The sequence below is a fragment of the Muntiacus reevesi genome, chromosome 20, assembly GCF_963930625.1.
Source record: "Muntiacus reevesi chromosome 20, mMunRee1.1, whole genome shotgun sequence".
Taxonomy (NCBI): Eukaryota; Metazoa; Chordata; class Mammalia; order Artiodactyla; family Cervidae; genus Muntiacus; species Muntiacus reevesi.
The window spans coordinates 24,565,867-24,637,955 of record NC_089268.1 but is presented as its reverse complement, the minus strand read 5'-3'; the positions used below and the strand labels follow the sequence as shown (position 1 = coordinate 24,637,955).

The 72,089-nt window shown below is 43.4% G+C and overlaps 1 protein-coding gene across 7 annotated transcripts; it reads right to left on the bottom strand.

Moving 5' to 3' along the window:
- Positions 1-39,696: 39,696 nt before the first annotated feature.
- Positions 39,697-70,324, bottom strand: TFAP2B (transcription factor AP-2 beta). 7 transcript variants are annotated; one of them, XM_065912582.1, is made up of 9 exons: positions 69,221-69,313; positions 67,102-67,128; positions 65,449-65,907; positions 60,609-60,669; positions 52,891-53,110; positions 51,219-51,337; positions 48,941-49,082; positions 45,827-46,086; positions 39,698-40,525 (listed from the first exon to the last, which is right to left on the bottom strand). In XM_065912582.1, exons 2-9 carry the CDS (start codon positions 67,126-67,128, stop codon positions 40,428-40,430), a joined length of 1,386 nt encoding a protein of 461 aa, XP_065768654.1. In that variant the 5' UTR covers positions 69,221-69,313; the 3' UTR covers positions 39,698-40,427. The 7 variants fall into 7 exon arrangements, 6 of the variants coding, with proteins under 6 accessions (XP_065768653.1, XP_065768654.1, XP_065768655.1 ...); XM_065912583.1 differs by lacking the exon at positions 69,221-69,313 and adding an exon at positions 67,326-68,262; XM_065912581.1 differs by lacking the exons at positions 67,102-67,128; positions 69,221-69,313 and adding an exon at positions 70,211-70,324 and having other exon boundaries at positions 39,697-40,525.
- Between the last annotated feature and the right edge of the window lie 1,765 nt (positions 70,325-72,089).

Below are 72,089 nucleotides of genomic sequence, written 5' to 3'. Positions count from 1 at the left end.
ACACTACTTTGCCAACAAAGGTCTGTCTGATCAAGGTTATGGTTTTTCCAGGGGTCATGTATGGATGTGAGAGTTGGACTGTGAAGAAAGCTGAGCACCAAAAAATTGATGCTTTTGAACTGTGGTATTGGAGAAGACTCTTGAGAGTCCCTTGGACTGCAAGGAGATCCAACCAGTCCATCCTAAAGGAGATCAGTCCTGGGTGTTCATTGGAAGGACTGATGCTGAAGCTGAAATTCCAATACTTTGGCTACATCATGAGAAGAGTTGACTCATTGGAAAAGACCCTGATGCTGGGAGGGACCGGGGGCAGGAGGAGAAGGGGACGGCAGAGGATGAGATGGCTCGATGGCATCACTGACTCGATGGGCATGAGTTTGAGTAAACTCCAGGAGCTGGTGATGGACAGGGAGGCCTGGCGTGCTGCGATTCATGGGGTCGCAAAGAGTCGGACACGACTGAGCGACTGAACTGAACTGAACTGAACTGATGGCTCAGTCAGGAGCCCTGGATTCCAGTTGCGCTGCTGCTACAGATCCAAGGCAAGTCTGAGTCCCCTCTGAAACACGATTCTCTCATTTTTAGAAGAAGGAGGCATGGATGAGGAGATGCCCTAACATAAATGTCAATGCCAATACTCTATAAATGAATTTTTAAGGAAACTAAATGAAGTTTTTGTTCTTTTAATTTCAAACCCATCTATCCAAAGTCCTTAAATAACATTTTTAAATAGAACCCAAAAATATCATTCTAACATATACAATGCATGAGAAATAGCATACACTCCACATTTCTGAAATAAAATTTCTGAAACCCATGCCAAGGGGAAAGACAGGGGGAAGGGATAGTTAGGGAGTTTGGGATGGATGGGTACACACTACTATATTTAAAACGGATAACCAAACAAGGAGCTACTGTATAACACAGGGAACTCTGCTCATTGTTAAGTGGAAGCCTGGATGGGAAAGGAGTTTTGGGGAAAATGGATACATGTATATGTGTGACTGAATCCCTTCCCAAGCACCTGAAACTACCGCAACATTGTTAATCAGTTATACCCCAAAACAAAATAAAAAGTTTGAAGAAAAATCTGAAACTCAAAGAGATTAAGTGGTTTTACTAAGAATATTTAGTAATAGCAGAGGAACAGAGAATCAAATCCCCATTCTCTCGAATTTTAAATACAAAACCAAAATATTCCATAGGAAAAAGAAACATTATTTTAATAATTTTTTTTCTGATTCATCTGATTAATAATCTGATCCTCAGTATGACTAAGTAAAATACTAACTATATTTGGCTCTCTGACAGATAAAGTCATTTTAATGGCCAAAATGCATAGTTAAAGGAATTAGATGTTCATTAGAGAGCCAAATGGACTACACGAAAGGCACAGATTGAAGCTCCAATGTCTGTGTTTGATGGTGACGGTCACCTCTGGCAGGCAGGGAAGCTGGGCAGAGGTACTCTGTATTTGTTCCTCTCTCTTTCCCCCTGAATACTGACAATGTAGACATCATCTGTATGTCTGCACACTTGGAAATTTCCCTGAACTGGTTGCCAAAGAAACAACATATCTTCCTAAAGATGAATGAATAGGTATATACTTAACTTGGAGGGGCTCTAGCCCTTAATGAAACACTGGTAAAGGTCAGAATTATTTTAAATGTCATGACTTGATGACAGAATCCAAAACTCCAGGACTTTAGATTCCAAAAAGGTAACACAGGTAATCTGACAGTTCCCACATTCCTTGCCTCCATTGTGCTTTCTGTACGTTTTCAAAGTGCTTACAATCAGTTAAAATCTGCACAAGGACCAGACCTCTGATAAAAGCTGTAAAAGCTTGTATATAGGAAATGAGGGTTAGATACAATATATTTCTTGATATTCTGCTCAGATATCAACTCAGTCCTTTCATAGTTACTTTTTCCCTGAGTTAGAATTCTGTCATCCAGAAAAGGTGACAGCCCAGCATTTAGAAGTTCAGATTTTTAAAACATATTTTCAGTGGTAATTATCATGTCACTTATGTCAAATGTAACCACCCCGTAACCAGTTCAATACTCAGAGACTATTTTATCTTTTGTGATGCTGTCCTGTGCTTTTGATCTTGCCAAATCCCCACCTTCTAATCTGTACTAAGATTAAAGCTTGGGACTGGTCACTGTGATATTTCCCTGCAAGCAGAGACAGTCAAACAATAAATTCAAAGAATAAACTCTCTCCATTCCAAATTTTCTCAGGCAAAGAAATAAGACAGAAAAGTAACCAAATACACTAATTCTTTTATGTTGATAATATACGGGGTCTTCATTTGAAGCATAAGTCTATTGTCATTTCCAGAAGAGAAAACAAATGGAATTTTGAAGTTTACTTCTATTGAAGGATTTCTTTTTTAACAAGGTCTCACTTTTATGAACAGAAAAATGTAATTACTTAACAAATATTTTATAGCAGCTTATTATGTGCTGCATACTATTCTATATGCTTTGTAAAATTTAACATAATTCACCCTCATAATAACACCATGTTGTTCTATGATTATCCCCATCTTATAGGAAGGAGATGAAGAAACAGAGGTTAAGTAACTTTCTGAAGTTCAACTAGCCAATACATGGAGGAGCTGAGATTCAAACTCAAGCAGCTTGGCTCTGGAATGCATGTTCTCAACTCTCAACAAGATGATTTAAATATTGTTGTTGTTCAGTTGCTCGGTCGTGTCTGACTCTTTGTGAATCCATGGACTGTGCATCACACCAGGCTCCCCTGTCCTTCAACATCTCCCAGAGCTTGCTCAAACTTATTTCATTGAGCCGGTGATGCCATCCAACCATCTCATATCCTGTCGTCCCCTTCTCCTCCTGCCTTCAATCTTTCCCAGCATCAGGATTTTTTCTAATGAGTCCACTGTTTGCATCAGGTGACCAAAGTATTGGAGCTTCAGCTTCAGTATCAGTCCTCCCAAAGAATATTCAGGGTTGATTTCCTTTAGGATTGACCAGTCTGATCTCCTTGCTGTCCAAGGGACTCTCGAGTCTTCTTCAACACCACAGTTCAAAAGCATCAAATATCATTAAGAATGTAAAAACTGAAAGCATTCCATTTCTAATGAAAATTGAAAGCATCAGGATTTATTGAACCTGAAGTCATCAGCCCTGGAGCCAGGCTTTCTCCTGATACTTTTCAAATATTTGAGAGAATATTAGGAGAAAAACCCTATTGTTTCTCCAAAATCATTTCAGTCTTTCTCCCAACCTTTACTAAGTACTCGTGCAACTTTTGCCAGCTGATTTTTGAAACCAGAGAATAATGGGAGAAGATGATTTTCTAGTAAGAGGAAATGGGGGAGATATTCTTATTATTTGACGTCTCAATTCACATGACTACCATGAGGAAAAGCAAGAGACCAACATGAATTGAAAGAGTTCTGTTCAGCACAAACCAAATCCTAATTTCACCATTCTGGGATTCTGCACTATTTGATCATGCTGAGCTTTAAGTTTTCTTTTATAAAATATGGTTAAAATACCTACCTCACAGCATTGTAGCATAGACTAAATGGAATACTATGTAAAGTGCTTGCCAAAGTTCCTGGCACTAATAAGCCCTGTATCAAAACCCAAACTCTCTCCTCGAATTGTAGAAATTATGGGTTTCTGTGTAAACATGTGAGGGAGAATTATTAAGCTTTGAAAGATGCAGTTGAAGAAAACAAGCATTCACTTATTCAGTAAGTATTTTCAAACACCTACTATGTTCCAGGCACAATTATTATTTCAAATAAATTACATTGGAACTCCAGATAGTTGAAAAGTCCCATGGGTATTTGTTTCAAAGTTTCTAATTTCAGTAGAAACAAATGTGTAAACGGATGATCCCTCGAACTCCAATTGCTAGTTCTTTGAAAGGACACACTATTTAGTTTAATAAGAACAGAGTATTTTGTGATTATTTGTTTATCCCTACACTTTGTACCAAACTCGTTTTTGAGTAGCCACACAGCTGAAAAGAGGTATAACGCTTGGTCTCAAGTAGCAGCTACAAAGCATGAGGAAGTAATGGGCCAATGAGGACCTGATGCCTTCAAATCCCTGGTCACACCAGGTAAACTGTCCCTAGAGATTAACATCAACCACCACTAAATCCCCTTGTAACACACACTGTCCAATCTGATCTTTGGCATTAAGACAGTGACTTTTAGGATGGGTCTATTTTGCTAAAAACTCAAGAATATTTATTTCCTTTTTAAAATGATTCAGGTTCATTACTTGAGTTTCTAATACAATTATTAATGAATTTTCCACTCCATAAAGGAGAATAAAGCAAATAAACCCAGACATGAGAGCTATTTCTTCTAGTTCTCTGATCTTCCCCTCAAGTAGGAGGCAGCTGTTGCCCACATCAGCTACCTGTGTGTACTTCGATTCTTCTCAGGCTGTGAATTCTTATATTCCCAGCCAGTGACTGTTCACAGAGCCTAACACTATTAAGAGCTCAGTCCTTCACCTCATTGGCTTTCCACTTCCCTCTTATTTCTGACTGCAAGTCAAAAGATAGAGCTCTCGTGTGGATTCTCAACAGGCACTCACATCATCACTCCTCAAGCAGCTACTAGGCACCTCATATGTAGGAAAATGCTACAACAATGCCACAGATAAAAGGCTAAATTCCACTTTGCAGATAAGACTCAGGTAAAGCTTCTAATAACAACACAAGAAGTACTTAATTAAGGACCACTGCACACCTATGCTGTCTAGCCCCTGCTTCGACACTGGCCCCGTCGAAAGTCCCTCTCACTAAGAGATCTCAAAGAGGGTTCCCCAGTGGTGCACCCACCGCTAAAGAGTTCTCATTACATCATCACTAACAGTTGCTCCTCACAAGTGATGATGTTTTGCAACCCTTTATATCATGTCCAAAGTTCTTTAATAATATAATCTCTCTCAGAGTTGGTCCAGGGTTTCCGATGTCATCATCTGAACTACAAAATGAAACTTTCAGAATTTGTTCCTTCTGCTAAACATGTCAGTAATTTACAGATTCCTTGTAGTGGAGTATCTAAGGCACTCTCCATGGAGCATCTTTTTAAAAGAGATGGAGAGCACCAGAATGGGAAGTCCATATAAACTCCATAGGCCTTTAAGTTTTTTAAAAGGGATTTTTTTAGAGCAATGGAATTATTCTTTATGATATTGTAATGGTGGATCCATGTCATTATATATCTGTCAAAATCCACAGAATGTACACACAATGAGTGAAACTTAAAGTTAATATTATGTGGGAGAAGGCGAGGGTGGGATGTTTTGAGAGAACAGCATCGAAACATGTATATTATCTATAATGAAACAGATCACCAGCCCAGGTTGGATGCATGGGACAAGTGCTCGGGCCTGGTGCACTGGGAGGACCCAGAGGGATGGGGTGGAGAGGGAGGTGGGAGGGGGGATCGGGATGGGGAATACATGTAAATCCATGGCTGATTCATGTCAATGTATGACAAAACCCACTACAATACTGTAAAGTAATTAGCCTCCAACTAATAAAAATAAATGAAAAAAAAAGTTAATATTACCTCACTGATTGTAACAAATGTACCAAACTAATTCAAATTGTTAACAGTGGATTCTATGGCTGGGGGGGCGGTCAGTGCAGGGGTGTATATAGGAACTCTGTGCTTTCTGCTCAGTTTTTCTCTAGATTTAAAACTTCTCCAAAAAGTAGTCTATTAACAATCTAAGTTTTCACCATCAAAACTCACTAATCAAAATTTCAGACTTCTTTCATCCCCATCTGAAATGTCTGAAAAAGTAGACATCCCCTGAGATTTTCCTAATTAGTCTTCTAGTCCTTTAAATAAAGTGGTTCCAATAGGAGCCCTTCTTACAGTTTGTACTGAAATGTCTGTCTGCTATCATACTGCTTGTATTAAAGAGGCAAAGTGTCACTAACTGAGCAGTAAGTGATACTGTGAATGGGGCAGTGAGCTCATAAATGTTATTGACATGCAGAGTCTAGCTGGAACTCTTCCATTCCAGAAAATGCCTTCAGTTCAACAGCATTTGTATCTGTTCTCTGCTGTTAAAATGAAATTCTCATTTTATTTTTCTGTGTTTATAAAAGTAATTCACGTTCATGGTAGAATATTTGGAAAATATAAAAAAGTTTATTTTAATAGTCCAAATTCTGATGCATTTCATTCTAGAATTTCTTCCTATGCATTTTAATATACTAGCAATATTTTAAATATTTTAATATATTTTGAAAATGATTGGCAGAGTTGTGATTTTTTTTAACTACAGTAATACAAATAAATTTCTTAAAACCCCATTTTTCCTAATTTTGTCTCCAGTTTCTCTGAAACTGCCTCCAACTTTCACCTATGAGTAAAACAATACCAGACAAATTATAGGATAGTCTGTAATTTAAAAGCCTTTTGCAAATATAACAGCTCTCCAGGACTGCTAATGTCAACTTCTCAGCAATATACAGTATACAGCTAAAACCACACTTGTACTATAATAAATTGGCTTCCTGTATCAGTGGGAAGATTTGTTTAATGACTAGAACATTTCTTCCTTTAGTATACAAAAGCAGCTTGGACCAGAGTACACTTGTGGACCACATCATTATTTCCTTATTAGTTGTTACCATATATCTTAATCCTTTAACAAAAGACCAGAGCAGTATATAAAATATGGTACAGTGAAAAAGTTTTTAACAGCCAAAGGTATTATGCTGCAGGAGCTGAAATGAAAATGCAGCAGAATCGCCACATGCCAACGTGTATCCATCAGACTCCAGAACAACTCCTATACAACTGCCTGGACTACAGGCCACTGGTGAAGATCCAGCCAGGAGCAAGGATTCCCCCAGCCAGGCCAATTTTCACTATGGTGGAGGCCTGAAAACCAAAGTTCATGAATGTACAAAGAAACAAAAGAATCAAACGATCAAAAATGTTAAAGAATATAAAAATTCGGAGAAGACATTAAAAGCTGTGGATTATGTCCACAAGCCAAAACATTGCCCTCTGGATGTCCTCTGTCTGCAGAACATTCCCTGAGAAGGCTATTACTTGAGAACATGCTCCTTACTCAAGGAGCCTCTGGTAAAGGGGTGAACGGAATCCGACCCTGGGTTTGCCTTTCTCTCACTAGTGTTGGTAAAAGGAGACTGGACGGGCCTGGGCTCAGACGTGTGGCGTGGTGTGAGCTCAGTGAAGTGGTAACCAGGCAGAGAGGGACCCAGTTCTAGCCCTACTACCACATGACCACAGAAAGTGATGTAAACTCTTTGAGCCTCCATTTCTTTATTTTCAAAGTATGTGTCCTGCCCCATTTTTCTCCATCCCTCTCCTTCAACTGCCTTCACTTTTCTTCAAGCCAGAAATGACTTTGCTTCTACTGTTCCCACTGCCAGAAATGCTCTCCATACCCTTTCTGCTCCTCCTCATCCATTTAGCTAATTTCTATTTATGATCCGTGTCTCAGATTAGACATCATTTGCCCAGGAAGGCATCTCTGGCTGATACCTCCGAGGTATACCCACTGCAATATTCCCTGTACTAAAACTCCATCTTGTCCCTCTGCTGAAAATGCCTATGAACTTGGCACTGACTAAGGACTGGAAAAAAAAGAAAAGAAAAAGGCAGTGGAAAGAAAAAGAAAGGGGAAGAAAAGGGAAGGGAGTGGGGAGAAAGGTGCAAGGAGTAAGGAAGGCAAGGACAATCAAGGGAAAGAAAAACTGCCCTGTTCTCTTCACAGGATTGTCATAAGGACCACATGAGACAATGTCTGTGAAAACACTGTAAATACTTTATGTATCTGGATATTTATTAAATGAGACATTTTCTGTTCTCTAGGAATTTGGACATTTCTCCTGAGACTCAAAGCTGAAGACAACAGATGACCTAACTGACCATGAATCATTCATTCAAATATATATTTGCACTAAATTTGTATCTACTCTCCTTCCTGTGAAGCACTGTTCAACACTCGGGATCCATATGTGAACAAACGAAAGACCACGGCCCTTGTAGAGCTTCCAATTGTAGGAAGAAGACAGACAAGGAAAATAAACATGACAAATTGGAAAATTGCCTAACATATTAAACAGGATAAGAGTACTGGGGAAAAGAAAAGAAGAAAATGAGAGCAGCATTAAGACTAAATAGGAGTAACTGTAGGTTTGTAATTTTAAAGCTATGATCAGGGTGGTCTTCATTGGGAAAATGGCCTTTGAGGAAAAAAAATAAGAGAATTAACCTATCGATAACTGGAGGGAAGATCAACCCAGGTGGAGAAAACAGCTCATGCAAAGGTCCTAAGGAGGCTACCTACCTGTCATTATTAAAGAAAGCCACGGAGGGTCTGGGGCTGGATCAGGGGGCTAAAGGCTTATAGGAATAGGAGATGAAGTCCAAGGGGCAAGGGGAGGGGGCCAGTCATGTAATAATTTGCAAGCCACTATAAGAATGTTGCCTTTTACAGTAAACCCCCTACATACAAATGAGTTTGTTCTGAAAGCATGTTCCTAAGTCCAATTTGTTCATAAGTCCATCAGATTAAGCCTAGGTACTCAACTAACACAATCAGCTATATAGTACTGTACTGTAATAGGTTTATGATACTTTTTACACAAACAATACACTAAAAAACAAACACAAAAATACAAAACATTTTTCAGACATAGAGAACAGACTTATGGACAAGGGTGGGGGAGAAGAGGGAGATGGAAAGAGAAGTAGAGAGGACAGCATGGATGCATGTACACTAACACAGGTAAATAGATGTGCTTGCTGTGCTTGCTCACTCAGTCATGTCCGACTCTTCGCCACCCCATGGACTGTAGCTGGCCATGCTCCTCAGTCCATGAGCATTCTCCAGGCAAGAATACTGGAGGGGGTTGCCATACCCTCCTCCAGGGATGCAAACAGATAGCCAATGAGAATTTGCTGTATGGCTCAGGGAACTCAAACTGGGGCTCTGTAATAATCTAGAGAGGTGAGATTGGGCAGGAGGTGGGAGGGAGATTCAAGAGACAGAGGACATATGTACACCTATGGTTAATTCATGTTGATGTATGACAGAAAGCAAACCAATATTGTAAACCAATCACCAATCAATTAGAAATAATAAATATTCTTTTTTTTTTTTTTTTTTTTTTTTTTTTTTTAATATTATTTTATTAGTTGGAGGCCAATCACTTTACAACATTTCAGTGGGTTTTGTCATACATTGACATGAATCAGCCATATAGTTACATGTATTCCCCATCCCGATCCCCCCTCCCACCTCCCTCCCCACCCGACTCCTCAGGGTCCTCCCAGTGCACCAGGCCCGAGCACCTGACTCATGTATCCCACCTGGGCTATATTCTTTAAAAATAAAACATTTTTAATCTTACATACAGCACCTTAAAAAGTAGAGTAGTACAGTACAGCAGTACAGTACAGCAGCTGGCCTATAGGGGCCAGCATCAAACAAACAGGCAAGAAGAGTTAGACTGGAGAAAGGAGAGGAGGGGGGAGATGGTAGAGGTGAAGGATCACTGGCAAGAGGAGACAAGCCAAGCTGCCATTTCACCCAGGCTTGACGTTGGTAAAACCATGTTCACATCTTTGAAAGTTCACAGCTTGAAGGTTCGTGGGTAGGACCCTGGCTGTGAAGCAGAGAACCACTGCAGGACTTAGAACAAAGAAGGATCACTCTCTGACTTATATTTCAAAAGGGCCACTCTGACTGCGGTACTGAAAATGGATCCAAAGAGGTAAGAGTAGATACCGGCAGCCAGAGGAGGCCACTGCAGGAATTCAGGTAAAAGACGGCAGTGCCTTGGACCAAAGTCACAGCATTAGTGTGGGTAAGAGGGGTTAGATTCTAAATATATTTGGAGGTTGGAGCTAACAAGATTTCCTGTTCTTCTCAGAAGGCTTTGATGCTGCTAAAAGTCAAAGACCCAAAACATCTTGAAAGGATTCTGCCCAGGAAGGCTACCTGGCGGACTACAGAAGCACCTAGCTAGAGGACAAGTCAGTCTTAAAATGGCACCTACACAGTGTTCCCATAGGGGACTCTTGAAGTGACAGAGGGTGTCCAGCAGTTAAGAGAATCTATAGCCACAGGACTCGTGAATTAAAAGGCATCTACCCCTCACCTATCATCCCTTCCGACAGCTCCACAGAAGTCAGAAACAGTGTAAGAAATGGGGAAAGACAAATGGATAAACAAGGTGGAACAACATTCAGTTCAGTTCAGTCGCTCAGTCATGTCTGACTCTTTGCGACCCCATGAATCGCAGCATGCCAGGCCTCCCTGTCCATCACCAACTCCCAGAGTTTATTCAAACTCATGCCCATTGAGTCGGTGATGCCATCCAGCCATCTCATCCTCTGTCATCCCCTTCTCCTCCTGCCCCCAATCCCTCCCAGCATCAGGGTCTTTTCCAATAAGTCAACTCTTCTCATGACGTGGCCAAAGTACTGGAGTTTCAGCTTCAGCATCAGCCCTTCCAATGAACACCCAGGAATGATTTCCTTTAGGATGGACTGGTTGGATCTCCTTGCAGTCCAAGGGACTCTCAAGAGTCTTCTCCAATACCACAGTTCAAAAGCATCAATTTTTTGGCACTCAGCTTTCTTCACAGTCCAACTCTCACATCCATACATGACCATTGGAAAAAACATAGCCTTGACTATAAGGACCTTTGTTGGCAAAGTAATGTCTCTGCTTTTTAATATGCTATCTAGGTTGGTCATAACTTCCTTCCAAGGAGTAAGCGTCTTTTAATTTCATGGCTGCAGTCACCATCCACAGTGATTTGGAGCCCCCCAAAATAAAGTCTGACACTGTTTCCACTGTCTCCCCATCTATTTCCCATGAGGTGATGGGACCAGCTGCCATGATAGTTTTCTGAATGTTAAGCTTTAAGTCAACTTTTTCACTCTCCTCTTTCACTTTCATCAAGAGGCTTTTTAGTTCCTCTTCACTCTCTGCCATAAGGGTGGTGTCATCTGCATATCTGAGGTTATTGATATTTCTCCCGTAAATCTTGATTCCAGCTTGTGCTTCTTCCAGCCCAGCGTTTCTCATGATGTACTCTGCATATAAGTTAAATAAGCAGGGTGACAATATACAGCCTTGATGTACTCGTTTTCCTATTTGGAACCAGTCTGTTGTTCCATGTCCAATTCTAACTGTTGCTTTCTGACCTGCATATAGGTTTCTCAAGAGGCAGGTCAGGTGGTCTGGTATCTCTTTCAGAATTTTCCACAGTTTATTGTGATCCAACAGTCAAAGGCTTTGGCATAGTCAATAAAGCAGAAATAGATGTTTTTCTGGAACTCTCTTGCTTTTTCGATGATCCCATGGATGTTGGCAATTTGATCTCTGGTTCCTCCGCCTTTTCTAAAACCAGCTTGAACATCTGGAAGTTCTCGTTTCACGTATTGCTGAAGCCTGGCTTGGAGAATTTTGAGCATTACTTTACTAGCGTGTGAGATGAGTGCAACTCTGCGGTAGTTTGAGCATTCTTTGGCATTGCCTTTCTTAGGGATTGAAATGAAAACGGACCTTTTCCAGTCCTGTGGCCACAGCTGAGTTTTCCAAATTTGCTGGCATGTTGAGTGTAGCACTTTAACAGCATCATCTTTAAGGATTTGAAATAGCTCAACTGGAATTACATCACATCCACTAGCTTTGTTCATAGTGATGCTTTCTAAGGCCCACTTTGACTTCACATTCCAGGATGTCTGGCTCTAAGTCAGTATTCATACCATTGTGATTATCTGGGTCGTGAAGATCTTTTTTGTATAGCTCTTCTGTGTATTCTTGCCACCTCTTCTTAATATCTTCTGCCTCTGTTAGGTCCATATCATTTCAGTCCTTTATTGAACCCATCTTTGCCTGAAATGTTTCCTTGATATCTCTAATTTTCTTGAAGAGATCTCTAGTCTTTCCCATTCTGTTGTTTTCCTCTATTTCTTTGCATTGATCACTGAGGAAGGCTTTCTTATCTCTCCTAGCTATTCTTTGGAACTCTGCATTCAAATGAGAATATCTTTCCTTTTCTCCTTTGCTTTTCGCTTCTCTTCTTTTCACAGCTATTTGTAAGGCCTCATCAGACAACCATTTTGCCTTTTTGCATTTCTTTTCCTTGGGGATGGTCTTGATCCCTGTCTCCTGTACAATGTCACAAACCTCCGTCCAATAGTTCATCAGGCTCTCTGTGTATCAGATCTAGTCCCTTAAATCTATTTCCCACTTCCACTGTATAGTCATAATGGATTTGATGTAGGTCATACCTGAATGGTCTAGTGGTTTTCCCTACTTTCTTCAGTTTAAGTCTAAATTTGGCAATAAGGAGTTCATGATCTGAGCCACAGTCAGTTCCTGGTCTTGTTTTTGCTGACAGTATAGAGGTTCTCCATCTTTGGCTGCACAGAATATAATCAATCTGATTTTGGTGTTGACCATCTGGTGATGTCCATGTGTAGAGTCTTCTCTTGTGACAAACCACTTCAGTATTCTTGCCTTGAGAACCCCATGAACAGTATGAGAAGGCAAAATGATAGGATACTGAAAGAGGAACTCCTCAGTTTGGTAGGTGCCCAATATGCTACTGGAGATCAGAGGAGAAATAACTCCAGAAAGAATGAAGGGATGGAGCCAAAAGAAAAACAACACCCAGTTGTGGATGGGACTGGTGATAGAAGCAAGGTCCGATGTTGTAAAGAGCAATATTGCATAGGAACCTGGAATGTTAGGTTCATGAATCAAGGCAAATTGGAAGTGGTCAAACAGGAGATGGCAAGAGTGAATGTCGACATTCTAAGAATCAGCGAACTAAAATGGACTGGAATGGGTGAATTTAACTCAGATGACCATTATATCTACTACTGTGGGCAGGAATCCCTTAGAAGAAATGGAGTAGCCATTATGGTCAATAAGAGAGTCTGAAATGCAGTACTTGGATGCAATATCAAAAATGACAGAATGATCTCTGTTCGTTTCAAAGGCAAACCATTCAATATCACAGTAATCCAAGCCTATGCCCCAACCAGTAACGCTGAAGAAGCTGAAGTTGAACGGGTCTATGAAGACCTACAAGACCTTTCAGAACTAACACCCAAAAAAGATGTCCTTTTCATTATAGGAGACTGGAATGCAAAAGTAAGAAGTCAAGAAACACCTGGAGTAACAGGCAAATTTGGCCTTGGAGTACGGAACAACAGTAGAAGAAAACAATTTCTGGATCGGTCCTGAATTGGAAGGCAGTCTTGTAGGTCTGAGCTCTTAACCTGTGGCATCTGATGCTATCTCTGGGTCATGTCAGAAGTGAATTGAATCGATTGAAATTCTCCAACACCTTGCTGGTGTCTGAAATTTGGGGGGGGGGGGGGCGGTGAGGGGAGAGAAGGGAACCCTTCTCCCTGCAGAAACTGGTCTTAGAACTCACTTAATGGTATTCTGTTGTAGCAGCCTGGGCTGATTAAGGCAGACATCAACCAAAGGCATCTATTAAATAGAGAGTGTGACTTTCTAGATGTGTGACCATGGGTAAATTATTTACTTTCTCTGTTCTGAAGTTTTCTCATTTGTAAAGTAGGAACAGTAATAGTACCCACTGGACAGGTTAAAATAATTAGCACATGAAAGTGCTTAATACTAATTATTATGGCTCACGGTAATTATTGAGTATGTGTTAGTTGTTATTGATCTTAATATATTATGTATATATAACAACTTGTTTAGTAAATCTGGTTAAATTGATAAGGGTATAAATAGAAAATGCTTTCACCCCTTTCACCATTGTTTTCAAACATGCTTTGATAAAGGCCATCAGCCTTTCCACCCATTAGTACTGATCCTGGTTATGAGATTACTGTCACTGCCTCACAATGCTTGTGTTCAAGGAACTTATTTTACTCAATAATGATCCCAAAGTGCAAAAGTAGTGATGCCAGCAATTTAGATATGCCAAAGAGAAGCCCTAAACTGCTTCCCTTAAGTGAAAAGGTGAAAGTTCTCTACTTAATAAGGAAAGAAAAAAAATGTATGCTGCTCTATGGTGGAAACTAATTTTCTATCCATGAAATTGTAAAGAGGGAAAAAGAAATTCATGCTAGTTTTGCTGTCACACTTCAAGCCTTCACACCTCAAAGTTACAGCCAGAGTGCCTGGTAAGTACTTAGTTAAGATGAAAAAGGCATGAAATTTATAAAAAGAGAGCAGCCACATTCACATAATTTGTATTACAATAAATTGTTATAATTGTTCTACTTTATTATTAGTTATTGTTGTGCCTAATTTAAATTAAACTTCATCAGAGGTACATATGTACAGGGGAAAATATAGTGTATGTTTCAGGTATCTACTAGCAGTCTTGGAACATATCTCATATGGATAAGGGGGAACCACTACATATAGCTATATGTATCTGGTCATCTAATATTTAGATGCCCAAATGATCAAACATATATTTCTTACAAATCACAATACTGGCACTATAGATAGGGTGGTTTATGAACAACAGAAATTTATTTCTCATGGTCCTTAAGGCTGGAAATCCAAGATCATGACAGACTCAGTGCATGGTGAGAACCCAGTTTCTGGTTTGCAAGTGGCCTTCTTCTGGAGACAAAGGAGTTCTCTAGGGTCTCTTTTAATAAAGGCACTAATCCCATTCACGAGGGTTCAACCCTCATGACCTAATCACCTCCCAAAGTTGCCACCTCCAAACACAGGTAGAGGGAGGGGATATTTTCATTCTATAGCAACGCCTCCAGTATACTTGTTTGACTCAAACAATGCTTTTTGCCTGTTTTCATTTGAATGACTTTAAACTAGGTATGACTTTTCAGGTCAGCACGGTTCCATCACTCCTGACTGCCTCACGTGCCTGCCCACTTCATTAATTTACATTACCTACCAAGTTCATGGACTTCCCTGGTGGCTCAGAAGGCAAAGACTTTGCCCGCAATGTGCGAGACCGAGGTTCGATCCCTGGGTTGGGAAGATCCTCTGGAGAAGGAAATGGCAATCCACTCGATTCCTGGGTTGGAAAGATCCACTGGAGAAAGGTGAGGCTATGCACTCCAGTATCCTGGCCTGGAAAATTCCATGGACTATATAGTCCATGGGGTCACAAAGAGTCAGACATGACTGAGTGGCTTTCACTTTCACCAGTATTCTTGCCTGGAGAATCCCATGCGCAGAGGAGCCTAGCAGGCCACAGTCCATGGGGTCAGAGAGTCGGACATGACTGAGTGACTAACAGTTTCACTCTGACCAAGTTCATAGAGACTGTTGGGTCTGCAAGTCCTGCCAGTCAATCTAATCTCATTCCTGTCCCTGACCCTTATCCATCTTCCTTAACCTGGTACATTCTCCACAGGCTCTTTTCTAGGTCAACTGCCATACTCAAATCCAGCTCAAGACCCAGCCTGAAGCCTTCTGGGTTAACTTCAGGAAACAATAGTTTTTCACATTCTTTGCATTCCAATGGCACTTGCTACTTGTGGATTATCCGCTTGCTTAGATGCTTCATTAAAGTATATCTTGCCTCTCCTTCCTAAGTAAAGTGTAAATGTAGTAGGATTGCTTGTTTGATACACCAGCTTTGCTAGTCTACAGTCCCCAGTTATTCAATCAAATGCTGATTATAGCAAAGGGATTTTGCAGATGTATTTGGCATCTCTAATCAACTGAGTTTAAGTAAAGAAAGTATGCTGGAAAATCTGTTAAGAAATGGGTCTGAGTTACCCATTTGGGAGGCCTGAAAATAAGAGTTAAATATTCAGAGGCAGAGAGTAACTGAGTCTGCCTGTGGACACAGCTCTGGCCTATGTTCACTGAGTACCACCCTGACCATAATCTTCCCTTCATGACTGCCTCCCCTGCAGATCTGAAATTGCTTAAGTCAACCTTCACAATCATGCAGGCCAATTCTTTATATTACACACACACACACACACACACACACACATTTATCCTACCATTTCTATTTCTCTGCGTGAATCCTGATATGCACAGAAAGTGGAAAGAACCATCTCTTCTTTTTTAAACTCCCTCCATATGTAACATACAAACACATATACACTTAAACTCCTATTTGGGAACGCAGTTGATACCACTGAATAAACCTAACACATTAAAATTGTGGCAAAGTATCACATGCACAGAGAAATATGCCAGATAAACTGGATAAACAAATATGAGTAGTAGAAAAAATTATAAGAGTAAGCCATTAAATCACAGACCACTTGGGAAAAAAAAATTTTTTTTTAAATAAAGTCACTGAGTAAGACTTGAAAATAGGCTGGTAGTGATAGAGGGCTTCCTGGTGGCTCAGATGGTAAAGAATCTGCCCGCAATGTAGGAGCCCCAGGTTCAATCCCTGGATCAGAAAGATCCTCTGGATAAGGGAATGACTACCACTCCAGTATTTGTGCCTGGAGAACTCTATGGACAGAGGAGCTTGGTAGGCTACAGTCCATGGAGTCACAAAGAATCAGACACGACTGAATGACTAACACTTTCACTTTCACTCTAGTAGTGCTACCAGTCTGAAGAGGCCTTACAAACAGCTGAGAAGAGAAATGAAAGGCAGAGGAGAAAAAGAAAGATACACCCATTTGACTGCAGAGTTCCAAAGAATAACAAGAAGAGATAGGAAAGCCTTCCTAAGTGAACAATTCAAAGAAATCCTGAATATTCACTGGAAGGACTGATGCTGAAGCTGAAGCTCCAATAATTTGGCCACCTGATGGGAAAAGTCAACTCAATGGAAAAGACCCTGATGCTGGGAAAGATTGAAGGCAGGAGGAAAAGGGGACAAAAGAGGACAGATGGTTGGATGGCATCACAGACTCAATGGAGATGAATTTAAGCAAACTCCAGGAGATGGTGAAGGACAGGGAAACCTAGCGTGCTGTAGGCCATGAGGTTGCAAAGAGTCAGACAGGACTGAGTGACTGAACAACAACAACAAAATCGGTAGCGAACGAAATGAGAAAAATGCATACATCCATGTTATTTATTTGAAAATTGTTAAATAATTAAAATGCAACAAAACACATATTTTATCTGTCTAGGTTCCCGACTTTTTAGTTCATTCCACCAAGCTGTCATTGTGATGGCAATAATTGATGTTTACCATTTTAATATTAAAGTTTTTTCACTAAGAGTATTAGATATAAATGACTTTGATTTGTGATTTTTCCCCCCAACACCGTTCTTTTAGAAAGCATGACATGATTATTTATGAAATGGGAATTGAAAACTCCCTTAATATCCATAAGCATGTATTTATGCAGTCCTTAAAATTTAGAGTTATGTAGGTTGCCTAAGCACTAAATTCAAATATAAGCGATTACATATGCATAGTAATGGTCCCATAAATGAAGGAATTGCAAGGAGCAGGGAAGGAACAGTGAGTATAGAAGTTCAAGGTTACAACTTTCTGGATATCCCACCATCTACAGAGTATAGGCATTTTTTAAATATTCTAAAGCTTCTAGTTAGCCAGGAAATGACTCAGAATCAGCATACATCATCACTAAAACCAGAGGATATGCTTTTGGTTTGAAAATTCATTTCTTGTGTCAGTTAAAATTCAGAAACACATTTGCTACTCCACACCAACCTCATTTTACAGCACCACTATAATTTAAAATTATTTTTTAAATAAATAAATAAATAAATAAATAAATAATAAATAAATAAAATTATTTTAGTCAAATTAAACTATGTGCATCAAGCTTAAATTTTTACCAAGTTCAGTTCAGTCACTCAGTCGTGTCTGACTCTTTGCGATCCCATGGACTGCAGCACGCCAGGCTTCCCTGTCCTTCACCAACTCCCAGAGTTTACTCAAACTCATGCCCATAGAGTCGGTGATGCCATTCAACCATCTCATCCCTTTCTCCTCTCGCCTTCAATCTTTCTCAGCATCAGGGTCTTTTCCAATAAGTCAGTTCTTCACATCAGGTGGCCAAAGTACTGGAGTTTCAGCTTCAGCATCAGTCCTTCCAATGAATATTCAGGACTGATTTCCTTTAGGATGGACTGGTTGGATCTCCTTGCAGTCTAAGGGACTCTCAAGAGTCTTCTCCAACACCACAGTTCAAAAGCATCAATTCTTTTTTTCTTTTTTTGTAAATTAATTAATTTATTTTATTTGGAGGTTAATTACTTTACAATATCGTAGTGGTTTTTGCCATACATTCACATGAATCAGCTATAGGTGTGCATGTGTCCCCCATCCTGAACCCCCCTCCCACCAAAAGCATCAATTCTTCAGTGCTCAGCTTTCTTTATAGTCCAGCTCTCACATCCATACATGACTACTGGAAAAACCATAGCTTTGACTAGACAGACCTTTGTTGGCAAAGTAATGTCTCTGCTTTTTAATATGCTGTCTAAGTTGGTCATAGCTTTTCTTCCAAGGAGCAAGCATCTTTAAATTTCATGGCTGCAGTCACCATCTAACGTGATTTTGGAGCCCAAGAAAAAAAGTCTGTCACTGTTTCCATTGTTTCCCCATCTATTTGTCATGAAGTGACAGGACTGGATGTCATGATCTTAGTTTTCTGAAAGTTGAGTTTTAAGCCAACTTTTTCCACTCTCCTCTTTCACTTTCATCAAGAGGCTCTGTAGTTCTTCACTTTCTGCCATAATGGTGGAGTCATCTGCATATCCGAGGTTGTTGATATTTCTCCCGACAATCTTGATTCCAGCTTGTGCTTCATCCAGCTCAGCATTTCTCATGATGCACTCTGCATATAAGTTAAATAAGCAAGGTGACAATATACAGTCTTGATGTTTGCTGGCATATTGAGTGAAGCACTTCACCAAGTTATAAACCCTGAATGCAAGATGTTGTAGAATGGAAACATTGATACTGCACCAGGGAAAGAAGAGGCAGTGTTACATTATTTAAGGAGCTAGAGAAAGAACTCCCGCTCTAAAATATTAAATTTAAGTTCAAATTTGATTTAGCAAACATATAATAAGTGTCTATTATTTACCGAATTCTGACTTGAAAAATATGAATAAACACCGTTGTTGCCCTCAAGATGATCACTGTGTAACGGAAACAGCCACAAAACATGTGATAAGTATAGTAATAGAGATCTATACAGAGGATTATAGGACTAGAAAAAAGGGTCTCCTGACCTTCTAGAAAGGACAGGAGTACCTAGGATGACTTCCTAATGAGGTTACCCCCAAGCTGAGTCTCAGAAGATGAGCTGAGATAACCAAGTAAAGAGCAGAGATGACAACCTTACAAAGGGGGCCTCCGGAGTACAGCAAAGAGCAAAGCCAGCATGCTGGTTTTAGGTTACCATCCATAACTCAGGGTTGTTGGAGCCTAAGGAGCAAGAATTGGAGGGGCAAAGCGTAATAATACCAATACACTGATTTAAGTCCATAGCGGACTATACATTTGATGAATAACAAAGACTTTCTAGACTGAGTAGCTGTACTTGGCATCTGAGCATGTGGAGAAAGGGAAAACCCATACCAAAAAGAAGCTTAAGACATTAAAGACAAACATTGCTCCTTTGTAATTTTGGTTAGGCAGATCCTAAGCAGTTGTAGAGACAGATAAACAACTTCCCCACTAACATCAAAAAACCCCATCCACAGATGGTTAAGCTTCCCTACAACATAAACAATGAAGTCACAAACACACTCAGACAATCTCAAAAATATTGGCAATGTTATGATTAATCAAAACATTATTTTGACAGCTGTATTCATTCTCATTACAGAAAAAATGTTCAAGGCGTATAACATCTCAAATACTCTTAAGTCTTTATAATGACACATATCTCCCTAGAAATTAGATTTGCTAATTGTTTCCCATGTAAACAAACAAAAACAATGACAATGCACGTAACGAGTAATGCTTTCCTCCAAGAGACCTTAACAGCTACATTATGTCTAATAGCCTGGGAATTAGCCCAGACAGGACATAATGACATGACAGTCTTTGCAAAAGATGCCATTGAAGATCAAAACTATGCCTGATAACTAAAAGTGTGTGATAGTTTTACTCTTACCTATCTGCTAACTATCCTCTAGAGAGGTGGGTTTTGCATAAACATTTGATTATCATAAGGAAAATATGCAATATAAGCGAGCACTACAGCCTTACATTTAAGAGGTAAAGGCCTTGGGAATCAGCCAGACCTGGATTAAAATCTGTTTTCAGTCTCTAATAGCCCTGTGACCTAAAGAGATGGACCGAACTTCCTTCCGTAAACCTGGAAGATAATGAAAGAGAGACATTTCACAAGGTCTTGTGAATTCAAGTGCATTCTTGGGGCTTCCCTGGTGGCTCAGCTGGTAAAGAATCCGCCTGCAATGTGGGAGATTTGGGTTCGACCCGGGTTGGGCAGATCCCCTGGAGAAGGGAACAGCTACCCACTCCAGTATTCTGGTCTGGAGAATTTTGTGGACTGTATAGTCCTTGGGGTCGCAAAGAGTCGGACGCGACTGAGCCACTTTCACTTTCAATGCATTCTTGAGTTCACTCTCCCAGTTCCCTACATTTGCCTTCCCCAGTGGCTTAGCGAGCGATAAATAATCCTACTGCAATGCGGGAGCCGCAGGAGACGTGGTTCCATCCCTGGGTTGGGAAGATGCCCTGGAGAAGGGCATGGCAAACCACTCCAGTATTCTCACCTGAAGAATCCCATGGATAGATGAGCCTGGTGGGCTAGTCATGAGGTCGCAAAGAGTCAGACACAACTGAAGTGCCTTAGCACGTAAAGTACACACGATCCCTATTTAAATCCTTCTCCTGAACTCTGGATCCCTACGATGAAAATGTCCAAATAAAAGACTGCCACCCAAATGCCACCCAAACATCTGTCACAGGCTCTGCTCTCGGGGGAACCCAGGACAGTACCCTAAGGTGACTAAAGCTTAGCTTAGGGACCTTAACTGTAAGAGTGAAGTCAGAAGTTTCTAGTTTCTCACCAAATCAGTTTCCCGAGGAAACATGGTCATTCTTCCACTGAGTGGAAAGGAGAGCGCAATTCTGGGTTAGAAACTTCTTACTCCTTTCAGGATATTTGTTTTCCGCCAGACATTCCGTAGGGGCCAGGAAGAGCCTCTTCCAGCAGCACCTCCAGGCACTCTCATCCCCCGCCGCTCCCCACGAGGGGTCTTCAGGAAACACGCAGCCTCCCACGCATGCACACCCGTCAAAGTGCCGGCAGTTACCGCTCCACAGGCAACTCCAGATCCGTGGGGCAGGGGGCTAGAGGGCACACACTACTCTCTCACCTCCCGGCTGCACACGGCTGTGATCATGATCGGTTCCATAACGCACCCTTTGGCTTTTCTGTCTTCCTGATTTCTCACCTCCCAGTCCCCCGCTCCTTTTCCTTGGGTTCACTTCCCCAGATAACGACTCCAATCAAGTCCTTTCTCAGTCTCTTTAAGGGAGATCTAGGCTGAGGAAATGTCTGTCAGTGGATTGGAGGACAAGAAACACACCCTGGGAGCAAGTCCTGGCCTCAGGCTGTCCTGGGGAAGATGGGGGGGAGTTGGCCTGTTGGTTGGTTGGAGTCCTAAATGGACAGGCCCACGAAGTGTCATTATTTATTTAAAATACATAGCAAAAAGCCACATATAGCAAAAATCACAAATTCATTTCAAGCACAGCATGGGAACCATATTGAAACAGTTTATCATCGAATTATGTCGGCCAGATTTATACTGAAGCCCTCCAGTCTTCAGCTATGTTAGGAGCGATCTGTTGACCAAAGTGAAAAAGTCCCATCATAGGTAGCTTTAATTTGGAAAACACCTGTCTGCCTCAGTGAGATGTCATCCCTCCCGCCAATCACCACATCAAACCCCCACCCAGAGGCCTGTGTTTAAAAGGAGGAAACAAGAAACATAAAATTTAAAAAGAAATGGTGCCAATATAATTCTATAGATATTATAGTTTGTATATAGTTTTATGTATTTACAGTTATTAATATAAAAATTAAAGACTAATAAAATCTTTAAACAAGTTAGACAACAGAGTGAAGTTTAAATACAGAAAAAGTACAAAAAAGGTTATAGTTTAACAGGTAGTGGGTTCTATGTTAACCCTCCAAATCATTCATTGAAGGCCACTTGGAAAGAGTAGCCTTGCTGTATAACCAACAAGAGTTGAGTGAGTTTACACTCAGAACAGAGATCTGTGGCCTGAGTAGGAAAAGTAGAAGAGGCAGGGGCTAATAAGAAACAAAACAGGTGGGAGACATTAAGGACCCTGCCCATTAAGCTGGGATATCACACTTCAGAGCCAAATACAGCTGCGTTGCTTACACCCTACTAGAGTCAACTACTGTAGAAGGAACACAATTCTGTTAATGTGAGTACAGTTCTTACTCAGGGAGAAGGAGGGATTGGAGTAGGGGGAACTTGCTAAACTACCAATGATTTGAATTCTGTAATTTGCCAGGCATTGTGCCAAGTGATTTATGCTGCCTACTCACTAAACTGTTCAGAATATTTCTATTAAGTAAATATTATAAACCCATTTTGCAGATGAGAAAGCTGAAGCCTGTGTTTTATGCACTTTTCTCCAAGATCTAACAATTAGTATGCGATAGAGCCAGACACGCCTCTCTGACTCCAGGCTCACTATTCTTTCACACGACCCAGTGCTGCTCATCTTTCTTTTTGTGTGAGTCAGAACAAATTATTGCCAAGCTCTTAATCTATAGTTTTCATTTCCAGAGAAGGACAGTTTTTTCTCTACAAGATAGATGCCTTAAGTGTTATATGTAACATCTAGCTAGCTTAGAAACAGAAGAACAATTCTTGTCGGTTCCAATACTGACACCTACGTTAAGAAATGTAGGCTGTCTTTCAGAATTGAATTACACAGAAATTGTCTAGAATAGGCCTGACTTATTGACTTTTGAATATAACAAATTTGAAATTAAGGAATTACAATTTTTAATTTTATAAATTAAAGAAACTCTTTGAAGAGGAATTAACAGTCCTGGCTGAAATCTTTCCTTGAAAAGAGTAAAAGCAAACACAGAAAAGAGAAGGGCCGCTTCCAGAGAGAAGCTAAGCAGGGAAGGACGTTTAAGCGTCAAGGCTTCAACGTTTCTGACTCTAAGACCACCCTCCAGAGGGTAACATCGAGAACTCTGGCCACATCTCTTTTGAGACCACTCTGCATCTTACCGCTCAGCTTCTTCCCTTTCTAAAAATGTCTCAGCTTGTCTTTGAAATACGCGATGCCAAGATGCTATTCTGTCTTTTCTCTTGCCTTTTCTCTGAACAGCAGTCCATAATTACTCCCTGTACCACCACCCATAAACCCCTAGAATGTCTGCATGTATAATATATCATACATGGGTTCAACAGAATATGGTTTTTTCTGCAGAGAAAAAGTCTTGGAAATCTGACAAAGTCTTCAAGTTTCTATAACAGAATTTTAAGTACAGAATCTTTTTTTCTACATTTAACATCGACCCCAGGCATCCTTCTGTGGCTTTAAAGTCTACAAAATTATTATTCATTTTACATTCTTAGGGTTACATGAACGCAGTTCCTTGCAGGCATTGTGGTTGGCTTGTCCTGAGATACTCGAGTTGCTTTATCCCCATTTCTCTTGCAAACTTAATCAAGATTTTTAAAGTCATTTTGATTAGAATTGGGGATGTCATGTTTCATGGAGTGCCTCGTCCATGGTCTGGAGTTTTAAAGAATGTGCACCATCACCTGCATCACTGACAGAAGCTGCTCTGCTTAGGGTGTTGACCACTTGGGAAAGCTCTAGGTAGAGAAGAATTTATCACAATAGTAATACAGTTTGAAAAGTGAAAAGTGAAGGTGTTAGTCTCTCAGTCGTGTCTGACTCTGTGACCCCATGGATTGTGACCCACCAGGCTCCTCTGTCCATGGAATTCTCTAGGCAAGAATAATGGAGTGGGTAGCCATTCCCTTCTCCAGGGAATCTTCCTGACCCAAGGATCAAACCTGGGTCTCTTGCATTGCAGATTCTTTACCACCTGAGCCATCAGGGAATATAGCATAAAGTTATTTGCAAAAATATATATATATATCACCAGATAAATACCCACCGTGGCTTTCAGGGTGGATTAGCACTATATGCCATTTAAAGAAAGAAAACCACTTTGTAATAGGAAAATTATTTTTATATCTCTAATCTCACCTGCTGCATTTTCCTTCCATTCTGCTGATAATTTCATACACTTTTATGAAGAGCAATTCCAGACTCCATTATTGTTTCAAGCTCTGACAGTCTTGTAGAAAATGAAAAACTGCCATAACCTTCCCGCCTGCTCATAAAGACCTCGAAGAGGTGGATCAGACCAGAGACTCTTCTGACTTAGGGTAAATTTTTTATTCTTTTACATAAATCCCCCAGGCAGGAATAAGGAAGAAGTATTTCAAACCCAATTCCAAATATTTCACTTGGAATCACTCCCTGAGAAGAATGAAGCAGCTGCCAATTAGCATATCTGTAGATCTTCTGAACAAACTCAGTAATATTTTCATTAATAAGTTGACAGAACAGAGCCCCCAGCTGTCACCTGGGTACATACCCCAACAGGAGAACTAAAAAGTTAAATAAAATAAAGAAGGTCAGATGATTATTATTTCTTAAAATGCCTTTGTAAGGCATAGAGAGGCAGGGTGCACAGTCCAACTGGTTGAACCCAGCTCTCTCATTTTACAGGTGAAGAAACCAAGGCCCAAGGAAGTTAGTAGAGCTTTACCAGGTCAAGTAGGTAGGTAGTGACAGAGCCAGCACTGATGCCCAAGTATCTTGACCACTAATCTAGCATCCTCACATGGACAAAAAGAATCTCTAATGTGCTGTTTACCTATTTTCATAGCTTAGAGAGATAACACAGCAATTTGTTCTGGTTTTTTCAAAAGCTTAATTATACCTAGTAATCACGTATCATGGTTCTTTCCGATGTTCATTGAAACAATGTTATGTTGTCCTCAGTGTGTGTACTCATTGTGTCTGGCTCTTTGCAACCCTGTGGACTCTAGCCCACCACGTTCCTCTGTTCATGGAATTTTCCAGGCAAGAATACTGGAGTGGGTTGCCATTTCCTACTCCAGGGGATCTTTCCAACCCAGAGAGCGAACCTAGGTCTCCCGTGTCTCCTTCATTGGCAGGCAGATTCTATACCACTGTGCCACCTGGTAAGCCCCCATAAAATAAACACGCTTTGGTCCCATTTCCTTTTTCATCTTTATCCAAAGTATGTTATTAGGATGGCTTTCTACTCATGTGATTCAGGGCACTTCTAGAGTCTTTTACCCTAGCTAGTCATAAAATGGTCCTCTCTGTAGTTGCCCAGGTCACAGTGAGTGGCCATGGCTCCCTACTTCCAGAATGCCCATGACAACAGGGAGAAACCAACAAACCAGAGGACTCACCTGGCTCTTTCAGGTACCCTCAAAAACAGTACCAGCTTTAAACTCTGGTGTTCCTAGGGCATCTGAAACTTAGGTTGAGATCAAAATAAGCCAGTAACCAGGGGTGGTCTTTCTGAGCCCCTTACATGAGCTAGGGAGTTAGGCACAAGCTGGTGAGATACAATGTCTGAGGTACAATTTACCCATATTAGAAGGAAACATTGATTTGGGCCCCAGGTTAAAAAATAAAGGGATTTCTCAGAGAGTGTCTTAGTTTAGTCAGCTACAGCCAAAAATATCATGGACTGTATGGCTTTATAAACAACAGAAATATAGTTCTGGAGGCTAGAAATCCAAATTGGATGCCAGCATGGTCAGGTTCTGGTGAGAATCTTTTTTGTGTTTCAGACTCCTGGCTTCTCCTTATATTCTGAGAGCAGAGAGGGGAAGCAAGTTCTCTCTCATCACATGTATAAAGGCACTAATTCCATTCATAAGGTCTCTACCCTCACAATCCCATGTAATCCCAATACCTGTCAAAGACTTCACTTCCTAATAATATCATTGGGGGTGTGGATAGAGTTCCAATATATGAATTTGGGAAGCAGAGATACACAGATATTCAGTCCATAGAGGGAATGTTCACTCAGTTATGCATAATACAATATGAAAGTTAAAATGCTCCTGATGAACTTTACCTTATTAGTCACAAGTTCTTAAATCTCAGGAATTTAATTATCAGTTTCAGGAAAAGAATGTAGTATTTCTTTGGGTTTCTGTAGATTTGTTTGCCCTCTGACTTCAGTTTTAAAACATGGCCAGATACATCATTATTAGCAACTTCAATTGTATGAAATTGCTCATCATCTGCTCCAATTTTAAATGCTCTTACATGTCAGCATAGACAGAACTTTTTATCAATAGAAGTTTTTCTTTCTTTTTTTAAATGCATTTGTACCTCTAGGACAGAATCTCTAACATATTCTATGAATCCCATAGAAAAGTAATAAAATTAAAATATGATATGGCCATTACCAAAATCTAGAGAAAGGAATTAACATTGCACAAAATTTCAACCATTTGACCATGATGTGTATTTTCAGATTAAAAAATATATATATCTGTGAATTCTAATAGTTTCTAAATTACCCTTTGATGACAGACTTCAGAGACTGAATCAATTGGGTTTTAGTAGGAGTAGGTACTGAGATGCTGTGTTAACAGGAACAGTAAAGTGGTCCCTTCTTTTAACAACATCCTCTCCTTTTAACTTAGTGCCAAATAAACACAACTCCTGGAATGAAGATTTAATAGGGGAAAAAAAGGGAAAATTTCTCAACAAATAATAGCAGCAGCACTTAAAGCACATGAGGAATTAAGGTACATCTCTGCCACCAGATTAGTAATGAATAAATAGGGCCCACTAATTTTTACTGTGCTTGCAGTAAAAGAGACCACACAGGCCCTCTCTTCTGGAATCTCTAAGTAGCGCTTTAAAATCCTTACATGACTTCAGCACCTGTAATGACTTAGGATGTTCAGGGATGTCTAATGGAAAAGGCACTCAGCATTTCCTTACACACACATACGGCTAAAAAAAATAATTTCCTGACTGTTAGCTACTGTGACTCTGAGGACAACTTCAGGCCCAAACATCAGGGGCATTATTTTCTACTCACCTATTATCTATATTGGCCCCCCTTTTTTTTTTTTTGTGACTCATCAATTACCCAAATATAAACTCATCCTCCAGCCCTAATGATTGATATAAACGGTCCCCATCCGTAATAACATAATTTACAGTACTGGCTCCTTTCATCTATGATTCTACATAGGTTTTTGACTGGTACTAAGATCCCACATCACTTTAATTTTTCATATTGAATTCATTTCAAGAGCCACACCCCGGGAGCCCCTCACATGACATCTCATTTTCAGGACAATCTATAAACACTTTGACAATCTGTAAGCCAACATGATAGCAGGCTATGTTTATAGAGACCCCAAGGACCTGCTGCTGCTGAAGGGAGAATCGTTCTCACTGTGTTGCTGCCCCCACATTTGTGACAGCTCCTGCTAATGGCTGTTTTCTGACTGATGCTGGCACAGAGCTAACTCAGACATAGCAGAAATCGCTCAGGTGGAAGCTTCAATAGTTGTACCTCCATTACTTGTCTGAGAGCAAGGCAGGGCTCAGAATGTTTATAGAGAGGCAGAAACATTCCACATTCCTCCTTCCTAATCCCCAAATTCCCACTGTCATTGTACTACCCAGATGCGCCCTGTGTCATGGCAGAAATTTGACAGTAAAAAAATTTCAGGAAAGCCCCAGAGGTTCTGTGCATTTGCCACCTTTTATTTCCTATAGCTCAATTCTAAACCTGCTAGTTTTAAAAACAGGCCTGTCTTTGAAGATTGTGACTTGGATCTAGAACCTATGCCATGGGAAAACTGAGAGCACTTGGAAGCATGGGTATATGACAGTTTCACGTGGGCCTGAAACAGTTAAACAGTAAAAGCCTGTCAAGGGAGCCAGTGAACAGCTTTTAACCAAAGGCTGCTGGTGTCATGGGGGGTCGCTGATAGCAAAACACAGGAAGTAACAATAAAGTAAATGACTTCTGGGTAGTGGGGGAGACTTTTTTTAAATAGTGCTCAGCCTGACGTTTGTTCTATTTCCCACTCTTACATCCAAGAGCATTTTCAAAACCTTTCCATTACTATTGCAAAGAAAACACATTTATTTCCAGTCAGCTATAGAATAACTAAATAAATAAATGCCAAATGAGAGGCTAATCATATGTCCAGGATTAACATGAATCCATACAGTAGGAGATGGGCTTCCCTTGTGGTTCAGCTGGTAAAGAATCCGCCTGCAATGCAGAAGACCTGGGTTCACTCCCTGGTATTCCGGCCTGGAGAATGGGTTGCAAAGAGTCAGACATGACTGAGCGACTTTCACTTTCACTATACAGTAGGAGATAGGAAGCAAACAGCGAAATCCATGAAAATCAGTAGATGAGGAATTTGCACTTCAAATGCCAAACTTTGTTGTAGAGGAGCTAAGAATTCTCCATAATTCATGTATCAGTTCTGACACAAATAAGTGACCAAGCCTATATGGGCCACTGTAATATGGAATGCATTAACATGAGGCATGGATCAATGTGACACCAGGTGATAACAGGAAAAAAAAAACAAGTGACCAGACTTGAACCAGGGCAGTTTGGTGTTTTTCAGGAGTACAGAGCACTTCTCATGCATATTATCCTTAGATTGGGGTTTATCTGATGTTTCCTTGTGATCAAAATCAGATTATGCATTCTTTGCAAGATATCAAAGTCCACAGTGACAATACGACATTTTCTTCTTCTCAGGGTATCACAACAGGAGACTCATGCCCCCTGGTTAAGACAGTTAAAGCAAGGTTTCTCCAATGATGTATTAAGAGGTTCCCTGACTTCCTACACTCATTTTCAGTTCAATAGCAACTCCATCCCATTGTCAAAGGCACAAAGGATACTTATAGATACTGGGTTAGCCAAAAAGTTTGTTCAGGTTTTTCCATAAGACATTATGGAAGATCCCAGAGAACTTTTTGGCCAGCCCAATGCTCCTCTTATATCCAAACAGGAAATAAGTTGAAATCATCCTTTATACTTTGATTGAAAATCATCCATACTATATACTCTTTTACCTGTACATCGTCATTTAAATTTTTTAATTTGTAGTAGAGAATTGAAAAACTTGTCTGATGGCAAGGAAATTTCTGGCATCAAAAACCAAGTAAAAGAGACCTTAAAAGGGAAGGAAGTCTTTTCTTTTCTCAAAGTCTTTTTAAATGTCTGGCCAACTCTAATTTAAACATAATATTTTAGTAATCTAAATATCAGGCTTCCCATGAGAAAGAACAGTGGTATTATTACCATCTCACTGGCCCATTCCCAAATCCAGTCTTTCCTTTTTCTCTTATTTCTGTCCTGACATCTTGCTTTTCTTTTTATCCTTATATTCCCTTAATTTCTTCTTTCTGCGGATAATCATTTAATCTACCGTTTGTCCTCCTGTGCACAAAGCCCTGATGATTAAAGGCCAGAAAACAGACATTTCTCAAAAACCAGAGCCCTCTCTTTTTCTTCGTACCACTGCCCTTGACCTGGACATCTCTCTCCTTAGGTACTTGATGATTGGAAACACATACATACACACCAAAAACTCATCTAATTTATTCTTTCATTATTCACGTATATTATTGTAGTTGAATTGGTAAGTGTGATTTTCTGTTGTAATTTAAAGGACTCTGGTGTGGCAGTCTCGAAGAAGGCCACCAGAGAATCGGCTGAATATCTTTTCATTTCTTGTCACTGGACAAAGCCTATTCACTCTAACCGACTTCCCTTTACTCAGCCAACTCTGTGCAGTTTGTAATATTCCAGATGACTTGCTGTGGGAGAGTTAAATGAAACACAACATACACTGTAAAAACGTAAATAAATATAAACTACTACTTTCATTATATTTTTCCACAAAAAGCTTTCCTTTGAATTTGCTTAAGTCACCAGTCTAACACATGTGTTATGCAATGATTTTGAGGATACTAGTTAGAAGAAAAAGACATAGTCTCTCAACTGGAATGATAAAACTTCAAGATAGAAAAGGACATGAGATTTCGCCTATCTATATCCTGAGAGTCCTATATCTGAAAATGAAGAGTTGGTTGTAAAGACTCAGTGATCTAGTCAAAGGAGAAGAGAAAGAAGGAAAAGAAGATCATTTGGCACTTCTATATTTATGTCTATCTGTCTATCTGAGATAGAAAGAGCAAGAGAAAGAGGAAAGAAAGAGCAAGAGAGGAAAAGAGAAAGAGGGAGATTGAAAGAGAGAAACAGTGCAGATCTAGGCTTCACTTATCAAATCTCTCTTAAAAAAAAAAAAAAGAAAGAAGAGGAGAAGAGAAGAAGGAAGAGGAAGAACACCATGAAACAGAATATCCCTATATCTGGCAGGTCTGACTAAACACTCTGCGGATTTCTCACTGGTGGACCTGATTCGAATGCTACTTCTACAGAATACCTGATGACCAGGGTCTACTGATGAAGGTTAATTGTTAAATTGCTTTTTCTTCCCTAAACAAAGAGGCAAATGCATTGCCTGTGCTGTGGTTTCCTTAATACCACTCTTGTGCGGGTATTCTCTCAGCAAGCAAAGGAAATGGCGTGTGGATATTGAATACAGACAGTAGGTTCCAAACACAGCCTCCAAAAGACAAGACCGTCCCTGCACCCTGCATGGGATGGAATGAAACTGTGTTTTGTCCAAAATTAAAAAGCCTGACCTGCGGGTCCTCAAAAGAGAAAAAGATTTCCTATGAAGGTGACATCTGGACTCCCTCTTTGCTTCTGCTACTACTGCTGTTTTTACCACCATTTTCTATATTCCCATTTCTTTGCTGCAACTGTCAAAACTTAAGTTTGAAAATGCTTTATGCAGCCCTCTTATACTAAATTCAGGTGAGGGGGGAAGTTTATGATTTCTCCAGTGGATGTATTTTAAAAGGGTTTAAAGGCTCCACCATTTCTTCCAGAAATTTTAATAAGCATATAGAAATAGCCAGCTGGCTAATCCTGGGAATATCCCTTCTCCCTGTTCATTTTATAGAAAGATCCTGTGGTCAGGAAATATAAAGCTTTCAACACATTGACCACAGCTAGGATTATAGCCTCATATGGTAGAGCTTTTTCCCACTGTCTTTTTCTGGGTGTTGGCAATATCCAGCCATTCTTTCATGGGTGTCGAAGCCACCTTCACCCTTCACTCACCAGGGAGAACTTCAAGATTGACTGCACTAATGAGGGAGTCTGGAATTGAGACATTACATGTAAATCCATCAGTGTGATTAAACTTAGCATGCACACTGTGTATGCTCGGGATTTTCAAAGAGCCGGGCTATTAAATGGCTTCATATTTTTATACCTTTTGGCACCCTCATAAAAGGACTTAAGGAAACAGAATTTTTCCTCCACTGCTACAGATGGACTAAGGCAAATCTATGCTAAGAAGCTATAAAATAATTTGAAATGTCTCAGGTTCATTGGTAAATCAAGTTGGTAGCTCTGCAGCATATTTTTACATGTATAAAAATACATATATTAATAAAGTTATAAGTGTATATAAAAGCAGATATATGGTGCAAAACTTGTTAAGTTGCAAGTAAACTAAAACCTCATTAATTCAGATTCACTTAAATCAGAATTTCTGGCCTGACAAAGGTCTGGCTGAGCAGAAGTTTTCTTTACCATATCAATAGAGAAAAGACGTGCTGAACAAATGGCCAGTGTAAACTACAGATTACAAGGAGAGAACATAAAATATGTAAGAGAATACACAGTCTTTAGTGCTCTTGAGCACTTGAGGATACCCATTTGCATACAAATAATTGATAGTATAGTTATAAATCTATCTTATGCATTAATCAGTACTCTAAGAATTTCTAAAATGATTCTTTAATTATTGCAGGTCCACTTCTTCTGTATTCTTGGAAGAGGTAAAGCTACATCCTTTAAAAATATTCTATAGTTCAAACCTCTCACAAATACATGCACCTTTTTGTTCCGTCGATATAAATTAGTATGTGTTGAAATATATATCTTGCTGTTATACATTAATATGCTAGCCTTGTTGATTTTGCATTTCAAGAACTGTAACAAAACAGTATTTGCATATTTCTGTGGTTCCTGAAGATACATCATCACATTAAGTACAGCAGTATGGAATAATGGAAAGAGCATGGATCTTATCTGTTCTATGATTACCTGTAAAGAGAGCTTCAGTCTCAATCTGAGCCTAGGTTTCTCACCTGGTAGAATCAAGAGACGTGCCTTTGCACCCATTTTACATCTCAAATTTGTTGCAAGAATCAAATTAAATGATGCTACTTAAGTCAATGAAAATACTTCAGAAGGTAAAATGCAAATGTTATAATTATTTTAGCTACATAAAGGATACTTTGATTTAGAAGGAAATGCTGATGAGGCATACCATATTAAGATATCCAGATATAAACTTCAAATTCATTATTACCTGAAAAATATACTATGTCCTAGCTTAAGGTGAAGCCAGAGTAAAGGAAATTGGAACAATCTATAAACACACGGGCTTTGCTGGTGGTTCAGCTGGTAGAGTCTGCCGGCTAAAGCAGAAGATGCAAGAGACTCTGGTTTGATCCCTGGGTCAGGAAGAGCCCCTAGAGGAGGAAATGGCAACCCACTCCAGTATTCTTGCCTGGAAAATTTCATGCACAGAGGAGTCTGGTGGACTATAGTCCATGGGGTCATAGAGCTGGACAGAATCGAGCATGTGCATGCGGGCGTAAACACATACTTCGTCTATTTACCACCTTGCTCGCTGGCTCACCATCTAGAATGCATCAACAGGGATTGAAACCACAAGATATTTTAGCAAGGCATCATTTTTCTCTGTCATGAGCTTCAATCACATTCATACTGAGTTATGTTAACTTACTGACTCACGGGTAAAGAATCCTCCAGACAGTCAGGAGATGTAGGTTCAGTCCCTGGGTAAGGAAGATCTCCTGGAGAAGGAAATGGCTACCCATTCCAGTATTCTTGCCTGAAGAATCCCATGGGTAGAGGAGCCTGGCAGGCTACAGTCCATGGGGTCACAAAAGAGTCGGACACAGCTTAGCAACTAGATAACAACAGAAACACTCACTCTTATTTAAAATAAATGAGCAACCTGGTCTACCATGTTAGGAGGGGAAAACTAGGGAGTTCTTTATCTGATGATCCTGACCCTCCAATCCCAGCTACTAAGTTGGAGGAACAATTTTCACCCTCTTTTTGAAACTAATATGAAAAATTGTGATGCCAGAAGAGTATCTGTTGTAAGAGATCTACTTTTAAAATACTGTGCTTCAGTCCTATGGGATCAGGATTTGTTAAGCCCTTTTCTTCGAAACCACTGAAAGATATGTAGAAAAACAATTTGACGCTATTATCTAAACTAAAAACCAAAGTCCTAAGAACTTCTGTAGAGGAAAGGGGACTTTGGAACTAAAGTTCTAATGGCAGTTCTGCCAGGAGCTATATGCATGAAACTGAACAAGCCATTCTCTAAGCATCTGTAAAATGAAGTGGTCAGGCTGATGATGTTAAAAGGAACATTAACATGTTAACATTCTGTCCTTCTTTAAATTCAACATATTAACAATAGTTTCCAAATGCATCCAAGTCAGGCAAGAGAATATCCTGAGGTAAGGAAAAGCCAAGTCTCCCCTAGTGCTTTCAACCTTTGTTTACAGATTTTGACATTAAAAATCATTTGAGGTTTGATCTTACCACCCCCACATTTGGACAGGTTCTTTTATGTGGACAGGTTTATACTTAAGTGGACAGGTTTTTCACTTAAGTATCTTAATACCAAGGCAGTTCTACCCTGACCAAGTTCTGAAGAATCCTGGAGATGATATCTATATTACTTTGATGAGAATAAGCAGCCCATATGGACTTCATTGGTCCTTAGAAACTGCTTCCTACACAGCTATTGTTCATCTAAATGAAAGATTCACAGCTCATGTGCTTTATTTCCCTGTGGAAAATAGGCTATTCGGGCAGGAGAAGGCAACATACAAGAAGTACTGTTATCATGACTGTTTTCTGCTTCATCATACTTACTTAGGGACTATAATGCAAAGAATAAAAGAGACACGTGGGTAGAGTGTCAGGACGGGTCAGTTCTGAAGATAGTCATACGCTTCAATAAAAATTAAAAATAAATTTAAAAAATAAAGACAGTCACACTTTCAGACCCACCACCAGTGAATCCAACAAGTATATTCAATACAACTATGCATTTACAAATCTCACACTAGACAGAATTCATGACCTTCCTTACCTGTGTAAACTCAAAAAAGGTGTTTCTGGGGAACATAAACTTTCCCTTCATACCCATATATTTCATAGACCTTTCTCTCATAATAACGAGGTTTTAGATATTACCTACAGGATCTCTAAAACCCTTACTACATGTATTTTTGTGACCAGGGGCTTAGAGAGTCAAAATCTTGTCAAGGAACCAATTGGACAGAAAGGAAACTCAACATGCATTTGATCAGCATCATGAATTATCTTATTAAACCAACCCAGGGTATGAATGATGGCAGGTCCAAAGAAGAATTAAAATCACCCACCTCTTCCCTATAGCTGAGAAGGGCCACAAAGGACCTAACTGATTATGAGGTTAGAAATTATGTTTTCAAGTTCCCATCTGGAGGCATGTTTGTTTCTTGCTGTGTGAGTTTGCTCCTGAGTTCTTCAATGGTCTGTTTTGAAAGGGTGAGACTGACTGAAACAAATGCCTCTGTCTTCAGGACTTAAAAAAAAAAAAAAATCATTGAAAACAATGTAGGGATATAAATGTCTGTGCCCACAGCCAAGATAAAAAATGCAAAGTCTGGGCCACCTTGCCTTTAATTTTCTAACTGCTGTTTTGTAAGGCTGTGTCATGCTTCTCAGTTCAAACACGCTTTGGCTCTTTATTATTCATGGACCTTTTTCCCAGTCAGTGGTGTTGAATAATAAAACAGCCCAGGATCAAATGGGCCAATTCTCCACGCCTGACACCAACTGCTACTGTTCGCTGGGCTCTGCCAAGCGTTGCCTCTGATAATGAGTGGGATTTGGTTAAACAGTAAATTAATGAATAATGAAATATCCAGGTTGATCAGTTAGAGAGCACGCTTGCTTTGCCCTGGGCTAAACGCTTGGGGCAGAAATTACTCTCAAACGGCACTTGCCTGGCTGCTGGTCTGGATAACTATTTTACAGCCTATTGCTTGACAGAATGCTGGGGAGGGGGAACCAGTGGGGGAGAGGAAAGGAAGAAGGACAGAGTTATTAAGAGCAAAAAAAAAAAAAGAGAGAGAGAGAGAGAAAGGAAGAATAATCTAGTTATCACCTTGTAGGTTTCTAAACTGCATGTGAGAGAACAAAGTCACAAATATGATTTGGAGAAGTCTGAGTTCCAAAATTCCCAACACATGTTTAACATCAAGGAGAAATGATGAATGAAAACAGTCTTCTGTGTGTGCTGTGCACACATGAGATTAAACACAGAATGATTCCGCTAAAGATGCATGTTCCTGTGTGCATGTCAGAGTGAGGACATGCAGAGAAGGCGCTCAGGGTCTACTTGACAAAAAAAACTCTACCCTTATTTTAAAGTTCCATGCTCTGATTCTTAGACGTACCCCCTTGTACGAATTTTAGAATACTAAAAATAGGACTTTTCCAAAGAACTCCCTCAGGAAAAAAGTTTCACTTCAACTGAGCTTTCATATCTCTGTGTGTGTAGTTTATCACTTTTCAACTTTAACTTCACCCAGGAGTCTTCAATTATTATGTAGTTTTATGCATGCATTAGTAATAGGTTTTTCTCATTCAAGATCAGCTACTTGTCCTTTATAAGAAACAAACTTTGGATCATGAAAAACCCACAGCAGAGTGCCACGAGGACACCATGGACTGAGAAAATGTGTGATTTCACTAGACATTTGTTCTGGAGATAACTTTCTCTAATTGTCATCTCTGGAATATCTTATTCTTTCAGAACTTGAGCCCCTTTCAAATGGCCTCAAGATGGGTGGACTTTCAAGTTTTACGCAGTAGAAGCTGAAATATTTTTCAGTAAACTGATTAACATGTGGTGGGTGTTGGTGCTTAGTCAAGTCGTTTGGGTTGGGCTTGGATTTAGTTTGTTCTTAGGCACAAGAGAGAGAAGGGTCTTCACAAGAGTAGGGGGGAAGTGAGGACGTATTCAGGAAGCTCATTAACTCATTAACCATCGTCAGTGCTGGAAGCAAACTCAGAGCAAGGCCAGGGAGAGAGAGGTGGACATTGTCTTCTTCTGGTGCATAGGTGACAAATGATGGGAATGTAAGAAAAGACTGCCTCCAGCCTCAGCAAGCAAGGAGCAATATGTACTACCTATAGCTTCAGTGTACATCATTACTACACTCAACTTCTCAGGACCTACAAAGCAGCAAGGCCAAGTGACCGCTGCTTCCCTAGTTTCATCCCTAGTGCAGCATCATGAGCAGAGTTTTTACCTCTCTACACCAACACCCAAACCCCTCTCCTTCAAGAAAAAATAAAATGCTCTAATTGTCTTTATTACTTTCAGACACTGTGCACCAAACACAGATGTTCACTATTGAGAATTAAAGGAAGGGTAAAGGTCACAGGGACTCAGATCAACTTGATCCCTCTTTGGATTATTTGACCCCATTGTCTGAAATGGCCCTTATCTTTGAAGAAGAAAAGAATATTTAGATTGCACATAAAGGCAAATGAAATCATTCAGTGAGTCTATTTTGTTGATATGGCTCAGGCCCGTGGCTCTCTTTTCTTCCTAAAAACAGCAAAAGGGAAAATGTGTGAAAACAACCCAAACCAGAGTCAACTGTGATTCTGCCTCAAATCTTGGTAGTTTCCTATCTTTAGGAATCTCTGGCCAAAAGGAGTCTCTTGAAAGTCCCTAAAACCTAAAAAACAAAAGCAAACAAAAACTACCAAAAAAAAAAAAAAAACCCTTTTCTAGGTTCCTTAACTCATGGGACTCCTGTGCAAAGGTAAATTCACATTGGTAAATGCTGTTTCGTTGTGACTGTTTTTGTAGTCCTACTATTAAGGGAATTTCCACATTGTGATGTTGTGTGTATGGGGCAGTAGGGTGTGTGTGTGTGTGTGTGTGTGTGTGTGCATTGTGATGTGTGTATGGGGCAGTAGGGTGTGTGTGTGTGTGTGTGTGTGTGTGTGTGTCTACAACCCTCCACCCCCAGGTCTCACATGTCGTTTCTAGTAAAATTATCAATGAAGATAATGTATACAGAAAATTCAAACTGGTCCAAGATTGATACTTTGTTCTCAAAATTAGCACTACCACCTTTTGACACAGCGGCGGTAAAGAGGATGTTGGCTAGTGGAGCACCAAGATTTGGTTTTACACTTGTTTTCTTCACACTGACTGGCATTTTCTGTCATTCTGTTCAACCTCTCTCCCCGCCCCCCCCCCCCAACCCTACGTGGGTGGTCAGTTTAGTAGTAAAATCCACTGCTGTGTAGAAGTTATCTAGAATCCTATTTCTTTCGACACTCAGATTATAGTCGCACTCACTTTGCCCACCTGAACAGCCACCAGCCCTTCCGGCTCACCAGGTTTCTCCAAGCTGCCTGGCCTCAACTGGCACTTCTGAATACCAGGTTCTAGCATTCAGGACCTGATGGTTCACACAGGGAGTGCTAGAATTCATTGGGTTGACTCGATCCGATCCTCCACCTCATTCTATGTAGGGTCTGATTTGGGTCCGAGTTTCTCCCCCAAAGTCTTGCATGTACTCCTTCCACACCCCCATACCCCACTGTTCATGTGCCGGCTTCTTTTCTCCAGTCATTTGATAAAAGTCTGTACAAGAAGGGACATGTGACTGTTACAGAGGGCAGACTCCGATCTCCCCAGAATATTCTACGCATACACGCCATGGTCGTGCCCTCCTTCCAGTAAAACGTGTGGGCTAATGACATCTGACAGCCACATCCTTTAAACGTTTGCAAGTATGTCCGCGAACAGGCACGTTTCCGACGTTAACTGGTGGTCCAGTCACAGATGACTGCCAAGGCTGCCCTCCGTGTGGCCCGGGCAAGTCACGCTTTGCCAAGTCCATTGGCTATTATGCGGCCTTAAAAAATTTTTTTAAGAGCATTTTTATGCAGAGGCCTCTCCTGGCAGCAAGTGTGACCCCTATTTGGGTCTGGACTCCTCTCGCTCGAGTCAGCTCCAGAAGGCAGCAGCTCTTCTGAGAGAAGAGAAAAAGCAAAAAGCAGCACAGTGGGGAGGAACAAATAGGTTCCGAACATGAAGGCCAGAAATCGCGGCCTGATCTTGCTAGTTTGGAACCAGCCTAAAATGTGTTGAACTTGTGTGACAAAACGGCTCCCTCAATCTCAGCATAAATAGCCTGAATAAAGAAAAAAGCGTTGCCAACACTGCGGCCGTTCGCGAACTTGACCCCAAGGGCGCGCAGCAGAAAGCCTGACGGGCAGACTGCGCCCTGGGCAGTAGTTGGGCCACGAGAAACGCCCGCTGTGGGGAGGGCCGCGGTGCGTGCGTGCGTGCGCGTGCGTAGGCGTCCGCGCGTGCGTGCTCGTTGACGCTCGGCCCTGGCACTGGGAGAGCGTGCCTAGACGTGGACCGCGGCGCCGCGTGCTTGCGCTCAACTTGGGCAGCGGCGGCGCAGGCGCGGTACGTGCACACGCTGACTGGGCCCGGGGTGTGAATATCCGAGCGCGGGCGCCCAGTTTCCGCATTGCTGTCCGCGGCTGCGTCCTGGAAATGTGGGATAAAGGCGGGAGAGCGCCGGCCTGTGACCTGGGGGAGGGGCACGGAGGGACCCGAGCCAAGAAAGTGGACCTGGGGAGACGATTGACTGACCTCCTCCTCTGGAAGCGCTGAGATTATTTATGAGGACTGATTTAAAAGTAGTAGCTGCCAGGGAAGTGAAAAAGGAGCTCACCCCAAGCTATAAGAGAAGTTATAGTCTCGAGAATGCTGTTTATGACAGTATAAATCAATGTGGAGCTTGTGATGGGAAATATGGAGAACGTGAGTTTGGGATAGACTCAAGGAAACAAAGTCAAGAAGGAAAAATGAGTTTTCTCCCTCCGTGTTCTGCCCCCGCGCAATTCCTTTCCAAGGAGCCCAGGATTCTTGCCGGGAAGCTGAGGCGGGGAGATCCCACTCCTTGGCGAAGTGTCTTCCCCAACCTGAAACGAGGCTCGTTGGAGGGCGAGGGAATACGTGTAAATAAACAACGTAGAAGATTTATGGGAAGGCGTTCAATTTTATAGGACTGTATTTATAGAGCCAGCTCTGGCTCACTTATAAATAGATTAGTGGGAAGCCAAAATTAATGGACTTGTGAGCCGTGCGTTTAATTTCTGAGGCTTCGACTTTACAGGTAACCGCCTTCGAAGTCCAGGCGTGGAAGGCAGCCTTCGTTGGGAGTCATGAGCGCCCCCAAGAAGATTACACGTCCCATACGTGGTGGCTTTAAGCTCTGGCGCCTGGGGTCCCTAAGGAAGGATCCCCCCCCACCATGGGACTTTTATTTGCAAAAGAAGAAAAAGAACGAGGCCGCATAAAAAAATAATCGGTTCTTCTTCCTCCTAGCATTATTTTTAATGGGCCCATAAGCCGCTAATGCGGGCGGGGGAGCAGGCTGACTTCTGGGGCGCTGGAAGCCTCGCACCCGGGCTGGTTGCCTGCAGGCAGGCTAGGGCGGCAGAGACACCTCCTTCAAGGTTACCCAGGACCCCCGCAGGGCGCGTGATCAGGGTCCACGGCCTAGCGGTTCCGGTTTCCCTTCTTTCCTTACTACTTCCGCGACCTGGTTAAGGCAGTAACAAAAGCACCAGCGGAGGAGCTGTAACTAGCAGCCCAGGGCCATTTTTGTTAGGCAAAGCTCTTTGGCTACCTACCTCTTTCCTTCCCATTCTTCCAGTTCTTTCCACACATTCAGGCCCCTCAGGGCCTTGAGTTTTGCCTAGTAAAGGTGACTGACTGTCTTATGGGGGTGGGAAGAGAGGATGATTTGGAATTTACCTATGGAATAATAGATGGCTGGTCTGTTTCTCCAGAGCTGGTGTTAACCCTTCAGTAGGTAAGTTTGCGGTAGGATATGGAAATTACTCATCACCGCCTTTGTGTAATCCCAGTGGTAACCAACCCTTCGCTGGCCAAGAAAGCAAAAGAAAATGAAACTCAATACATTTGAGCCAGAGACAAAGGCATATACCTAATTTCTTTCTAGATAAATGCATTGCAGGCCCTCTTAATCACTTCTCCTGTTTTTAATTCCTTCTATTTTCCTTCTCTGTCTTGATTCAGTCATTTATAGTTCTAGCCATGATAATCCCCCTTTTTTAATTAGTAAGGAAGCCAAGAAGTGGAAAATCTCACAGAAAGCAGATTCCATTGTCCCTTCTGTCTTTCCCTATAGGGGAGTCCAAGTGGGATTGAGTCACCTGAAAAACAGAAAATTGATATAGAAGGCATATTATTAATTACCTGAGTATTAATTACCCAAGTACCAACTATATGCAAAGCACTCTCCTAATCTGGGTTTACCAGTTATCTAGATTTAACTTTGCTAGTTATCCTTAAATATATATACATGTTGCTGTTCCTGCTTTTTATAATTAAACCTAGACAATGTTGGAAAGGAACTTTACAGAAAAAGACTTTGAGGTCCAGAGAGAAACAGTGACTGGTCCAAAGTGTCCAACAGCTTGGACAAATTTACTTTCCTAGCCTCAGGGAAGACACCAAGCCTTGGGATGAAATACAGATTGAGAAGATGTTTGATAACTGCAGCCCATTAGGGTTGGGCTGTAGCCCATTAACCCAAATGAGAAATGCTCTGGCTTCTCTGGGCATCCTCTGAGCCTGAGGTAGGAAGCCTGTTTCCTCCTCTAGTCAAGGGAACTTTTCCTCATTTGTTTACAGAGGGCCTTGCACTGCTGGTGAGGTCAGGGTGGGGTTCAGTCCTGAAATGAGCCTCCAGATCCCAAGGTGTAAGGCACAGGAACCCTGGTCTGGTGGGCTACTCTCTTGCACCATCTCCTTCAAAGAACATCATGCCAGAATGCCATCTCACTAGCAACAAGAGGGGAGCACCTTCTTTAACTTGGACCCAGAGATCCATAGTGCCTGGGACACAGAGTCTTTTAGTTATCTAGGAAGTAAGTAATTTGACAACCTCATTTTTTAAAAGGGCAAAATAAGCCAAGAGATGCAACTAACATGAGCTTTTATTCCAAATTCCGTGAGAAACAGGAGAGAATAGTGTCAATTTGGAATTTTAAAAAGTCAGACACCACCTAGTGAAAACAAAAGTGTCCATTTTTCTGAGAAGCAAAATTTATTGTATTTATTGTAAAGAAAACACTGCCTGTGTTTATATGATGGAGTGGGGGACAAAAAGGAAACCTCCTTGGCTGTACTTTTTCTGTCTGTAGAATTAAACAGTATGTTCAAGAAACTGAAGATGAAAACACAACAAAAACACAACAATCTTTTTATTTATGTAAATCAGATCAACACTGGACAATAAACCAATTTCTACCCATTATCATAACAGCTTGTCTATAAAGAACAGAAAAATTCAGAGAGGATTCTACCTAGGGTCAAGCGGTTTTTTTTTTCTTTTTACCACCCATTCACAGAGGTATAGATTCACAGATAAATAATCCCAAACTACTTGCTCGCCATATTTACACATTCCCATTAAATTAAGCATAAATAAATATATACAAACTTAACATGGATACCCTCCAGAGCTCCTCTCCTGAAGAGTCAATAGATTGATATTTCTCGATTGTGTGTCAAAAACAATGTTAGTGAGAGACCAACTCAACAGAGGAGTTGATTTTGGCATTTCAAGAATAGTGTTCATTCTACTTTTTAAAAGAAAACAAAACGAATTTTGTTATTTATTTTTTAACCCTATAATTTAACATACATCGGCACAGGAGGGGAAACACTGTTTGGGCTCTTGAGGCAGCATCAGATGGTTTAAGGTTATTTCCTTTCCACATAATGTATTATGCATACAGAATATCAGATGTGATGACAAGTTGTCTATAAACACGCTAAGTAGGAATGAGTTGCCCTTTTAGGTAAGGCTTTGTACCAGAGGAACAGCGTGTAGATAAGTTGGGGGTTTCAGGTTTTCCATTCGAACAAAGTTTTCATAGGATCTAAAATAATTGCTCGAGAGAAAGTGGTTTCCTTGGCCAAAGAAAATAAAACAGCCATGTCTTTGAAACTTTGAAAGTGGAGAAAGCTAAGGATGTGGTGCCAGAGAGAAGGAAAGAAAATGCAAGCTAAACTGCGAAGGAGAATGTTACCTTCCCAGTTTGGGAGAGAAGTTAATGATCACTTGAATGATGAAATCCACACCCAGAACAGCCCTTCTTTTCTCTTTCTCCCAGGAGAGCCACCATACATATAAGAGGAGGCAGGATTGGACAGAGGGTGGTCAGAAGACCTATAGAACCTCCGAAGGAACTCACAGAGTGGAAAGTGTGAAGGCAGCGCTGCCATATGCTGACTCTTCCCTCCTACCTTTTAGCTTTTACTTTGGGACCGGGCACTTAAGAGGTTTGGATACAGTGTCTTAACAGGGTAGGGGTGCAGGGGAGAGCTGCGACTCACCTGTTTAGTTTGAAAACAAGGCTCAAAGGGGCTTGTTTTAAACGTTTCCCTTGACTTAAAAGGCAAACTCTTGCGTTAATCCCACTGTTTATTGATTTATGGGCCCAAGGAAACCAAATCTTTTAATAACTCAATTATCAGATAATCGTAGCGGGCCTAACGAAAGCAAGGGGGCGGGAGTCATACATGAAAGGAGAAATGAGGGAGGAAAAGGGGGCAGCGGGCTCTTTCCACGTGTGTGGGGGTGGGGTAGGAGGTTGCAGGGAAGGGATGCCAAGGGCTCTGTTCAGCCCGGGCGGGAGGAAGGCTCACAGAGAGGGCCGAAGGGCGACGGAGGAGGCTGCGCAGCCCAGTAAGACAATTCCTACCCAAGACCCGCCTTTAGGAGCCTGAGGGTGGAGAGTTTTCGTCCTGGCAAAGGCGGGGGAAGCTTCCAATCCCCTGGACATTTCTAGGCCACTCGCCCTCGGGGAGCAGGCGCCCCGGGCGGCCGCTGGCAGCTAGGGGCTCGCGCAGCAGAGACCCCTCTAGCCTGCAGCCCGCGGGGCACCGCCCCATTACCTACTGGAGCATCGGGCTTTCTCGGTCGCCTTAGCCCTTAGGGTGAGACCGAGAGCGGGAAGGGCCCGCGCGGCCCGCGGCCCCTCCAGCGGCTGATTCTATGTCCTCAACACGACTGGGCGCGAGTGGCCCCCACGCTCTCGGGACCTGCACAGTTAAGAGCAAGGCGCATCCATCGCGTCTCTCGCACGTCACACGCGTGGGGCGCGTTGCCCTGCAAGGAAAGGAGACGATGGTTTTCAGTGCGGTTTCTCCTTTCTGCCTTTGGCAATCAGAATACGTCTTATGCAAGCGGCCAGGCCTTCGGACAAAGGCGCAGGCTTCTAAGCTAGGAAGAGATGGCGCATCTACACGCTCCCGGCCTTTGTACTCTTATCAACTCATCTATGGCTGGGCCCCGCACATCCAGAGGTCCTCAAAGGAGCTGACAGTGGATGGGCTGGGGTCTGACATCAACCGTTGCTTGGGCCCTCCTGGGGACCTGAAACCAGGTCCCTAACTCCCTCCCCCATAAACATGTCAGCGCAAAACTTTCAGCAGGTCCTTAAGTCCCACCCTTCAACCTTCCCCCTCCCCAGGCCAAGGCCCCAGGGGCACCGGCCTAAGAGTCCCAGTGGGTCCTAACTGTAAATCCTACAGAACAGACCTCTGGAGCTTTATCTTCAAGAGATGCTGTAAAGGTCCTAATGCCTACTTTGTTTAAAGAGATGCGTTCATTCACACTCTATTTTAGAGATCTATCTCACCCACTTATACCCCTGGGGATTTCCCACTGCTTTGGGGACGGTGGGAACAATGGGTTTCAGATCTTATTTCATGATAATGCTCAGGTGAAGCCCAAGAAAGGAGCTGGGCTGCCAGAAGTGAGAGATATTAAGTGCATGAGACTTTATCCACTGGGAATAGCCCCAGTGTATCCAGACGGTAACATTCAAAGCTGAAATACATCTCCTTTCACTTTGCATTATTTTACCATTATTGTCAAAACAAGTGCATGTCTGTTGGGGTGGGGGAAGGCCCCATTTATAAAGCATCTTGTAAGAAAGCAATTGCTGCTGAAACATAGGAGCTTGCACCACCCTTCTTCCCAGGACCACTCAACCACTCGCAAAGCTGCTGCTTTTCCCGAAATTACCAAAGAGCCCAAGGAAATGGAATCCATTTTAAAGGCGAGTCAATAATGTTAAAATATTGGGCTCCAAGAAGCCTTACTCCTCTCCCCTAAAATTCGTTTAGCAGCTTCCCACTCCTCCACAATTCCATGTTGAGGTATCTGTTAACAACTAGACTGAAAGCTGCTTCAATCTCTTATTGGCCACTTTCTAAATTATTCCCTTTGAGCTTCTTTAAAGAAGTGCACCTGCAGAATTCTGACACACAGGCTTTGATTAAAAAGGGATCGGATTTTTTTTTTTTTCTCTGTACCTTATAGATTGTGTAGGAAGCCCAAGTCCTCTTTGAAGAAGCTCATAAACCATGCGGGCAAAGCTTTGGAAAACAGAAGAGAATGAAATGGTACATACCCCTCCGAAGGAATTACATACTAATCAACGTATTCATATTGTGTTTTGGTTTTACTATTGTTCTTAAAATTGGTAGATGACAAATAGGATAACAAATGCAAGATGCTCTGTAGGCAGATGCCGGCAAGGCTGGGAACTAGTAAGGTTTCTGAAAGCAACTGATGATGAGTCTGAATCAACTTATTGGTCCGGATTTTCCTCGGCCGCGGGAGCCTCCGCTCGGCCAGCCGGCCCCAGAGCTGCAGCCACCGCCTGCGTCCCCGAGGGCCCCCCCGCCCCGCCCGCCCTCGCCCTCCCTAATTATGCAAACGGCCCGGGAGCTGGGGCACCGGTGAGTTAAGGACGCGGGGCGGGGCGGGGGCATCGAGGGGACCGCAATCACCGCGCCTGAGGGTTAACCACACGCCTTTTCATCCCGGAAGATTCCCGTGACAGCCAGAGGGAGGAAGGGTAACATAGAAAAGGGTGGCTGGGAGAGGGGTGAGGTGAGGTGGAAAGGCGGGGACTGCCAGTTTCCTAAAAATATATTAAAAATTTAAAAAGTTCGTGCGTCTCAGTCAACCAGCTCTCAAAGCACTGACACCGACAAGGTTTCTCCGATTTTCTTCCAATAAGTTAGCGTTTTCTCATGTTTAGTCTTATGTTTATTTTCCAAAGGGGAAAAAAATCATGTTTTTATTATTATTATTATCAGTATTACTAAGCTCGAAAGAACCGAAGTGGAAAATCCGGACGGTGGTCTCCAAGTGTATCTTGAAATAGACACTGAGAACCGATACTGTTGCTCCGTGGTACGCCTCAGTTTTTTTGTTTTTTTTTTAAGTTATTTAGTTTTGTTTTTTAAAATTTTGATTGTATGTGTATCTACCTAATATAATTCTTCCAAAGCCAATCCAATATTTTTAAAGCTAAAATTAAAATTTGTTTCTGTTTTCCTTTTGTATTTAAAACATCTTTCCTTTTTTTTTTTTTTTTTTTAAATTTTTCATTTCCTGTGTTTCTCCTCCTTGTCGCCAGTTTTACTACCTGGGCCTTCCCCAGACGTGTGCCTGTTAGTGGTGGTGTTGTTCAAGAACATCTTGTCCATGCCTTTGAGCGCCTCGGTGAGATAGTTCTGCAGGGCCGTGAGCGCGGCGCAAATGGCCGGGGCGCCGAAGCCATGCGTGATGAGGCTGAAGTGCGTGAGGCAACTCTGGATCCCCGGCTCCAGGATGGGGCTGGGCCGGCTGTTCCCGATCGGAGTCCGGTCCTGAGCCAGCAGATCCGTAAATTCTTTACAAAGTTGCCTGCAAATGGGGCAGGAGAGGAACAACAACCACAATAACAAACAAACACACACCACCCTCAGCGTCGCTGTCATTGGCATTAGAAAGGAGACGCTCACACAAGCCCAGAGGCGCCCGGTCACCGGGAGAGCCGGGGAGCGAGGCTAATGTGGGCGATTCCGCTCTGTTTCCTTTCCCAGCGCTCGGCCTTCCCGAGCAGCTGGGACTGGAAGGAAAGCGGGGGTGGGGAGGTGAGGCACCCCTTCCATCTCAAAGCCTGGCCTTTTTGGCAGCCCTCTCCTCTGCCCATCCCCCCCCCCCACCTCTTCATTATGCAGGAAACTGCATAAACCCCGCTTTGGGAAAAATCGCTAGGCTTTTAGCATTTGATTTGGAATATTCAGTCATTTTTAGCTCTTACCTGACAGTTCTTTTTAAAGCCCTTTCCCCCTCCTCTCTCCTGCCTCTCCAACCTCTTGGCGATCAGGCTCAGAAAGCCCAGAAAGATTTAGGGCCCTGGGCCACAAGCCTGTCCTCACAGAAGCAGATTGCTGGAGCTGTGCATGGCCCAGGGCAAGCAACTGTTTATTCCAGGAGAGAATGCTGATTCCATTCAAAGCAAAAAGCTGTTTACCTGCAGTATTTGAGAAGGGAGGTATTCCCACCACCACCATCTCCCCCCTTTTCCCCTTTCTTTTAAAGTGTAGGCTACAGAAGATCTTTGTACAACAGGATTGTTGTCCATATAAAAGGAGTCCCACACTGTTTAAATAAAACCTAAAAGTAGATGGTTAAGACTCCAGGGAGGGAAGATTTTTATTTGTTGAAGGTTTTTAATTCCTCAAGGCACCCAAATCTCCCAGCCTTAGAAATCTTGCATGCTTAACTACGGGCTGAACTTACTTGAGAAAATTTTAATATAGGGGATGGACAAAAGGCCATCTCCTGGAAGGCCCAAAGGCTTGGTTCACTGTGGTCAGAGGCATGGCATCCCAAAGGTCATAGCCTTTCACAGACTGGCAGGCTTCTGTCAGCCTGCCTCCACCTGGTCTCCAGGGTGGTAAGAAAAGAAAAACTACAGAACTCCAATCCCAGTCCTCCCTGGGACAGTCTGACACTCGGTGACACCCGGCCTGGCCAATAGATGAATAGGGCCAATGCCCGGAGGCTCATGTGAGTGACTCTGGGGCACCTATTCCAAGGGGATTACGCCCAGGAGAAGTAACAGCCAAAGGAGACGAAAAACACCTCCTCCCCCACCTGCAACAGCCAGAAAAGGGTTTTGGTTTTAAGACTGATGGGTAGAAGGCACTACCAGGCGTGTGCTCACTGGTTCCTCTGTTCAAAATGCAGGCATACATCATCCCAACCAGGAAGAAACAGGTAACAGTTTTGACCTAAATAGGGCAGTTTCTTAAGTCAGAGGTTCCTCAGAATCACCTGTAGGGTTCAAACACACACATCCAGGCCTCCAGCCTCACCCTCGCCCTCCCCAATGGGTTCCCATTCAGGGAGCCTGGGGCTAGGTCCACAAATAATTATCTTGGAAATGCTCCCCAGACGATTCTGATGCTCACCTCAGGTTAAGAAATGCTGGCCTAAGAGAAGCCACAAGCACTCCTCAGGGAAACCACAGAGTTGTTTGTGGAATCCTGTTATCTAATTTATCCAGTTTGGCTTTATTTTTTCCCCAAAGTACCTTTACTCTTTTATAAAGCACCAACAGTTCCCCTGCCACTAGCCACCAAGGGCAAGAGGTGGGAGGGCAATTTACTGACAAAGATCTATTATATTGCTAGTTAGTACATCAAGGAAAACCTTCTAAAAAGAGGTGGGTGCCAGGTTTTGATCGTTGGAAGGGATGGTTAAAGGCTTTCCTGAAGTTTGTACTCATTACCAAAGTGCCAAAAAGGAAATTCTGAACTGCGGAGAACAAATGCTTAGAGTCAAACATTTTAAATCTTCAAAGCCCAAACTGGGGTCTGTAAGCAATTAAAGTTCTGGGACATTAATATTTTTTGACCCTGCGGAAAGGGGCAATCAAATTCCAATCACGTCTCAAAAACATCTGGACAAATTTGAGCAAATGATTTTTCAGCCTTCCATATATTTCTTTAAATTACGCTGTCAACGGAACAAACCGCGTCCTGGAGCACTAAATAAATGAGCGCCGCTGCTTGGGCCGCGCCTGCGAGAGAAACGTGCGGGTGCACGCCGCGCCGCCCATTGAAGGCCTGAGCCGGCCATAAAACACCAGCAATATGACATCGAAGCCAAAGACAGGAGTAAATCAAATAAATAGAAAACCCACTGTAAAAGTTCAAATGAGCTCTAGACCTAAATTTAGCCAGAGATTTACTAGTTTCCCCTCTGGAGTTGTAGTAAATTCTACGTCTGTGGAAGATGCCAAACAGCAACGTTGGAAAGAGAGTAATTAGAGCTGGGGGTAGAGATGGGTACACGTGGGTGATATACAGACTCCCTGAGCGAGCACACGTGGCTGTGTGGGGAGGACAGGAAGATGTGCAACCTGGGCAGAAACAAGCATCCAGGGATGCAGGAAAGAACTGGAATAAGGCCCCACCTCGAAAAGGTCTGCCTGTCATCCCCAGGGCTGGGGATGTGACTTGTTAAGCAGCCTGGATTCCGATTAATAAAGCCATCCTTCTCAGAATCTAGGAAACAGAGGAGGCTGACACAAACACACAGCCCGTAATCAGCGCTGAGGGGTGGGCACGCGCAGGGGGGCGGGGCTGGGAGGGCTCCCTACCAGCAATCCACCGGCTTTCCGCCACTGAGCTGGGAGCTCCCACCGCCTCCTCCCAAGCGAGGTGGCTGTGCAGGTTGGGAGTAGGGACGAGTTTAGGACACTCACTTGGTGGCCAGCAGCATATTCTTCCGGGAGTGCAGGTCACTGGGGTCCGTGTGCTGCCGGTTCAAATATTCAGAAACAGCTTTGGCGGGAAACTCCGTTTCGCAAATATACCCAAAATCCCGAGCTAAATGAACAGCTTCTCCTGAGAAGACAGCCACAGAGGAAATAATCAGCACCCAAGACCATCCCAAGACCAGGAGCTGTTCCCTGATCTATTGTTATTGTTCACAAAACAGGTCAACTCTTGGGGGCAGTAGCAAAGGTGGGACAGACGCCCAAATGAACATGGTTCTCAGGCCATGATTCAAGTTGATGGAACAAACTTTGTTCCTGCTGCTCTTTCCAGCCTCTCCCTGATCACACTTCCAGTCAAATCCTAGCTAGGCACCCCCTGAATAGTTTCGGGTCTCCCACACCCCAGCCCTGGAAAGGTGGGCCACTTTCGGGAGCCACCTTGCAATTGCACCTAGACAGACAGTGAACTGAACATGCAAGCCAGATCTGCCCCCAGCCCCTTTTATAAGCATCTAACATGTCAACACCTGCTTTAAATAAAATTTAAGTCTTCCTAACTTTTGTATCTTCCTATAATAACTAATATATACAAACATAGACCCCTGTGTGCCTATGTCCACGTACATTAAAGAATATGTAAATCATATATGGATCAGTGTCTATCCAGCAATGAAATATTTATTCTCCTTGTCAGTTTCCTGCTAGTTAGGTTTCAGGTTTCTCCTCTTCAGAGGTTCCTGCCATCATTTTCCTAGTTAAGGACTTTCTACTGCACAAAAGATGACACAGCAGCTATAGAAAACCTGGACAGCTGAGAGACTCCTCAGTTTATGTGGAAACCCCTTTCGAATAAAGCATTATTACCCTTTAAAAACACAGCCTTGGGGTTCAAGGGAAGATCTGAACATAAAAAAGAGATATGCTGAATTATCCCACAGCCACATTATTTGTAAGGAGCATGACTACTTTTAATCATCATTAGCATAGTAACCAAACACTTCCGGCTTACAACAACTCATAACACTGAAAACTGCCAACGGAATATTGGCATTTCAGTGGGTTTTCCAGTTCCCTTCCTTTTCCACCCAAATCCCTGTCTTGGGCTGAAATTACCTTGACTGCTTTTCAAAATGGACTGTGATTTTAGCAATACGCTAAAGGGCAAAAAGTAAAGCCCCCAGGCTGAGAGGCAACCACTAATAAGTGTGGTCTGGAAATTTGGTCACCTCTGTCTCTAGAGGGTAAGTTTGGGCCAGGCAACTTTACCTGAAAGATGGCAAAGTGCAATGCCTGTCAATGTGATGACTTTATGGTTGCTGTCTAAATATTCTAAGATCCCCTCTCCAAAAACTAACTCCCCGAAGGAGTGTCATAATATATCCATAAAAATAGAAGAAAAAACCAAAACCTACATGTTAGACTCTAGAGAAAATTCTACAACTTCCTCTATTAGGCCCTTCTGGCTGTACTTCCTGTGCCTTACACAACCCACAAATTCAAATGCAGATCCACTTGTTCTAGACTCTGGAGAAGATCCTCTTTATTACATACCATAAATATCATCTCCAGTCCCAAAATGATGAGCAAATTAGAATGTGCTTATTATAAGTATGGGCCTTTAAATTTACAACCAAAGATCATGCATGATTCACCTCCATATTTCCTAACTCTCCCCTCCCATTCCCCTCATCCCCAACCCGTATTTCTCCTAGGTCACTGGTCTTATGAAGCTCTATTTCAATAAATCCCAGGTAATCAGCAGGAGATAGGGGCCCTGGAAGTGACATGAGTTTTAAAATAACCATTAGAGAAAAAAAATAAAATAACCATTAGAGGTCATGAATGCAACAATAATTTCACAAGCCAACAGTGTATTTACTACTACTGATGATTCAGAAGTAAAATTTGGGAAGGAGAAGGGATATAGAAGGGATTACTGGTTATAGAGTTATTCTTGAGTTTGTATAGAGGTTGTTTCAGGTACCATGTCCTCCACCTGGAGGCACCTGCACTGGCTTGGAAGCCAGACCTGAGCACTCTCCAGAGCTCAGGGACCCTCGCACACATCCCTTGGCCTCTGGACAATTGCTACCCCCTCTAAGTAAAAAGACCTTTGAACTTTTCCAGCAAACGCTTGACATCCAACTCATAAGGGCACAACAATTGCAATGATTTCCAGTTAATCATGAAACGTGTAAAATGTCAGCCTTCAGCCAACAGTTAAACTCTGCCACTTCGTGAAATGGCCACTCGTCTTGCTTACCTTCCACCAGGGAGGTGAGTAACGTGACATTTGCTGCTTTGCGTCTGCCCGCGGGTAAATTCAAACCGATTTTTTCTAGCCTTTCTCGCAAAGATCTCCCCCCATTTTTCGATTTGGCTCTGAAATTGCAAGAATTAACATTCTGATTAACCTCAGAGTGTTCCTGAAACAAAGTTTAGATTTAGCAATCTAAAGCCCAGTGGAGCTTGAAGAGGTTTTAACTTGAGGTTAGCACTTTTTTTTCCTTCCTTTTGGTTATTTGCTGATAGTTTGCTGAGGTTTGCTTAATTTCTGCAATACAGAGCATAAAAAAAAATTGTGTCGTTTTCTTCTATCTCATGAGAATAAAAAATGACACCAGATGGGAATAATTAGGGTGTAGGTTGTGGGTCCAGAGAAGGTAGAAGCTGCATGTGCCCAAGCCCAGCTCCTTCCTGGTCATGGAGCCAGAGAGGTGAGCTGAAGCCGAAACCGGGCAAGTACAACCTTGCCGAAAGACGAGAAGAACTGGGTGGTTCAGAAAGGAGAAGGCTCAGCCTGAAACAGGTGGGCTTTCAGAGTAAAAGGTCAAGAGTCACAATAAAATGGAGTTGGGTTAAAAGGGGAAGGAAGACGGAAACATGAAACTAAAGATGATGTTAGCAATCATAATAACAATAAAACTAGCACCAGAGGAGTTTAGTTACATGATAAGCACTTTATACTGACCATCTCACTTAACCTCATAGTAAGTTCCATACACACACATCCTCAATTCCTAGGTGTGATTGAAAGAAATTTCTACACTGTAGAGCTCAAAGGACTCTGTGAAACTGAACTACAAAGTAGAGCAGAGCAAAAGGACTCAAAGTGAAAAAAGTCTGTGGGTCACACCCTTACTTCTTCCCAATGATCCCCCTTTATGTGCTAAGGTCTGGGCAAAAATACAAGAAAAAACCTACTCTGACTTCTCTTCCTGTGCTGTCCACCCTGCCGCTTTTAGGGAAGAAGGGGAGTTTCAGCTCCCAAGATAGGCTAACTTGAAAAGTTCATGTCATGCAGTGTCACACCTTCATATCAGAGGCACTAACCAAAGAGTTCAGGTGTTGGCAGGGACTTTTGGGGAGGCTTTGAATCTTAAAAGTCAACTCCTCCCCCAGTTTCCACAAGGAGTCTATGGATTGTCTTTCTCCAACACTGGGGAGCATATGAAAGGCCCTAAGGAATACCTGTCTATACTTCTAAAATGGTGTCACTGTTATTTTTTGTAGTGGTACTGAGGAAAGGAAGCCACACAAGTCTAGAACAAAGTTTTTCAAACTGCGGCGCACAATGCATTAGTGGGACAGGATCAACTTCGTCGGCCGCCAAATGCACTTAAAAACAAAATAAGAGATCAGAGAACATTGCAGGTGAGAAGGGGGTTGCTCCATGATACTCCTGTTTTAGGTAAGTGTGTGCAGAGTTTGGGTCCCACTCAAGGTAGAGAATGCCCCGAAGGGTCCTGGGAGTGGAAAGAGGGGCGCCGGGTACACGGTGGGGAAAGGGGAAGGCCCCCAGGCCCGCAAGGCGGGCGGGAGGGCGAGGCGGCGCGAGCTGGGCGGGGAGCACGTGGTGGCGGCGGCTGTAAGCTACAGGATTCGGTTGCTAGGCAACCGCGCGGCATTAAAAAGTGGTTGGGGTGGTGGGTTACCTTCTGAGGACGCCGCCGAGGAGAGACGCATTGAGGCATTCGGGCGGCGACAGCCGTCTCTGAACTTCTCCCACAGTTACTTTGTATTTTGAAGTTGAACTAAGCAGAGACAAACGGCCTGGGACCGAGCAAAACACCTCGCCAGTGTTGACGGACATGCCTCCTAAGAAGCCATCTTTATTCATCATCAGGGAAGTCACAGATTTGGGAGGAACCGGAACTGGAGAGAGAGAGAGAGAAAATATGCCATAAAGGTGACCGGGTTTCGATCCTTGTGACGGCCGATAGAATGAATGTGTCGCTGCCTGCGCAGGGGCGAGGCCACAGGCCAGGCGCCAAGAGGAAAGCTGCAGGAGGAAGTGTTTGTTCCCATGGTTCCGCGGTGCGTTCAGAGCACTGTGTACAAACAAAATGCAAAAGCCATCACCTCTGGAAACTTACCCCAAGTGTGTGGACATGTGAGAGTGGCTTGCCACAGTCCCGCTCACTACACAAATCAGGAAAAGCACGCAACCCAGAGTTTGGATTGTGCTGTGAAGCCAGACAAATCCGATTACATCACGTGTTGGCTGTGTGACCTTAGATATCTCACTAAACCTCTCTGAATCTTAACGTCCTCGTCTGTCTCCAGAAAATCACATTTGGTGCTGAAGCCTGAAGGCGATGCTCCCTATCAGTGATATAAAATAGTAATACCAATGGTCTTTATGGGAACCCTTCCCTCCTCTCCTATTTGATACAAATCTATCATCATCACTGGCAAAGAGCAGGATGGTGAGCCCCATCAGTCACTCTGCCCAAGAACAGCCAAGTAATAATACCATTAAACTGGGGCAGTTGGGCCCAAAAGAGCTGCTCATTTCTCTGCAGTGGATCCCATTTTTTGCTATATCCTAACAACAGATTCGTTTAGAAATGAACCCAAATGCTCCTCTCCAGTGAAAGCAATTCCGCGGTGACATGAATTTTGTTTACAAATTAACGTAAAGCACCCGGCTGGTGATTGTTTGGAGCAGTTATGATTTACAACAGGTGCCCTGATCAATCAACCAATCACTCTAATTCATGTGAGCGGCGGTCTTGCCTTGCCCCAGTTGTTTCATTTCGGCAAGTAATTGATAACAAACCGCACTCAAGGTATGTTTTATGCAGAAGTTAATAAGAGCTGACAGCTGGTTGCCACTGCTACCCAGGCGCATTCAGTCTCTCCAGCCTGTATTTCTGTTTAATTGTGTTTCAGCGTCATCTGCACCTTAGGAGGAGGCGGGGCTCGGTAGAACCAGAGGCTGGGAGCCAGGAACAGTGAACGGTCAGCTTCCCAGTTCCCTGGCAGTCTCTCTCCCTTGGACTTCTACATGGCTGATGCCCATTTTCTTTCTGCAGGCCTCTGGGCAGCAGACGCTCCCTGCTGGCTTGCCCTAAACCTTAGCTTCTTCCATGGGGCTCTGAAGCCCCTCAAGCACCTCTCCAGTGATCACCAGGCCAGGGGACTTATTGAAACATGCAATGTTTCTGGCATGAAAAAGGATGCTTCCATTCTTCCTTGTTAATAAAGACTCTCACTTTATAATCCTAGTAAGAGAAAGATACGCTTTTTCTTCTCTCTGGAACCTAGAACCCCACACGTCAAGCAAATTATATAACCTCCCTTGACTAAAACAGACTAACCGCCCTGAGTGTTCTCGAAACAGCTTATTCTCTCTACCACAGATCCCAGCATTCAGACCTTCATGATATTTTAGAGACTTCTAAAAGGTAGGTCTCAAATCTTCTATTTCCTATAAATTGCATTTGGCTCTTTACAAACGCCTGTAGAAAGGTCTTTCTGAGTAAAGTGGACAGGGAGACAAGCATTGCCTTTTTTCTACTTCTTAGTAGACATTTTAGAGTTTCTGATCTGTCTATATAGTCTCTCCCAGGGCTGAATGAATGATGTCAGGTAACCAAGTGAATATTCTGCACTGCACAGTGGTGGGGCAGTTACAAAGTGGTGTTTCTTCTTTCTGATTCCCTTCATCACAATCAGTGAAGTGCTTCCCATTTGAGAGCTAACCAATGCAAATTCGAAGTGTATTAATTAAATGTGAGTAAAATACGGATTTAAAGTCACTTAAAAAACAATGATTAGGGTGGGAACACCCTGTCATTTAATTTTCTTTCACAATATCCACATCTATTTCAATATGCCTTTTTTGTTCACTGCTGTCCAGATTTCTGTATTTCAGATTTATATGCAGGCACTATAAGCAAACAATGTATGATCATGGTAACCTTGGAAAAACTTTTCTGCAAAATACAGATGGCCCTTTGTAGTTTTAATATGGTATGAACTAGAGAAATAAGTTGTATAAAAAGCCTCGTCTTTGATATTCAGCAAAATTTAAAAATTTAGATCCTACTGTATTTAGAAAGATAATTTAAACAGAACCCCCCCCATCCCCCATGGCCAAGCAACTTGAAAATAGTAAGTTAATTCCTATTTACCATACTGGATAACCAAATATCTGCTGAGAACTGGAATTTTGCCTGCTTTTCACAGTCCCAGGTGCCAAATCTCTTGAAAAACCAAGCCTTTTGAGACATTTTATAGCCTGCCCTCAATTTCACTATTGTTAATTGCCTGATTTACCTGACAAGAGCAATTTCCTTTGGAGCCTGTCCATAGCTCCCTCCCAAGGACTGTACCTTTTTGCATATACATTATCACCTAAATATCACCCACCCAGGCAGCATCCCTCAGCACTCTGCTGTCTAGAGGGAGAAGGAAGGGGGGAGTGGTGATGTTTCTTCACTCCCCTTCTCCCCCAACCCCCGCCCGACAAGACTTTGAGCAGACGCACTTCAGGTTATATTTCTATTTTTGAATTTCAGTATCAATCTTGTTCATACCCTCCACCCTCTCATCTTCAGGTGCTAAACGCTGGCCTCTGAATGGTCTCCTAAACTAGACTCTGCACGTCTTGTCTCACACTCTTCTAAGTCCAGCCTACTGTTAGCATCTACCTTCCCCTCCACTCTCACACCTGCTTTCCTCAGCTGATTAACCCCATATTTTATTCTCTTTGTCTTTTCCCTTCTGCTTTCCTCCAGCTTATCAATAAACCCAGGGAGCAACAGGGCCCGGTTGATTTGTTAGTAATTATGAGCACACTGCTCCTGCTCACGGAACCCAGAGATGACTAAGATAGGTTTAAAGCGACAGCAGGAAATGGTAAGGAAATGGAGCATAGCAAAACTCAGCGTGAAGCTTTCAGTTCTTTACATGTTTACAATTTTCTGTGCATACATTAAAACTGGGTGGGATTTTTTTACCTCTTCAGTTCTCAGTTGGATAGCGTGGCCAACTTCTGAATGTAACACCCACAAAACTTGCCCCCCTCCCTTTTAACTTGCATTATATGGGGGCAGAAGAACAGAGGTTTAAAAATCGATCAATATTTCATTACAGGGACTGGAGTTTAATTTGAGAGAGTGGAAGGAAAACCGATTGGAGAAAATCTTATTCATTAGTGAACGCTATAGAGCCAAAGTGTTAATAAGCTAGCGTTTCATCTTTACTCTTTACACTTAAGTATGAAATCACAGCTCTGATATCTTTGTGTTTGACTGGAGGCAGGTTTTCTGTGGTTCTGATCTGTTGGTGGGAGAGAAGGAAAAAATGAACCCACCTAATGGACTGAAGCCTAAGTCCCTCTGAAAGGTGCTCGGACTCAAATATGGAAACTACACCCGGAAGCAGCAAGAGGTGGAGCATTGCTTGAAATAATTACTTCTCACCAGCAGATCACCCTTTTCCTCATACTTAGATTGTTTCTTATCTACCTGGGGGCTAAATGTTATTCCATATGTATATAAGAGCATGTGTATAAACATGAGCACTGAAATCCTAAAGAAAAAACATAAAAAGGCTTCTCACAGAGAAAGTCAGAACTTAAGGAAACTATGAACATCCTGTGTTGGCATCCTTTAGGGGCAAAGCCTAAGAGGCTGGAAACTGAGTTGGATCCCATCATCTGACTGGGGTGTGTGGGACCTTGAGAAGTCATTTGTCTTCTCTTCATCTCAGTTTCCTCACTGGAGGGTGGGGGTGGGAGTTGGAGAAGAGTGTCTAACCCTTCCAGCTTTGAAATTCTATGAACTCTGATTACTCCCTGTGTGGCTGGAATGTAGCTGAGAGCCTCTAGTTGAATAAAGGCCGATGGGGACCCAAGTCAGCTCTGAAAATGTGAACCTCTCCCTTTGGGAGGAAACTCATAGCCTTCTCAGAGGTTCTGACAGACTCTGGGTGCTTTGACCTCCTAGGTCAGAAGGGGGAGTCTCAACAGAACCCCTTGTAATTGAAATTGGCAATTTCTCTATCTCCCCCCATACCCAGAGAAAATCCACATCAATCAAAGTGTTTATGTGGGGAAGGGGCCAGAACTAACGGGAAAAAAGTGGGAGAGAACCAAGAAGTTGAACTGAAACTAACCAAACAGGATATCCCTAAGACCAGTGAAAACGCCCCATCGTCACAGCACTTGGACCTTGGACTCCAGCCACGCCAGTCATTCCAAGATATCTCAACATCTTTTTCTGCTGTCTAAGATGTCCAGTCGATTGCATATTGGCCTCTAATTGCACCAAAAACTTTTTCTGAAAGCCTAGGTGAGCCTTCTTTAGGTTAGGCTGGTAGGAGAGTGGCAGTGATCATTTATAGGAGCTGGGCACCACTCCACCCCCTGCCCGGCCCAGATTCCTAATCTTAATGGAACTGAGAGTTAAGAATGATTTTTTAATGTCTCGTTGGATTTTTAGACTGTTAATGTACCGAATCCTTCTCATTATTACTTTATTGATTGCTCATTGACCAGCCCCCTTCAAATCGTATTAACCACCCTCTGCCGGTTTAGATTAGGAGAGTTTAAAAAGCACCTTTCATTACTCCCCCCGCCCCCAACTCCTGCGATGGAGTTGAGACTCGCTGGCTTAATGGGAGCTCTAATGGGGCAGCTAAGAGGAGAGGGGCCCCAGTCCCTGCCGATTGCATTAATAGCTCAAAGGGGGCCAATACAGAAAATTAGCCGTAAACGAGCTCTGGAGATCTTCAAATGAAAGAGCCATTTATCACATTGGCTACCTTCACTCCACTCGTTTGCTCTCTCTACTGGGAACAACTCATTTCCTCTTAACTAAATTACTTCAGAAATGTCAGCTAAGCCCAGATAGCAAACATATAACAAGAGAGCTAGCCTACAATCAATGGGGCGATATCAACATGGGCACAAAACTGGACAGGGTTAAATTTTAGGAGGGAGACCTTGCATAATTAGAGAGACACATGCAGACACATAGAGATATATATCCGTTATGTCTAAGTCCTCTCCCTTAAATACACACAGAGGCACAGAAGCCTAAACCTGGGCCAGTTGCTGCCACTTTATTAATAAGGTAGGCCTTTAAAAATCTCTCTAAAAGTCCATTAGAAAACAAATAAAGCAACCAAGTCCCTTGCCAGTTGTTGAAATTTAGAATATTTCGTCCAGGAAACGTTCTCACCTCCTCTTTTATGAAATTAATCTCTTCCTCATAAAGGTGGGGAAGGGGCAAAGACGGGAGACCAGAGGGCAGGAACAGAGCTAATGAATCCATAACCTTATTTTAAGTGGTTCATAGTGATCTAGAAAAGTAAATCAACCACTTACTCCACTTTTGCCCATGGCTCTCTAAAGATAAAAATATAATATTAGGATCTTTTCGTCATGTAATAAAGCAAATACCTGAAATATTAAATAATGGACTTGACCTCACACTTCATATTCATACCACACTCCTTAAATCAATAGAATGACTGGGGTGCCACTTAGATGTGTTAGGCTGTGCATTTTTAAAAAGGTTTGCGGGGGGCATAAAAAGTAGTCCACGTTTCCAAAACCAGAAACTGCCACGTTAGTTTCAACATTCTCCTTTTCTTATTTCTGGAGATCCTCATATATACATACATATTCACATTTCACTGACAAACATACACAAGCCCTGAAACCAAAGCATTCCACATCTAAGAATATTTTCAGCTCCATTTTTTTAGGCAAGTTAAGTTCCAAATATTTTTATTGGCCTGACTATTAATAATATTTCTGATTGGTCATCAGTTGGGCATGCCCCACCACCAGCCCCAATGCTGTTTCAGCCCCCATAGAGAAGTCTGAGCTAAGGGGTTCAACCTTTCCATGAAAAGGGACGGAAACTAGAAAAGAAACCAAGAAAGCCAATGAAGAAGCGCCGCTCCTCCTCCCCATACTATCCACCCCCCTCATCCCATCAACCAGCAATTAACCAGAAGAGAAGACCCAGGAGGGAATGGTGAAAGTGAGCTGTCAGTGCACTTGCAAATCCAAGCGCAAGCCCAAGTGTCCCAGCAAACCCAAACCCTGGCATTAAAAACCCGAAACGATACTATCTAAGGAAGAGTCGGAGACATTTGGAGGAACACTTAGATACTTTTACCCCAAACCCTACTAGTCTTCTTCAGGATATTACATTCAAAAGCCAAATGGCATCACTTCAAGTACAGCCTCCCCTCCCCGCCTCCCACCTCTCAAAGTGACTTCTTCTGCTTTTGTAAGAGCAGAAAATTGAGCACACCTCATCCTGCTTGCAATCCTTCCTTCACAACCGTCCTACTCTACCGGCTTGACTCTGCATTACTTTTCACACCATCCTTTTCCTTTTCATTGTTTTTGTGAATGTCATCTGGCTCAAATGAATCAGAAGTGACTGCAGCTAGGAATTGTTGACACCAAACAGAAGGACAGGGCTTCTCCAGCATCGATTAAAAAAAGGGTTACAGTAGTTAAAATTGTAGCTCCAAATACCGGTTCTTGCGATAATTAAAGATTGCACTGTTTACACATTCAAGCTCCTAAATTTGTGGCATGTGAGTGACATTCGGGCCTTTTCGCAGCCACGCTAATCGCCAAGCATTCTCTCAGTGACTGTCAGAGAAGAGGGGGAAAAATTAAGCAGCTGCAATACGCCCGAAATGAGTTATTGTAATTACATTTAATTAGTTTAATTAGTTAATTATTTTGCTTACAGCTGTACAAGAGACTGCAAACATTTGTTAATATCACATGCCCTTTAACAGTATGGGGTGATTCCACAGTCACACTAAATCATGAATGCATATGTAGGAAGATTGAGAAATGTTCAGAGGCCAGCTCAGCTTCTCAGGAAGAGCATATTTAGCGACACATTTGGCACAGTTAAAAAAAAAAATCTGAAGAAACAACTGGTAAAACACAGAGAACTGGGAACAAAATTACCACTCCAAAATACAAAAGCAAGGCGAGAAGGAGCTGCCCCAATGGCACAGGGTTTGGCTCAACAAACTCCAGTTATCAATGAAATAATCAGCTCATATTTTTGAAAGCAGTGTTTCCCAACCATACATAATGGTAGTTCAATTATTTATGATGTATCTAGGATTGCTAGCGAATGTACTGTGAGAAAAATGGCAATGGTCTCTGTCTCTCTCATCAGGGTTTCTGCCTCCAGTCCCCCACCCCCATCCCTTCTTCCCAACAGGCATTTTCATCCAGATAGCCACTGTCCTATGATTGTGAACAAACACTGGTGTCTTATAAAACAATGAAGTCCTTCAAAGTGAAAATGCATCATAAAGACATGAATGCACAGGAAAACTTTGCTTACTTTGGGGGGGGGGGAAGAGTCCATACCTTTTTTTATGACAGACTGGTCCAATAGATTCATGCCGCTGTTATTGGCATCTTCAACTGACTGTGAATATAAAAACATCACTATTCAAATCGACTGGATATTAAAGAATCGCACACATAAATCATGTCATTCCAAACTGGAGTTTCTGTTATTTCCATTTATATTAATTCACAAAGGGAGGTTTTATTATTATTATTATTACCTCCAAATGGACACAGAAATGAAATTCACCCAAATTATAAATTCTTCCAATGGAAGAAGAGGAAAGAGGAAACTGTGAGAGGCATCTGGGATGCAGGATTGGTTTAGTGATTATATTAAACATAGATATTACATAGACACATAAACTTATATTATTCGCTCTTATGAATTGTGAAAATTTGGCACCCGCTGAAGGATTTCCACCAATATTAGTCAGAGCTATGTCTGTTTTCTATGCTATCCCAGTGCATCTTAACCCCAGAGTCATTTTACAAATACATAATAGTTTACATTATAGGATTTTAATTAAAGTCTGAGCAATTTGGAATGGAATGCAAACAGCAACACATAGGAACACGTTTGCAGGCGGTCAGGACCGCACACCCACCGCAGTTCACACACATCTCAGTGCTGTGTGAGCTTCCTGCTGCAGGACAGTCCCCCAGAGGGACCTGCACAATCTACTCCCCCTGTCACTGCTGCTGCCCAGCAAGAAGCACACCTGTTAGGAAGGCAGTAACTACAGACATGCACACTCACGCGCGCGCACACACACACACAGGATCTCCCGGTGAGCAGCACCTGTGTCATGGCAAAGAACAGTCACCTTCCTTGCCAGTTGCATTCCAGAGAAGGAAAATTTCGACCCTAGATGTTGGCTGCACTTCAGAGGGGAAATGGCTCTTAGAATGATATTCTTGCTGTCAAGATGCACTAGCCTTCTCGCTGTGCATCTCAGGGCATCCAAAAGTGGGGGATTCCCACCTTCTACTCCCCAGTGAAAATCAGTGTTAGCTTTTCCTGCAATGTCCAGCCGCTTTCCTTGATCCTTACAAACCTAAATTTGGACCAATCTGTCACCTTCTCTACAGAGGAGTAAAAAGCAAAGGGCTTGAGAGGGAGGTTGTGTTTCGACAGCACCTCCCACCCACTCAAGCTGCATCCCCAGACAGGGCGTGTGTTCATCACAAGGAAGAGACTGTCTACCCCAAACAAGCAGCACATTAGAAACGAGATGATCTAATCACGGAGGGGGCATGTTAATTTGTTTCTTTTCGTTTTTAATAGCCACTCTTCTGTTCTCAGAAAGATGAGGAAAATTGTTATTCCCCATAAGAACCATTTTCCATGTTGCAACATGCCATCTCCATCTTAAGAAATAGTAAAAACTAAAAGCTTAAAAAAAAAAAATGCTTCATGTAACTTATTCGGAACTCCCAGGAGACCCCACCACGCACACCGGGCGCGCACACACAAGATTCACGCCTTTCTGTGCTCACGTGTCTACAGCGGCGACGTGTCCACGCAGGACAGAAATATTCGCCTGTGTCTGTGGGCGGGCAGACCCGCGATCTTATGGGCCGGGACCGTGCGCCCCCACACCTCACCCTCACGTCGGTACGTAAATATGTATATACGCCTCATCAGCGACGTGGGGTAGTTGTGGTAGTTAATGAGAAGGCTCTTGTCTGATTTTCTATCTAATTACGGCCGCCTGCTGGGTTTTTGTACAGGATATTCACGCAGCATGCTGGCGCTTAATCGTCACAGGGAGGATCGTAAAGATTTAATTAGGACTGCATGCGGAAGCTCGGAAAAACAACTCAGACTCGTAATTACTAGACTTCTTTAGTTAAAAGTGATACCAGGGGTTGCTTTAAGACAGTAGGGTGTGTTTGAGTGTGTGTGTGTGTGTGTGTGTGTGTGTGTGTGTGTGTGTAAGGGCTTTGACTTAACATCCTCCTATGATTACACTCAGGTAGGAGAGGTGATGAGAGGTTAGAGAGCAAAGGCCAGAAGAAGGAAAGAGGTGTTCACAGCAACTGACCAAACTCCAAACTGAGTATCATCTGCAGCTCTCTTTCTTTCTGATGCTGTTTTTCTGAGTTTTTAACACGGTCCCCACTCCCTGCGTGCCTGCCCGTGCGCGGGTGCGCGCGAGCGCGCGCGCGTACACACACACACACACACACACACACACACACACACACACACACAATGGGTGAAATGTAGCATACCAGAACACAAACAGCGATTTGCTGGTTTAATAGCCCCTGTGAGTAAATTGAAATAGAAATTGACAGGGTTTTATAGTTTCATTTAAAAAATATTAGAAGCATTTGGTTAATTAGCTCTTCTCCTTTGCTTCTCTCGTGATCGGGGCGGCGGCCCCGCGTGTGTGTCTGGGTCACACAACATCCTGCCCCGACCCTGGGCCAGGTGAGGACCCTTGGCTGAGAGGCCACTACCCCCTCCTTGGCCTGGCAGTTCCCTGGTATCTGCCGGATCGCGGCTGGGCTGACACAGAGAGATCTGGGACACACACTAGGCCCCTGAGATGGAACAAGTGACTGGGGTCCAGGCGGAGGCACCTCTGGTCCCTTTTAACAGATGGGGGAGGGGGGCGCAGCCCACCCATACCGCAGAGGCAGGAAATGGGAAACGCTGAAGCCGCCAGCCGCTCCGGCCACACAGTCCCCTGCACTCCTGATCCCTAACTCAGAAGTGGAGCCTCCGGGATGGAACAGAGGAGGCGCAGCCTCTGGATTCAGGGGTCTCATCTTTGGTCCATCTTCTCCCCTGTCTTTCTTTGTCACCTGCCCCGTGTCTCGTCAAGCACACCTGTCATCGCGTGGGAGACAGAGATCCTCCCTTTTTCCTGGGAAGGCGCGGGGTGAATTCCTCCTGACCCCTGGCACCAAGAGCCGACCCTGAGAAAGTCTCACGGGCCTCCCCACCTCGCCAGGGGACCTGCTGAGATGCTTCCGGGGGAGGGACGGGGAGAGATGGGGTGGGCGGGAGCAACCAGGGCCCCGGGCCTGCGCTTTCTCTGCCCTGGGCTCTCTCCAACTCCCAGGTCTGAGCTCCGGCTGCAACTTTGACAAGGGTGTTCTCCCGAACGCACACCGACCTGGCCCTGTTTTACTCTCGCCTCTTGCATCTGACCAGACCCTCCAAAGTTCTCACAATTCTGTCTTAAAAATACAATAAAATAACTAAAAGCAAAGAAATCTGCTCCCTCTTTGGGTGCAGTCTCTGGGTTTAGTAGCCTGAGCCACCCCGCCTGCAGAGTGGTAGTGACACAGCCAATGTAGCGTTGCCAACAGCAATGCTGATGAGTTGATCCACTTTCATTATCTAGCACTTTGAACCGTACCCACAAAGGTTAATTTAAAAACTTTCCCCCCCAGACAAGTATTACCTCAACGCATTAAACACACACACACACTACTGAATATTTCCTTTCTCATATGATGTTCTGAAATGAGCAATACCTCCAAGACAGAAACAGTTAAACTCACTTAAATCAACAAAACTACCACTTATGACTATGGGTAAATCCATCCACAACTCAGGTGATTCCATTATTTCTGGAAATACTAAATAACTACATTTCCCTTAAATCAGTAAACCATCATAGACAAGACACAGACAGCATTTAATGCTATCACCATATTTTAACTGTTCAAAATACATTTTCTTCAGCAGGTAAAGAGAAAGGACTCATGCACACTTTCTCTTTCCCATTTCATGTTCCTTCGCTTTAGAGGTATGTCTATAAGGATGCGTAATATAGACAACCATGCTAATGAGACTGAAGAATCACTTGAAAACCTTTCAACCATATTTGTCTTTTCTAGAGACTATTTAAATTAAAGAGCAAAAGGAGACCTGCTCAGAATCACCCAGACAGTTTTCAGAAATCATTTCCTTGATGTTTCTTTGTTTAATTTAACCAAGTATTCTCCACCAAATCAGGCTCCATTGTGTAGGTTGCAGATGGGATAGTGGTGGGGTGGGGGAGTGTTTGGAGTCTTTTGTTTTAAGAAACAAATATGTGATGCCTCTTCAACTGGTGACACGGGGGAGAGGAGGGTACTAGCAGAAAGAAGGACTGGGGAAGGACCTGGAGAATGTTGCCCCACTGCCGTTTCATGGTCCAAACGGGGAAAAGAACCTCCAAAACGGTATGTGTCCTCATGAACCCCCAAAGAGAATTATGACTTTCTGGGTCTCTCCTCATAAATCTTCCATTGCTCAGATGCTGCCTCTGGAGCTCAGTTCTCTTGGGAAAGGGTTCTACAGCTTATGGGACATTCAAAGTAAGACCTGGCTTGGACAAAATAACATGTTTTTCTTCCCAATGTGCCTTGTCATGCTTAACAGAGTCTTTGCAAATTGAGCAGGAACCTCTATAGAGGTCCCTGCACCTCCACGCTGCAGCCCCAGCCTCCGGGCAGCCAGGATTCCACCTGCCACGTCAGGGGGCCAGACCCAGGGGGGTAGGTTGAGAGGGCACCCGGCTTGCTTACACAAAGCCAAGAGAACAGGAAGGAGTGCCCTAGCTAAGGCAAGACAAAAGCACCTAGCTTTGATTCTGATGATCCCAAACTAGCAAAACACATGCACACTTTTCTCCCTCATTCTTGCATTTCTCACACTTCTAGCTTTCATCATCAAAACCCCAGAAAACGCCACTAGAGAGTCATAGAGGTAATACACAGCTACATACGTCGAGTCCAGCTGCTCCTATACAAACTGCCTCCCCCTCCGCCCCCCAAAAGACAGAGCTGACCCTCCCCACCCGTCCCCCCTCTCTGGGCATTGGTTACTTGTTTACTGTCTGCGCGCCGTTACCTGGACGTCCTCCATGCCGGGATGGCCGAGGCCGTGCAGCGAGAGACTGTCCCCCATGCCCGCGTCCAGGCCGTGGTGAGCCGAGTGCAGGAGCACGTCGGGCCGGCGGACCGAGTGGTAGTCCCTCCGGGGGTCGAGGCCCGAGAGCTGGGGCAAGGCGGCCCGAGGCTGGGGCAGGAGAGAACCGGCTTCTGAACCCACTTCTTGCCGCTGCCGTTGCCCCCAGGGATGCTGCTGGGGCTGGTGGAGGGGGTTCAAGGAGTAGGGGTCGTTGACGTGGGAGTAGGGGTCCTGGCTCTGGTGGTAGGGGAGCGGCTGGTAGGGGGGCGGGAAGTAGGGCGGCTGGAAATCTGACGACGGGGTGTGCGAGAGCGGCGGGGCGCTGGAGTAAGGTCCCTGGGAGACCGAGCCCAGCTGGGAGAGCCGCGAGCTGTGACTCGGGACGCCATCGTGCCGGTCCTGGGAGCGGAGAGGACAGAGAGAGAGAGAAGGGGAAGGAAAAAAAAACAAAACAAAAAACACAAGCGACAGATGGAGAAACCCGGCTTGGGCATCTTCTTCCCGGGACAGGGGAAACAAGAGTCTGAAACTTAGCCTCCCAAGCTGACTCAGAGGGTACATGATTTCAGCAATTCCAAACGCGAGGCTTTGGGGGAACAGGGGGGCGACTCACCCACTGAACCAACATCTAAGCCTTCTGTTGGGGTGCAAAGCCGGCAAAAGGGATGAGGGTAAAGTAACAATGTGTATGGGGGGGAGGGGGAAGATGATCAATTCCCTAAAGAAAAATACAGGAGTCTAACACACAGTATTTGTTCTTCTGGGTGTTTTAGACTATGTTTTTCTAACTCTTCCAGAGGTCCAGAGCATAACAAATAAAACTTCCTACTATTTTCTGTGTTGCTCCTCTCGTTACAAACCAACTTCTGCCTTTCTGGCCACCCAGCCCGCTGGCCAGGAGTTTCCCAAGACGACCTGGTCATTCCAGGACACCTAGGAATCTGCCTGATCTGGGTTTCCAGTCACCCCTTCCTCCCCAAGAAGAATTAAATAATTTATGTAGGGTTGGGTTGAAATGGATCTCATTCAAAAGTCATATCCTGAGTCCGTCTTAAATTAAGTTGAACTGCGCTTCAAAGGAGTTCTTTCTAAGGTTGCTGTTCTTTATCTAATATTGTTCCCTACTCCAGGGTGTGAAGATAAAAGACCTTGAGTTGGGGGGGAGGGGGGAACCAAAAAATAAAAACAAAAGGCCCAGACAATTTGGTGTTGGTCCTAAGTGGACTGCTGAACTCAGTGAAAGGGGAAGGTGTGCATGAGTGTGTGATTCTCCCTCTCCTCTCTGGAAATGCCATGGTAAAGTCCCCATGGTTCTTTCTGGGGAAAGAGTCACCTAAATTTCCCAACTGCAATGGCAAATCAAAAGTTTTTCTGTTCGGCCTCCCCCTACTCCCCAGCTGACTCATGGAGCTCAGACGAACACAATGCAGAGAAGCAGCTGCAGCCTCGTCCAATTATGGTGCTAAATTACCAAGCCAAAGGCGCTCGAAGGAAGACAGAGACGAGAGAGAGACGCACACACAAGAGACAGAGACAGAGAGACAGTGAGAGGAGAGAGCATGCAATTCTGGTACAACGTGAATCCAGACTCACCATGGATGAATAGGTGTGGACTAACATCTGGAAAAAAAAGCCTGGTTACTGCTCAAAATCAAACAATGATTTTTTTAAAAAAAAATCAAGGAGTCCAGCAGAGAAACGAGCTGGACACAGGAGCCGAGCTGGAGGTGTTTCCAGGACAAGCCATCAAAAAAAAAAAAAAAAAAAAAAAAATCCCCCCCCACCCCCAAACGAGATTGGCGACGCCTGTCACACACAGACAGAGCTGTTCATCCGCCTCTTGCTTGGCTCTTTGGCCTTTTTTCTTCTGCGGTTCTTCGGGGCTCCAGGAGCAGTCCTCTTCCGCCCGAAGCTGGGCTCAGACTGCTCGGGCGCCCCTTCCTCCCTCCGCTTGCCTACACCGCCTCATAATAATTGATATTCATGACTATTAATATTACAAGAGTACTTTAAAGGGAGAATGGAGGACAAATGGAGCGTGAACAGCAGCGGGCGCAGAGCTCCCCTACTATTGTAAATGACGTTCATTCAGTGGAGAATTACTAGATGTAATCAGACGAGGGGGCTGGCAAAGGCAGGCCGGGGGAAAAAGTTTAGCAGGAAAGAGGCAGAACTTCAATTAACTGAGCCGAAGACGCGCGTCAAGCAGCCCCTGCTCCCCTAGACCAGACGGTGAAGGAGAGAGCATCCTTGGGGTCTTGGGCTGAACCATAGGTGTCTGGGTTCCTGGAGAGGGACTTTCCTAATGGGAAGAACTGATCGCCCTAGGTGCTTGGCGTGCAGATTACAAAACAAAATAAAAAGGCGTCGCCTCCCCCTTTGGAGGGGAGAGCAAAGGAAACCGGTGGGCCCAGTTGTTTATAGTGACGTTTACAGACTTACACAGTATACTGGAGATGATGCTTATTTATTAAAGGACAGAGGCGACATGGGGAGTTTTCCATTCCCTGTGTAGCCTTTCCCTCGTAAGTGCTCCTGCAGCCTGTGATATTTTTTAAATTTCAATTTAAAATATATGCAATCAATCTTCAAGTACACTAAAGTTATCCTTTCCAGGCAAAGCCAGGGGCAACAGAAAACCTTTTTGGATGTTTCAGGAACCCGTTCAACTGGCCTGACTGCCATTTCTGTTAAAGTTCAACCTTCTTCCCGACTTAAAGAGACTCCTTCCACCAGCTTCGCCTTCTCCTATATTTTTTTGAGCAGAAAAATTAGGCAGATAGGAGTACCTGCAGTATCTCTGGTCTCTCTCCGTCCGGTCTCTCCTCTCCCCCACCCCCTTTATTCTCCCCTCTTTCCCCCTTCCACTCCACCCCTCCCTCTTCCTCCCTCCTCCCTCCCATTTAGCCAGTCTACTTTTGGACTCTTAGAACGAGTTTTATCCTGCTTACCTTTCGGAACCCAATGAAGTCCCTCTCTGTATACCCCGAGCTATTTACACCGTGGTCCCATCCCAGCCCCGCGCCAAGCCCACTTTGGCCGCTCACATTCTTTAGGACGGTTCTAGCGCCTTCGACTTGACCATTATCCCGGCTGTTAAAGAAAGAAAAGGAGGCCGAACCGAAACAAACCCCACCAGGCGGAGGCGCGGCTCTCCGTTACAGTCAATACACAACCACAAAGAAGAGAGGAAAGCCCCGGTCATCATTGCGCAGAAAGACGAATCTCCTCTCTCCCTCTCTCCTCTCTCGGTCTCTCGCACGCACACACACATACACACACACACACACACCCCAAGATCAAGATTCGGGGCTGGGCAGAGCTGGGAGATTCCTGGCGCGGGCGCCGGGCGCTGCCTCTGAAACTCCACCGAGTGGCCGTAAGGCGCGCGCCGGCTCCTCGGAGCCGCGGTCTGGGTCGCGGGGCTGGGCCGGCGGAGTCGGGAGGAGCCCACTCCCAGCGCCCGCAAGGCGGCTCCCCGTCCGGCTTTCTGGGATCGCCCCGGAGCGGGCGGGGTGGCGTGTTCCCGCGGGCTGGGGAATCCTCTGCGTTCCACCGCGACCGCTTCGTCCGACCCAGCGCTTCCCGCGCCGATCGCCCGAGCCTTGGCTTCTCAGCCTCCCTTCTCCGATTCCCTCCCGCTCTCCAGCCACCGCCCGCTGGCCAGCTTCCACCTCCCTCTTCCCCAATTCCCCTGCCCCTTTCCTTTCACCTTCCTCCAAGCTTTTCTTTCTCGCTTCCCTCCCTCGACGTCTCCTCGGAATCTTCGCGTTCCCCGTCCCCCCTAGCGCCTAATTCGGGGGCTCCCGGGCTGGAGCGCTCGGAGCGAAGTTCCGCGGGCCTGGGCCGCTGTCCCCGCTCCTTCCGGCCGCCCGTCCCGCGCGCAGCCCCGCCGCCCCGCCGCTCCGTCGGCGCCCGAGACCCGAGCGCACGGCCCGCGCGCCCGGCCCCGAGGAGGCAGACGCCCGCCGGGCTGCAGACGGCATCTCCATCCGAGGGGAAGTCCCCCTGGCCTCAGCGCTAACGACCCGTGCGCACTCAACCCGGGTAGAAAAATTGGTTATAAATGTCAAGACACGGGGCCGTTTGGACGCCCCGAGTCTCAAAGAAGCGAAACACGAAAGAAAAAAAGAAAATTTAAAAAATTGTCTGCTACGGCTCCTTGGCTTGCGCTCTCTCTACATCCATCTATCCGTTTGTTCGTCTATCCGTTGACCACCCTCCTAATTTTTCGTGCTCTACTTGGATCCGCTTGTTATCAATCTCAAAAATGTTATTAAAAATAAAAAATTCAAAGCCCGAGTCTGTTACGAAGGAGGCTTGAAAGTCTAATTCTCTCCCACACTCAAAACGAGGAGCCTCTGCCTTTATTGGTCTCTATTTTCTCTGCCCACATTCACTAGCACCCGTTCCTCATCAGATCCTGAAGGAGGGGGGGCGAGGAAGAAAGAAAGAAAAATAAAATAGCAAAAAAACCCCAGAGAAATCTCCTAGGTTAAAGTAGTCAGATTTCCACCTTAAAGTCCCTTTTCAGAATGTCGAAGTCTCCCCAAGCCAGTTTTTCGAAAAGTTAGAGAAAGCTGAGAAAACCGGCCGGAAATCTACAAGCAAATAGCTTAAAAATATAGATGAGTTGGGGTGTCAAGAAGCTCAAATTCTCTATCTGCAAAGCTCTAAGATGCATCTGGGGGTGTCGGCTCACCTCATAGATATCTTCGTACTTGACATTCTCCACGAGCTTCCAGAGCATGATGGTAGCCTGGTCTCTAGGAGGTGAGTGCATTCATGTGAGGAGCAGATGTCTGGCTTCTCAGGACTCCGCTGTCTGTAATGATCCATCTATAATTGGAAATGGGGGATACACACCAAATCCGACGCTCCTCTCCCATCGCAACTTATATCTGTTGTCTCAGACAATAGGCTGGAGAAGTAAGCCTCAGCTGAGAGAAAAACATGATTACACACACTGGAGTTAGATGCAACCCACAGACATATATATTCTAAAAAATCATAAACACGTATTTACACCCAGACACCCACATTTAGTTATATAAGCACCCCTGGGTCACGAAGAGTCTACAGACTCTAAACATGCATTTAAAGGAGAGAGAGTTGGTCAGCATGATTAATATAAATATACACATTTGAAAACCTCTGTACTGAAAATGATGAATCATTGTACCCACTGATTTAAAATCTTTACAATTCATTAGGGGAAACCGGGGTGCCCACAGTGTCCCCATTTTCTCCTGCAGATTTTTAAAGGGGACCATTACTGAGATTTTTAAACACAAAAGCTCCTGTTCTTGGTTGTTCAGCAGGAGGGTTTTGAAAGCTGGATTTGGGGATTTTAAGGGTGATCTGTCTGTGTTGATGGCTACACAACTTTTTTTTTTCCCCCACTGTACCTTAGTCACTGTAGAACAAAAAAGCCGGCTCACCACAATGACCATTTCTTATATTTTCCCAGTCATTCTGCCCAACGCATTTGAAAACTTAAATACTGTATAACCACCTAAGTCTGTCCTGCTTATCCTTTAAGGGTTGTTTGTATTTTCAACGGATTCCATGTGCCATTCTTTCTTTGGCTGAAGTCTCCATTTTATGAAGTTGGTTTTTTTTTTGTTTTTTTTTTTTCAGATGTCGGAAGCAAGATAGGTGCACAATCACGCAATGCTATTTTCAAGCCTTCTTTGCAAAGGCATGGGATATTTTATATCTGCATTTGTGGTCTGTAACTTTTAAGTGGTTTTAATCACGGAGAATCAAGAAATGGTCACCTGAACCCTTGGAAGATTTAAGCAGAATGTTTTTCAAGAAGATAATGAAAAATAGTTTAAGATATGTGGGGGTTTGTTCGTGTATTTTGAGTGTATTTTTTCTTGGTAAGGTGATTTGTATAGCTTTTTTTTTTTTTTTAAGAAAAATAAACATCAACAGGAACAAAGTTAACCGAACCTCGAAAATGGGCGCCCTTTAAGGTACAGGGTTTCCGAATTTCATCGAAGCGAATGCTCACCTCTTTGCCCCCTTTCCCCACCCCCTCTATTTTTCTACTCCCGTCCAGGGTGCGGAAGGATTCCCACTGCCAGAAGGGAAGTCCAGTGGAGGCTCTCTGCCCCTGGGGCAGAAAATAAATGACAGGAGGGAATGAGGAGGGACCAGGGCAATTTGGGGTGGAAGTTATTAAACCTGATAAGAGTGAATCTGCAAAGGGCGATTGTCTCTAAATCTCTGGACTGCCGAGCGCTGCCGTGCGCTCGGAGGAGAGGGCTTCGGACAACCGCGGTGGATATTGATTCGATCAAAACCGGGGCGACGCTTCATATCGTGCAGAATGAACAAGTCTGCAGATTTTTAATTTATTTTTTAAAAGATAAGTCACATGAAAGAAACTCGAAGAAGGTGCATCAGAAGGAACTTCAGAAATGAACCCTTTCCTCATTTCCAGTTTAATTTTTACGTTTTGTCTTTCCCTTCCTCCCTCATCTCTCCTTCCTTTTTTCCTCCATCCTGCCTTCCTCCCTCCCTGACTCCTTCCCCCCCTTCCTTTCTCCCTCCTTTTCTCTACTTTAAACATT

What these genes read in the sequence shown, in the direction of transcription:
- TFAP2B (XM_065912581.1), bottom strand. Translation starts at nt 70,291, where the DNA reads ATGCACTCACCTCCTAGAGACCAGGCTACCATCATGCTCTGGAAGCTC. An exon ending in AATATGCTGCTGGCCACCAA is followed by an intron (nt 46,087 to 48,940) that starts GTGAGTGTCCTA and finishes CCCCATTTGCAG; the next exon opens with GCAACTTTGTAAAGAATTTA. An exon ending in CACGTCTGGGGAAGGCCCAG is followed by an intron (nt 40,526 to 45,826) that starts GTAGTAAAACTG and finishes TCTGTTTTTCAG; the next exon opens with GTGACTCAATCCCACTTGGA.